The sequence below is a fragment of the Solanum dulcamara genome, chromosome 5, assembly GCF_947179165.1.
Source record: "Solanum dulcamara chromosome 5, daSolDulc1.2, whole genome shotgun sequence".
NCBI lineage: Eukaryota > Viridiplantae > Streptophyta > Magnoliopsida > Solanales > Solanaceae > Solanum > Solanum dulcamara.
In genome coordinates, this window is record NC_077241.1 from 68,940,098 (window position 1) to 69,002,052 (window position 61,955).

Consider the following 61,955-nt stretch of genomic DNA (forward strand, 5'->3'; position numbering starts at 1 on the left):
GAATGGATGAAATGGAGACTCGTTTCTGGTGTGCTATGTGACAAGAAGGTGTCACCACAACTTAAGGGTAGATTTTATAAAGTGGTTGTTAGACCGGCTATGCTACATGGGGCCGAGTGTTGGCCGGTTAAGGTCTCTCACGTTCAAAAGATGAAAGTATCCGAGATGAGAATATTGAGATGGATGTGTGGGCATACCAGGAGCGATAGGATTAGAAATGAGGCTATTCGGAACAAGGTAGGAGTGGCCTCAGTGGAAGACAAGATGCGATAAATGCGACTAAAATAGTTTGGGCATGTGAAGAGGAGAGACACAGATGTCCCAGTGCGAAGGTGTGAGAAGTTGGCCATGAATGGTTTCAGAAGAGGTAGGGATAGATCGAAGAAGTATTGGGGAGAGGTAATTAGACAGGACATGACACAGTTACAACTAATCGAGGACATGACCTTAGATAGGAGGGTGTGGAGGGCCCATATTAGGGTAGAAGTCTAATACAAAGTCTCGTTACCCTGCCTTATTAGTAGTCGCTTTAGCGCAGTGTGAATTTTTTTGTACTATGATTTCTGTTATTAGTTATTACCCTTTGTACTTTCAGTATTTTATTTTATCTGTTTCACTTACATTATTTGCTTTTCTCATATTGCTTTGTACTTCTTGTCGTATCTGACTTTTTTTATGCTTTTATTGAGTCGAGGGTCTCTCAAAAATAGACGTCCTACCTTAGTAGGAGTCAGGTCTGCGTACATGTTACCCTCTCCAGACCCCACGTTGTGAGATTTCACTGGGTTGTTATTGTTGTTGTTGTTTTTGTATATGTTGACAAAATAGAATGGAAAATGAAAGGATTTCAGCTAAATCAGATTCAAGATTTAAAATTTATGACTTTAAAATAATTAACGTCGAATGAACCAGATATCACTATGGTTCCAGCAACTTCCAGACGAATTAAATTTCTTAGGGAAAAAGCTCAAATATGTCATCGAACTTTCAGAAAAAGCTCATTTATGTCATTCGTTAAAAGTTTGGCTCATTTATGTCATTTCCGTTTGAGAAAAAGCTCATCAATGCCATTATTTTGTAAACTAAATATATTTTCTATTTTACAAAACTATTTTGTACACATAGTCAATTATGATTCGTCCACCTCATTTACTAAATTATTATTTAAAATGGAAAAGGTTCAAATATGTCATCGAACTTTGAGAAAAGGCTCATTTATGTTATTCGTTAAAAATTTGGCTCATCTATGCCATTTCAGTTAACAAGTAATGGCATGGATGAGCCTTTTCTCAAAGTTCGATGACATAAATAAGTCAAACTTTTAACAGATGAGATATTAATAATTGCTTTCATGCAAATATATATCCATTTTCATTAATTTTATTGGCCTAAGGCTAGGTTTAAGAGTTGGGAAAATAAATTTATATAAAAATACATATCTTGAATTTTAAAAATTTAGTTGTGAATCAAATTCGTTGTTACTATATCGCTAAATAGCCTAGCTAACCATAGTTTTTGATGATTCGTCCATGGTCCATTATTGCATAAGATCAACGATGAATTTTTTGTTATTAAGTTATAAAAATTGTATGTCACTAATTATTATGTTTTCTTTTGTAGTGGATGTTATATAATTTGATATTGAGTACAAAATAATTAATTTTTCTTAGAGCATGGTCTTTAATTAACTAAACAACACAAAACTTGTCAATTTGGGAGTTGTGATTTTTTAAAAAAAGAAAATACTCCATCCGTCCCATTTTAATTGTCATGATAATGTTTTGCACAATCCTTAAGAAAACATTAATTAGGAGCGTTATTTGATTAATATCCCCTTATTAATTCTTTGATCTTAATCTATTTATGTGACTCTTAATACTAGGATAATTAATATTAAGGGTAAAATTAGAAAAATATAATTAAATCTCTCTTAATTGTTTTTTGACAATTATTTTGGGACAACTATTTTTAGTATACATGACAACTAATTTAGGACGGAGGGAGTAATAAATAGCGATGAAATCTGAATCCAAAATATTAGTAATACTATAATATCACAGAGGATCGTTTGGTTGTGGATAGAGGAACAAAAAATTTAAGTGGTCTCAAACTCTTGTAAAAGCATAGGCTCTTAATAAAAAAATGAGAGAAGTGTTGAAAATGCTCCAAACTTGTTAAGGAATTTAAAGGCGTATTTCACTCATTATGTAAGATTGAGGGTGTATTTAAGTTTAGTTAGTCAAGTAAAGAAGTATTTTTAAGATTGTTAATAATTCAGAAATAAAATTAATAATTCGTGCCGAATTTAAGAGTGTTTTCAATAATTTTCTTTTTTTCTAAATGTTGAAAGAGCTTAAATTATATGCACTGTCGGTGTATAAAATTCTTTACACCATCAAATAAAATTACCTGTTATTGCATGAAGGTTACCCATTTGTTCCAAATTGTTTTCTCTTCATAAAATTAAGTACAGCAATTACTTTCTCTCTCCTTCAAACCCTCCTTCCATGTTTTATTTTATTAAATAACTTTCTTTTTTATTCGTAGGGATTTGATCTCTTTAACGCAAGCACTTGATACACTTTCAAATATTAATGCAAATTTTTAAAAATAATATTTGTAATTACGGATACTTCTCAACAAAATCAAAAAAAAAATTGAAATTTGTTTATATAACAATCAGAATAAAAATAAAAATAATGTGTACTTGTGAATCTTTAAACCAAAAGAAACTCCTTAAGATCAATTATGGGTGAAGTGTTGAAGAACTATTAACAATATCTAACGCATAGAATTATTACTTCACCGATAGTAACGATTTTGTTAAAAAAAAATGAAAACTTAAAATTTTGATTAAGGATATTAAAGAACACAAATTTGATTTTGATTTAGGCCAGAAAAGAAGATAATCTTATTGCTAATAAAATTTGCGTCAAGAACAAAAAATATCACAATAATCGTAGTATTTAATTTTTGAATATGAGTGTTACAATCTCTATGTATCCTCTGATTCGTATTTTCGAATATAAATTCAAGGGCTCTTGAGCTTGATCTTGAATTTAGTTGAACTTGATGGATTTGATCTTGACTTGTAACTTCAATTCAAGGGCTTTTGGGCTTAATCTTGAATCTTGTGGTCTTGATCTTGATTTGTTGATTTGATGATCTTGAACTTCACTTGTTCTTGAACTTGATGATCATGATCTTCACTTGTTCTTGAACTTGTTCTTGAACTTGATCTTGAATTGTTGAACTTGTAGCTTGTAGAGAAATCTACGGCGTTTGATCCACGATCTCTCTTTGTCTTCTTGTTAGAATTCTAGTGTCCTTTATGAATTATTAAGACCCCTATTTATAGCATCAATCATCAGCTTTGGAATGGAAAGCAGAAACTCATCCTTAGGGCATGCATTATTAAGATCTCTAAAGTCAACACAAACTCGAATTTGGCCATTCTTCTTCCTCACAGGAACAATACTTGAAATTCATGTAGGGTATTTGACTTCACGAATAAAGCTCGCTTCAATGAGTTTGTTAACTTCATTCTCGATCAATGGAACCAAGCCTGGCCTAAACCGTCTTTGAGCTTGGTTAACAGGGCGAGCACTATTCTTGACTGCCAAATGATGGACTGCTATTTTAGGATTCAAGCCAGACATTTCTTTATAAGTCCAAGTGAAGACATCCCTATGTACTTTGGGTATATCCATATAAGCAATTTCTTCATTAGCTTCCAAAAAAGCACTCAGGTAAGTTGGCCTCAGATCTTCATCAATGCCAAGGCTATCTTCCTTTAAAGGATCTACTATGGTCTTCACTTTTTCTTTTAATTTTGGCAGAGCATCTCTAGCATCTTCCTCTTCTTGAGGATCATTGTCATTGACAGATATGTGATAGCACCAAGCAATATCTCCCAACTCTTCATTAATTTTTATTTGAGGCGAGATGTCGTGCTCACTCTGGGTTGTTACATGATATGAGGAGGCTACACTTTACTCATCTTCCTTGTGCCCCTTGGTGTAAACCACAGTGTGAGTCTTCACCTTCGGCATTTCTTTACATAAGACCATAAGTCTCATTTGTCTCCTTATCTCACTTGTCTCCTTATTCTAGAAGGAATTAAACTTTTGAAATCTTTATGGATCATAGGTGAAGCATGCGTTGTCACCCTCAGGTAACATTTTTGGTGCTCGTTATTCTTTTTCTTCAACGAACCTAACCTCTAAAACATAGAAGTTCTTGTGGTTGATTTTCCAAGTTGATCAAAGAAGGAAGACCTTTGGTTTAAAGCAATAGATTCATCTTCTATAGTGATATAGTTATTGCTCGCCCTTCTTATGGAGATGCTAACTGGTGGTGATTGGCTATAGCTTAAGCCTTCACGTGCTTGCTTGGTTGTATCTTCCAACGTGATTTTCCCTAACCTTGATGTCTCATTAGGTTGTATCCGGCCTTCATGAATAACTTGTAAGCATTTGGGTCAAAGTCTTCTCGTGTGCGTCTTGTAGGAAGTATCATATCTTGCGATGGATTTTGGGCAGCTGACTTTCGCGGTAACTTCAAAGACAAGTTTATTGCATCAATCTATATGATAGAAAGGGTTAGTACTTTAACTATATTTCCTTGGGTGCAAGATGATTAACCTTCTGCTTTCTTCATCTTTGAAACGTAGCGGGTATAGAAGCCGACTTCTTTTTTGAGGATTTGATCTTCCCTTAATTCAGAATGGAACAAGTCTCCTTATTATCAACCTTGACTTTCTTAACAGTCACATCAACTCTTTTACCTGCAAGCTTATCATACTTGATCGATTTGACATCGTTAAGTTTTGTCTCCTTCACGATGTAACTCTTCAGATAGAATTTTGCATTGACAAAGTGTGATTCGACTTCAGTGAAAGGATTATGATCGGTAACTATTTTCCTTTCAATTCCATCGTCAAGGTATTTCAAACATTTATAGTAAGAAGAAGAGACAGTTTTGTTCTCATGTACCAAAGGCCTGCCAAGCAATATATTATATAAAGTCTTTGTATCTATCACATGCATCCATGCGCTTGATCACAAATCTTCTTATGGATTTTTAATTTAATTGAGCTTATGGACCTATGACCTCATTGATTAAATCCTTGTATCAGCAAACGACTTTCACTAAGTTCTTCGGTTGTGATTCCAAGTTTCTTCAAAGTGTGAATGGGCAGAATGTTAACTCCAGATCTTTCATCTATCAGGATTCTGTTTATCCTCTTCTTTAGCACATGACCCATCATATACAAAGTACGATTATATACTGTTTCACCAAAAAGAAGATCGTCATCTCTAAATGTGATTTTTGTATCACATGTATGTACTTCTTGGGAAGAAGGTTCAATGGGATTTTTAGAAGGTGAAAGAGATACCTTTGATAATATTTCATATGTTGCTTCTTCTTTGTTAGCAGAAGACTCCTTTGGTGAGGTTTCACTCACTGTCTCTTCTTTGTTGGCATTGAAACATGAAGTCTTGATTTTATCTTGAGTAGCCTTTGCACAGAACCAACTTGGTAAGAATTTCTCTAGAGTCAAAGGACGTCGAGGTTTCTGGTGGTATGCACTTCATCATTTGCCCTCTTCAGATGCTTGATTGGTTTCTGCTTTTTTAGTATCCTCACCATCTTTCTTCTGATGGTTGTTGGGATGATTCTTTTCGCAAACTTTTCTTGTTGTGTCTTCACCTAGTCATAAGAATTCAATCTTCCTCATCGTCTACATCAACTTGGGATTCGTCTTGCACCAATGACTTTTCTTCATGCTTTTCAGAGATACATATTTGGATGGGATCAAACGAGCCAAATATGATAGAGATTTGATTAGAATTAGCCTTCACATCATCAAAGACAATCTTCTTTTCGTTAGCCAATCGCATAAATTTATCCTTGAAGATAAAATATTTTTTAAGAGGGTGACTAACAAGTCTATGATACTGCAATAATTTGGGTCATTATTTTTCAGCTTCATCAGGTCATTTCATCTCTAGCAACTCAATGAATTTTAGATCGAGCAAGTCATCAAAAATTTCAGAGATGTCACAATCTAGGAATGGGTATTCCTTTTCTTGCATCTCTCTCAAGGTTTACTTTCTATTCAGACGCTCTTGAAAAGTCGTCTTCACACTTTGACTTTTTCTTTCCTTTGTGGTAAACTTCACAGGCGACATATTAATATTCATGGATTCTTTATCATTTCTGGGCATAAATTTCATCCACCTTTTGGGTTTATGTTTGTCCTTTCCTTTGCGAGGATCATAGAAAAACATCATATCTTTTCCTGCAGAAGACATGCTCAACTCCATATCATGAGCACGAGTAGTTAGATCTTCGAAATACTTCGGCTTTATTCCCTGTAAGATGTATAGGCTCTAGTGCTTTCGATGAAAGAAACTTTACTAAGTCTATCTTTACAATTTAGGCTTGCATTTATCCACCGATTTATGAAGTCTGTGACCGGTTCGTCCTTTCTTTGATAAGTATTTGTGAGTTTTACCATGCTTACAGTGTGCCTTGTGCTATAAAAGCGATTGAGAAATTCATGGTCTAATTGTTCCCAACTATCAATAGAATTGGGCTCAAATATTAGTGTACCAATCAAAGGTATTTTCTTTTAGAGAGTGAACGAACTACTTCACAAGATAGTCTCCATAGGTCCCAGCATTATTGCATGTCTCCACAAAGTGTACAACATGTTGCTTTGGGTTTCCTTTTCCCTTAAACTGTTGAAATTTGGGAGGTTGATAACCGACAGGCATTTTGAAGCTATCAATTCTTGTAATGTACGACTTGGCATACATATGGGAAGACTTGGTGGAGACTTCATATTCGATGAACCCCTTCAATAGATTGAGTAGGATCATCCCTTCAGAAGAGACTAACATATCCTTAAATGGCGGTGCCTACTTTCCAATATCTTCATTCTCTTAAACTTTTATACCCTTTTCGGGTGCATGACTGGCATCTCTGTCTAAGAGACCCTCCATCCTATCCATCAATTTATCAATTTGAGACTCTTAATGGCATACATGCTTCTTCAATCCTTTAACTAACTCCGTCAGGTTTGCAAGTTGTTCCTCTATGGATGAAGCGTCAGTTACTATTGCTTGCATGATCATTGGGGCTGTAGGAGAATAACATGGATTATCGTATAAGTTGATCTTCAATGGACTCACATTACGCGATTCATGTGGAGAGGATCTACCATTTGAATCATGATTCCCATTTATGGTAGAGTCTTTTGAGCCAGAGCTCTCGAGTAGAGCTAAAGTCTTCTTGATCCTTTTAGCAACACTGCTTTTTTCTTCTGAAGCATTTGTGGAGGACTTTGATCCTTTTGAACTTGAGGACCCCAAAACAAGAGTTGATGTGGACGATACTTGACATGTTTGTTGTCCCAACATAATGGCCATGCTCCTCGTGACAGCTCCAAAGCTTCTGAAGGTAACACCAAAAATTCCTTCTATATCAGCAGAGAACTTGGAGTCAGCAATCTTGAAGGAAGTTGATCTTTTTAGAAGTCATTTTGATGTTCTCTGATGCTTGAAAAGTTGAGATGAGAGGTAGAGATGGTCTCACTGAGCGTGCTAGATTTTTTTGCCAATAAAATTCGCGTCGAGAAAATAATAATCAAGAACGAGAACTATCACAACAATCGTAGTATTTGATTTTTGAATATGAGTGTTACAATCTCTATGTATCCTCTGATTCGTATTTTCGAATATAAATTCAGTGGTTCTTGAGCTTGATCTTGAATTTAGTTGCACTTGATGGATTTGATCTTGACTTATTGCTTCAATTCAAGGACTTTTGGTCTTGATCTTTGATTTGTTGATTTGATGATCTTGATCTTCACTTGTTCTTGTACTTGATGATCTTGATCTTCATTTGTTCTTGAACTTGATCTTGAATTCTTGAACTTGTTGCTTATAGAGAAATCTATGGCGTTTGATTCGCGATCTCTCTTTGGCTTCTTGTTAGAATTTGGTGTCTTTTATTAATTATGAAGACCCTTATTTATAGTTGTGGAATAGAGAAGTTATGATAAGAACAGATTTCCCTTCGGCCAATCAGATTTAAGTGACATGGCAAATAGGTTTTGGTGAAGTGACCTTGTCATCTTGACATATGACATGATCCTATTGACTTATTTGCTTGACTTGGCATGACATGTCACTTGACACGTGGCGTCAAAATAGGCTTCTAGAATAATATGATATTGGGCTTAGCAAAGTGGGCTCACTATTTGTAGCTCAAATCAATAGACTAGTCCAATAAAATTGAACTTTAATTAAATCCATATTTATTGGATTTAAATAATTGATTCAATTATATTAATCTATAATATTTATTTGTACTGATATATCTTGAATTTAATATAATCTAAATCATTTATAAATTTATATTTAATAATTTTTAAATAATTACAAATATAACTCAATAATAAATTTAATTAGAGTGTAACTAGGACTAATTGTTTTGTAACGTCTTTTCTTAAATCTTAATTTAAAAGTTACTTGATTATCCTTTAATTTATCTGATGATGTAAAAAAAATTATACACCAACATCAATGCATAAAATTTAACTTGTGCGCCGCAATCAATGATAGAAAAATATCCTACTTAAAGGCATTTCGATTTGGTAGGACCCTTCTTTACTCAATGTAATTAACTTGTTGTGTGGCAATTAGCGGTAGGCAAATACCCTACTTAAAAGTTGATAATTTGATTTTTTTTAAAGAAGATAATAAAAGCTAAAAATTTATTTAAATGTACATTAAATAGAACATAATTAATTAAATTTAGGAGATCTTCAAAGTATTCTTTTTGGGCATAATACATAAAATTGTTGTTTTACTTCGCATCAGTTAGTATCTTCTCATCAGTTAGTATCTGTGTCCTTCAAATTTAGATATGCACAAATAGATGCATAAACTGTCATAAAATTGAACAAGTAGATACACGTCCTACATGAAAAATTGCGAGAAATTTGTTACATTGAATGCATGTATCTACATCTGCACGCTCAAAATTGAAGGATATAGATATGACACATTTTATGTGTTCTTTTTCAAGTATCTATCGTTTTCCAAATTGCTAGCACTGCTAAGGGTGTACATGGACCGGGTTGATTCGGATTTTTTACAAACCAAATCAAATCATTTATGTCGGGTTATTAAATCTATATACCAAACCAAACCAATAAAAGTCAGATTTTTCGATATCAATTTTTCTCGGATTTTTCGGGTTTCTCGTATTTTTCGGATTTCTCAGGTTTTTCATAGTATCTAATAAAAAGCACAAAACAATGCTTCTTAAAAAGAGTTCTAATACAATATATCAACATATAAGATGGAGGTAGAACACTGTTTGAAGTTTTAACTTTATAATATAACTTTATAAGATGTTTTTTTTTGTATATTATTTAGATGGGTTTCTCAAGTCCAAATATAAATGTAAGAAAGAAAACAAATATTATGAAAAATTTTAAGAAAATATTTATGCCTTTTATGCCTTTTTTTGAGCCGAGAGTCTCTCGGAAACAGCCGTCCTACCTTGGTAGGAGTAAAGTCTGCGTACACTCTACCCTCCCCAGACCCCACGTTGTGGGATTTCACTGGGTTGTTGTTGTTGTTGTTGTTGTTTAACATAATTTAAAAGTAGTATATCTATAATCGGGTCGGTTTGGATTCGGTTTGACATTTTTTAGTTAAAACCAAACCAACCCTATAATGGTCGGGGGTTTTTTCCAAACACCAAACCAAGTCAAACCAAACCACTAGTCGAATTTTTTTTTCGATTTGATTCGGTTTGTCGGTTTGATGCGGTTTATCGATTTGCCCTGTACAGCCCTAATCACTGCCTTTATTAGTAGTATAATAATTTGATTTCACACATCATGTACATCACCTTAGTTACACATTTCTTACCAACTCAATCTTGAAAGTTCAAGTAATATGTTTTGTAATAAAAATGCAATAACATTTCCTTCTTTTTTATCAACAAAGAGTGATAACTATGCTCAATCGTCACTGTTTTTTTTTTTGACTAGCAAATATTAACACCCAAAACCTTTTGAAAATGCAACTATTCAGTGTTATTCATAATATTTCCACTTTTCTTCTAGTTGAAAAAGTAAAACACATTTTTTTCACCTTGAAATTTTATTGGACATGTAGAATATTCTTTAGTAGGGCTACACTCCAATTAAAGAAAAAAGAGATATTTTCTTGGCTGAGGAACCTCAGCCACTCACGTGACAAGAACAGTTAAGGGTGACAAATGATTGGATTGAATCAAATTTGGATGAATTGAATATGAATTGAGCCAAAATGGATTGGATTATAATTCATCCATATAAAATATTAGTAAATATGAATTTTGTCAAATATGGTTTGTAAGGGTGTCAATTTCAACCCGTTTAAGTAAAATGAATCTATTTAGTCCATATTTATTTAAATGGATCACTCATATTTTTTAAATGGATAAATATGAATTGACATATTTTAAAAGTTCATATAAATATAAACAAAGTGGATAAAATATGAGTATTCATGTAGATCCTTAGATCACCCATTTATAATAAAAAAAATTAATTGCATTAGAAATATTTTTTATTTTTAAACAAAAAGAAATTGGGGGTGGGTGGGGCGGGGGAGGGGGAAACATTTTTTTTTTTGAAAATTTTAAGAAAAAAAAAATTGGGGGTGGGGTGGGGTGCGTGGGTATGGGGTCCAGGCGGGGCGTGGGTAGGAGGGGGCAAAATTATTTTCTTTTTGAATTTTTTTTTTAGAAAAATGGGGTGGGTTGGGGGTACGGAGAGTCCGGGTGGGGTTGGGATCCAAGTGGGGTGTGTAGGAGGAGGCAAAAAAAAGTTTCTTTTTGAATTTTTTTGAGAATTTTATTTTAAAAAAATGCCCCCACCCTCTACCCTTCCCCCACCCACCCAAAATTTCTTTTTAAAAAATATTTTTAATGCTATTGGAAAATTTGAGTGATCTTAGAGTCTATATGAAAACCCCATATTTTCTTCACTTTATTTATATTTATATGAGTTTTTGAAATAAATTAATTCATATTTATCTATTTAAAAAATATGAGAGATCCATTTAAATAAATACATGCTAAATAGAATTATTTTACTTAAAAGGCCGAAAACAACTAACATATTGTACCATACATATATTGCCCACTAGTACCTGGAATTATGTGTTGTAGTTAGATGAAAAAAAGAAATAGATGATATTATTATTTAAAGTTGTTATTTTTAAATTCAGAAGTCATAAAGTTAAAATCTTTCTTTTGTTTTTAATTCTGGTATGATGCATGTTAACTATTATTAATATCATTTTTCGTCTTAATTTATGTTGCACCTTTCGTATTTGGAGAGTTAAACGAGTTTTTCTTTGATCGTAATTTTTTTATATATATCTTTTAAAATATAAATTATTGTGACTTATAGTATTTCTTATGTAATTTTCAAATATTTATAAATATTATTTTACAAAACTTAAAAATTCTTTGTCAGAATTCACAATTAAAATTTAACTCCAAAAATTTAAATTATGCCTTATAAATTGAGAGATCGAAAATAATATCTTTGGTACAAAAAAGGAAAACATAGCTGGAAAAGAAGCACTAAATAATTTCTTTTCTATCTAATAATTAGCAGACCAAAAAATAAATAAATCAGAACCCAACTTGTGCTTGTGTTGTTAGCTAAACTCCAAAATATTGGCTGTGTTTCTGCATAGAGCCAAAAGAATTGCTATAATGGCACATGGCTGTTACATTCTTTTTCTATCTTCTTTATGAAAATAATACTTTTGTGCTTGTTAACATCAATAGTGTAATTAGAGACAGTGAAAGGTTACACAATAATTCTCATTTTAGTTTCAATAAATGTTGCCTAGGTAGATCAAACTAATAAATGTAGTACATCTTTATTAAAGGAATTAATTACTTTAATCCAAACAGGCTACTTTGATTGCTTAGCCCTAATGCCTTCCTTAATACTTCCGCCGTTCCGATTTGTTTATCAAATACTCCATCTATTTCATATTAATTGAATTTCTAGAGCTTTCTTCGTGATTCAAAATAGTTGAATTGTTCAAACTTCAAGAGAAATGTTTGAATCTTTTTCCATATTTACCCTTTTCATTAATAAAGTTGTGCAATTTTTTAGGAGTTACAATACACTACTTACAAAGTTATACTCTAATAAGGGACTATTTGTATTTATGATTTCTCATTTAATTATCCTTATGAGACTGATTAAACAAAAGGGTAATAGAGAAAAATATGATTCAAATTTTGTCCTGGAATACTTTTCTTAATATATGTGCATTACCTTAGAAATTCAGTTAATATGGAATAGAGAGAGTATTTTTTAATTTGACAAATCAAGGAAGGACAAAAAAAATCCTATTATACCCTCAATTTATTAATATTAAGTTAATATCTTTAAAAAATATAATAAGTAAATATGTTTGGGACCCTATCAATTAATAGGGGTAAAATGATAAAGTCATTATATCAATCATTGTTTTCTTAATAGGTGTAAAAAAAAAGGGCAGCCCGGTGCACTTAAGCTCCCGCTATGCGCAGGGTCCGGGGAAGGGCCCGACCACAAGGGGTCTATTGTACGCATCCTTACCTTGCATTTCTGCCAGAGGCTGTTTCCAAGGCTTGAACCCGTGACCTCCTGTTCACATGACAGCAACTTTACCAGTTACTCCAAGGCGTCAAATAAAAACTTGACAAGTAAATCAGAACAGAGGAAGTATTTTACTATATCAAAATAGTCGTCACGTTTCGTTTTTTGAGAATCAAGCTGACTAATGTTTAGTGTTAAATTAGATTAATTTAGTATTTAATTAAAATTTAAATCAACAAAAACTATATGAAAACTTTATAAATTGTCAATTTTTCACATATCAATAATAAAAAAATATATCTTAAAATCAAGTTTATCAAAACTTATGTATATAACTTGACTTTAAAAATAAAAATTATGATAAGTATTTTGGCACAATAATGTACACTATCTAGATATAGTTGCTTAATCAACCGGCGACTCTACATTTTTTGTGTATGATATTCTCGTATATGCATTCAACTAATTTAGATTCATGCCTCATTGTAAAAGCTCATTAATAAGAAGTCTCCTATCATAATTTTTTTTTTAATCCTCAAAACTCGAATTGAAATTCTATTATTAAAAATAGAAAAATAGTATATATCCACTACTAAAGTGAGATATTATAATAATGTATTTTAGACAACGACAATGCACAATGGTTCAAGAAATGCCTTCGAAGGTCTCCTCTCTTGTTTTAAACTACGTCCTTGACCCTACATGTTTGTTTTTTAATAATTTAATGGTACGGTGGATAGTATTTGTCAAGCTTTTTATATTCAATTGGTTGAAATTAGGAATATATGTTTGTTTTTTTTAAAATAAGTTTTTTTTAAAATGAGTAAAATATTTTTTTCTCGTGAAAGTACAAAGAAAATGAGTTTTACAAGTGACATAATTGTGTCATCTGCCCCACCAATACATTTTATATTTACCTTACCCGGTAGCTCCAATCTCACTACTTGCACCCTCACCATCTATATAGTATTTGTCTAGATTATATATAAATACATTTAGAATAATACTTTTTGTTACATATCAAACAAAGAAATAATAATAAGAAGAAATTCATTTTTTTCCTATAAAATATTTTCCTATGTACCGAACACACATTTAGACAGTGGTAGAACAAAAATTTTTACAAAAAAAAATTAAAAATATAAAAAAATAAACACAAAAATTAAACGAGGGGAGTTCATTCAACAATATTATATATACATAAAAATAAGTTTAATTATGTATAAATAGTGAAATTTTCTTATTTTAAAGTGATATCACGTGAACGTTATAGATGTATAGTATGGAAATTAAGTTATCAGTTACCTACGTGACTGTATGTACTTCCATGAAAATTTCATATATGAAGTACCCCAGCTGCATTTTCCTTTATATGATAGCATTTCCTGACATTTCTTTCACATGATAGAGTTAAATATCTTTTAATAACTTGCTGTTTATACAAATATATAGTAAAATATTGTTACAGAGAAGACATAGTATAATATAATTTGAAAAATTAATTTTAATTTTTTTTGGCTATTAGTGAAATGTGACTATAGAATAGATAGATCTAACTGTATATTAACATAGTACAAAAAAATTAATTGACAAAATTTAGTTTTACGTCTGTAGCGACATAATTGTTGAAGAAGTTTTATATCGGTCAAATATGAGATGGATGGTCTTTTTATATGATTTGAATTTTTTTTATCTTTTGACCTAATTTTTGGAGTTAAATTAGCTCCAAAAATCACTTCCTTACATGGTATTGGATCATGATTCATTTCAATTCTCGATCACAATGCTGACCCTCATATTAAAATTGTCCATAATCTAAATGTCTAGCCTTGAGCGAGAGGGGGTGTTGAAGAAAGCACATCGGTCAATTAATTATGCGATAAGTGATCTTTATATATGATTTGGACAAGGCTGAACTCTTGAACTAGCTTTAGAAATTGAATTGGATCCAAAATCCATTCCTTACGATACTATATAAATCGAAAATTGGATGATCATATTTAAACTACTAGAAACAAAGGTCTTTTTAACCGCGAATAAGTGGAAAATTTGTGCTATACAACATGATTCTTCCATTCATTTTTCATCGAATCAGCTCACTGAAAAAATACATGATGAGAAACAGATTCTCACGAAAAAAATAAAAAACTTCCTAATTTTTCTGAATATTATTATTTTTTCTTTTCAAACCAATCAAATAAAAATATTGATAAAAATAGCCATTAAATTTTGCAATGAGTAATTCAAATAAAAAATAGTATTTTTTTAATAGTGAAATTTGCCCTTAATTATAATAAATCCAAGACATAGGAATAGAAACTAAAAGAAAAAAAACACTCATTCAACAAATAGGTTATCCCTTTACTTTTTCAAATCTATAAATACCCTTTATTTCTTACATATATGCACTCATCACTTGACCAAAACAAATAAAAAAAAATGGCTTCCAAGAATATTATTTTCCCCAGTCTTGCTCTTTTCCTTTGTTTTAACCTTTTTTTTGCCTTAGTTTCTAGTTGTGGCACTTGTCCTAAACCAAAGCCACCACCAAAACCAAAGCCATCATGCCCACCTCCACCTTATAATCCTAAAGAAAGTTGCCCAATTGATACACTTAAGTTAGGTGTTTGTGCTGATGTTCTTGGATTAGTGAATGTTGTTGTTGGCTCACCACCAGTGACTCCTTGTTGTAGCCTACTTTCTGGACTTGCTAATGCTGAAGCTGCCATTTGTCTTTGCACTGCTCTTAAGGCTAATATTTTGGGGATTAACCTTAATCTCCCTATTTCACTTAGTTTGCTTCTTAATGTTTGCTCCAAACAAGCTCCTGCTGGCTTCCAGTGCTCTTAATTAATTAATTAATTTCTCAAGATTTAATTAATTAAGTCTTTCTTTATATATTTTCTTGGGGGTGCGGGGGGGTAGGGGTGGGGAGATTGTAATATCTAAATATTATTATGGTAAGAGTTTTCACTTACCAATTTGAAGTTCCTTAATTATGTATATGTTGATATCACATGGCATTTTCAAGTTTATGTTCTCTGATTCTTATCGTTACTTATTAAAAAGTGCACTTTGAGTTGAGAGTTTACCTTCCATCACAACAACATACCCACAAACTGAGATATGGAGAAGGTAGAGTGTACGCAGATTTTACCACTACTTCATGGAGGTAGAGAGGTTGTTCCCAAAAGATATTCAACTCAAGTATATCGAACCCAAGTAAGGGAAGAAGAAACAATAGAAAAATCATAATGGCTAAAAAGAAAAGCAATGTAAAGTCTACAAGAAAAATAATAACAACAGCAAAATAATGTGATAATCGAAAAGCAATAACAACACAACAATATTTGCACGACGAGTCGTATGACAGGCCCTAAACCGTCACAAGGAAAGACTACACTCTACTCCTACTAGTCTTTTAGCCTGATACGCGACCTTCACTCATTCCTATCTAAAGTCATGTTCTCAGTAATATGAAGTTGCATCATGTCCTGTCTAATCACCTCTTTCCAATACTTTTTCGGCCTACCCCTACCCCTACCCCTTCGTGTACCCTCCCCCCTTAGTCTAACCTCTCGTACCTCCTCACTAGGGCGTCGGCGCACCTCCTTTGTACATATCAAAAATATCTCAATTTCGCTTCCCTCATCTTACTTTCACTTAGTATGTCCTGCACGATATTTATGTCAATTAGTCAAAATAATTGATTTTGTTTTACGGGATGATTAAACACCAAAAATATTTTTTTATAAATACTACGTTTCTGGGTAGGATTCGTCTGATGACTTACTTTCATTTCCTTTTAAGTGATTTTCTAATCTTTTAAAGTTGTCTAAAAAATATAAGTGGTTTTTTAAGAAGACAAGAGAAGATATTAGTTTTTTTTTCTTCAAAATTACCATTGTATAAAAGATGTGAAAGCATCTTTTATGAAGTCATTCAAGGGATCTTATGCATATATGTTAAATGGGTTTTTATTAATGTGATATGTGACTTTCTTAATGAATGCGTCAATCCTTAAAAATAACTTAAAAAGAAATGAAGGGAGTAGTTAATTCGACTTTCAAAAGTTAACGATGACCAATATTTTCTGGTCAAATTATACATTTAACCAGTCGGTAAAAAATAATTGCATTCACTGGTTACATATATAAAACTTATGCATTATTACATGTCAAAAATGTATATTTTATGTATATTAGATATTAGGCTATTATTTTGATAAACGATTATTATATCAATTTTTCTATCTTATTTTAAAATTATTTTTATCATCATCTTAATGGCTTTAGGAAGTTACCAATCTGATTGAAGAAAATGGGATTCCATTGAGATTAGGAGGGCTTTGGGATTATGACTCATTTTAGTATGTTTAAGTGATTTTCACCATTGAGTATTTAAGTATTTCATTGCATCCTGTTAGATCGAGAAAGATTTTTTTGTTAAATCGAGAAAGATTTTGATGATTGACAAAAAGAAGAACAGATGGAAGGAGTAGGTAGCTACGACATGTTCCTTTCAGACCGAGTCCAACTGGGATAAGGAGAAAGTCAACCACGCGAAACAGAAGTATTAAGATGATGGATGGAGAACGTTTATGACCTGTCCAGTCGCATAAAATTTCCTTTCATAAGAGGATTCCTACAAGGAAAGCGAAACAGTAAAAGGACAATGACTCCAAGATAGTAAAAGGACAACGACTCCAACTCAAAGAAGGAGAGATCTTGCAATTCTACAAGGAAATGGAAGCAGTAAAAGGACACTGACTTTGACTCAAAGAAGGAGAAGTCTTGCGCCTATAAATACAATAAGGTTTTTACAAAGAACCTTGCGCACTTACAAAGAGAAAATCAAGCAGAACGAATTCAAGTATGAGAGAGTTCATATTTGAAAGAGTTCTAATTGAAGATTCAAGTGCAGCCAACGCAAGGAAACAAGATTGAAGAACCTGATCCATAGGCTTATGCTTTATAGTTCTTAAGTCAAATTTGCTTGTATTGCGTTTTATCGAGTTGTATTTTAAACGTTTTTTTAGATCCAGTGAGTTATAAACTGGAGTAGGAATATAGTTTTCAAGTTGGGCAACTTGAAGACTTGAGAACATAAACCTTGGGAGGTTTGTGTTTGAAATTTAGGGATTAGAGTTAGTTTCTAGGATTGCAAGAGTTGTAATCTGAATTCATAACTTGAAGTTGATTCAATAGTCACAGGTGATTGTTGATTCATAGAAATTAGAGTTTATAATTCCTTAGGTTACATAGGTTTGTAATCTTAAACTGTTGAGGCTCAAAGCTTAGTAAAGTTAAAGTTAAATTCTACAAAAGTGTAGGTCATGATTTTTTACCCTTTATGAGTCGGAATTTTTCACGATAAAGTACTGTGCTATTACTTTATTTACTTTATATAAATGTAGTCCTTATAATCTGCAAAGAAACAGATAGAATATACTTGTTCCTTAAATAAATCTGGAGGTAAGAATTCTAACAGATCCAATCAATGTCAATATCATTCTTGGAAAAATGCAATCCAGTAAAGCAAGGAAAAAAAAACTGTTTTTTTCTGGAATGACTTTTTCTATATTTCTGCACCATCGTTTGCCACTAGGCACACCTAACAACATTATCACATGCGACAATAATGCTTACTACTCAAATGTCGGGGTGGACTGGAATTAAGTATATCAAAATAAATTGATTTAATAAATAAACAGATTATTAATCCGTTCAAAATTTATTTCATTATCCATTTTCTATAAGAATTATACCATATTAAGCAAACAACAGGTTGTTCATTGTTGTGCATGGGTCCAATAATATTAATTTTACATATATTCTTTTTGTCTCATATTAGTTGATCATTATATTAAAAATGGTTTGTCTCATATTAGTTGTTCACCATATTAAACCAAGAAAGTATTAATTAATTTTTTTTTTTATATTACCCTTACAATTAATTCTTTTTGAAAGTGTTCACATTTGTTTGTAAAATTTTCAAGAAGTTTTTTAATGAGTGAATTATTAAAATTATCTTCTTATTTATGATTTCTTAAGCAACATGCAAAATGAAAAATGATCAACTAATATGGGACGGAGGAAGTATAATTTTTTAATCCATAAATATAATGTATAATTAGTTATAAAATGTAATAATACTTCATCAATAAAAATAAAATAATATGAAAAGTAATTAATTATCCTTTAATTTTCTCTAATTAAGGCCATAATTTATTCCAAATTTTCATTTTATTTGAATTTATGAAATTGAAAGTTGAAATTGTATTTGATTATACTTTTTATATCAATAAAAAGAACATGCATTTGCTATCATAAATTTCCTTTCTCGTTTGGAATTTTGGATAATACAATCTTTATCTTTGAAAAATAGTGAAAGTTATCAAATACGTCTTTACTTTTATGTCTCCATTATATTAAAAACATATTTTAATTTTTACTTCTCGTTTTTTGCATATGCCGAGAATTTATATTTTTTATATTTTACCCTCAATATTAACTACTTATTTTTTAAATAATTATTTACACCTAAGATTATATATTAATTAGTATAAATATTGTGATAAAATACTTATATTAATCATTGATTTAAAAGACGTGCAAACTTTAAAATAAATAAATAAATGGCAATAGGCCATAAATATATTGAAAATGCCCATATAGCCTAAGTAGGCACGTTGATGATCTCGTGCCTGCTTAGGCTATATATATATTTGGAAATGAATGAAAATGGAGAAAAGCTGAAAAAGTTCACTTTTTGGAAGAAGTATTTCTGTCATATTGGTGGGAGAAAGGAACTTTCAAGTACTTATATATAAAAGTATTTCTTTATGTTGTTAAAGGGTTAAGAAGAAGACAAATCTTGCGTTTTCGTCGTCGCTCACTCAGTTTCGATCAAAAAATTATTTTTTGGACCAAAATTTCCTTCAAGTGCAAACCGCACTTGGGCATGCTAGTGCGGACAACACATGTAACGCACACTCAAGAGACGCATCTCTTCAGTGCATCGTTTTGGCTGTTAGCACGATAAGGCGAGAAAGATATTGAATGAGTTTAAAGAGCATGTGTGAACCGCACAACCCAACCAGTGAGGTTATCAAGTTTCTGGTTTGAAATGCTATCCATGTGTTGACCGCACTTGGCCATGTGCAACCGCACATGCCCCCTGCCGAATCAGTGCAATTTTTCTAAAGTTTTTTTTTTGAAGCAGTTCTTGTTAGTTATAAATATTTGATTCTTTCTTCGATATCGAAAACAAAATTGCTAAGTCATCTACTCTTTTTTTCTTAAAAACTCAAGTATGATTCGCAATCGTTGAGTGAATTCAAAGTTTGGCAGAATTTGAGATGCTACTAGTCTGTTGAAGCAAATTATTCTATTCTAAGAGGACATATTTCATAATGCGGGTATTTGAAATTTTCTAAAAAACATACTGTAAATTCAGTGAGCTCAATTCTCATTTATCCCATTTTACTATTATCATTTCTTTAATAATATTTATTATTCATATAAGCACTTATACTAGAGAACAATATATCCCATTGTATAGTGATTGTTTTACCATATAACTAACTCATAAACATTGATATGACCTAAAGATGCTGTGACTCAATTTAGGATTCCTCCATGACCTATCATTCTCTACTTTTAACATCCTTTTGCTAAATGTTAGATGTATACCATATATCAACCTTTTCTTTTAGAATTTTGAATTTATTACTTTAAGATTATTTTTTTAAAAAGAAAGCCTTTTGGTTTCCCATAAATTATTATCTAAACAAATTTATCAATAGAAATATAAATTTTGCACCAAATTAGCTACTAAGTTTGCCAAATTTGTAATCAAAATACTAGCTTTGTCCTTGATCGTATACTAATGAAGTATAACCAATATGGGTTGTGATGTAGTGGTGGAATTGCTCCACTCTTAATCAGAGGTCTAGGTGTCACGATCCGAAACCAGGTGTGACGACACTTGTCCTATCCCACCAGAACAAGTCAGTCTAAACCCAATAATTAAAGGAGATACTGCAAAAATACTACGTAAATCAAATAAACAAAAGTGGAAGTCTTAAATAATCTCAAATAACCCCCAAAATCTGGTTGTCACGTGTACAAGCCACTAATAAATATGAATTGAAGGATAATACAAGTCTCAAATGTCTTTGTATCTCAAATAGAGCAAAGCATAAAATAAATAAGGACAAAGGATTTCGTCGGGCGTCAATCAGCTACATCTCTAAGTCATCTCGAAGCCTAGGAGGATAATGGATAACTCAACTCACTATCTAGTCTCAGAACCTACACAAGTATAGAAGAAAGGAGTGAGTACCAAACAAAATGGTACTCAGCTAGTCAACTAATAGAACTAGACAAATCTAAAGAATACAACAACTCCTTTCATCCCAACCAAACTTTCATAACTATAACCTGCACAGAAAATTAGCCCAACCTAGATTTCACAATACACAGTAAGAAAAAAAATGTTCCACAATCACAGTTAAGTCATCAGAAGAAAGAAATCGTAAGTATCTCACGAATCAAACACAAGAATCAATACACATACCACAAATAAGTATGCAAGGATGATCATTCTCAATCAATAAGCGAGTATCAGTCATATCTGCCGGCACTGACCTCGATATAACACTCTCACCGGTAATGATCTCGGCCTCACACTCTCACCGAACATAACCTCGGCATTACACTCTCGTCGAAAATAAGCTCGGCATCACACTCTTGCCAGAATGACCTCGGCAACACACTCTCGCCATAGTACCTCAAATGGACCAATGAACCTAGGACTGAGCTTGCCCTTTTTTCCAAATCTCATAACACCTTTCATGGGAGATACTTTAAATAAAACCTTCTCTCCAATCATGAACTATAGATTATGAACCTTTCGATCTGTATAACCTTTTTGTCCACTCTGTAAAGTGAGAAGTCTATCCTGAATCAACTTGACCTTATCTAAGAAATCCCTCAACAGGTTTGTACCCCAAGGTCTGACCTCGAATGAGTCGAACCAACCCACTAGAGAATGATATTTTCTACCATATAAAGCCTCAATGGAGCTATCTGAATGCTGGAATGATAAATATTATTATAAGAAAACTCAGCTAATGGTTAAAAATAATCCCAATAGCCACCGAAATCAATTACACACATCCATAATATATCCTCTAATACTTGAATAGTCCACTTGGACTGACCATCTGTTTGTGGGTAAAAGGTTGTGCTAAGCTCCACTCGAGTATCCAACTCTTTTTGCATAGACATCTAGAAATTGGATGTGAATTGAGTACCTCGATCGAAAATGATAGAAATAGGCACACCATGCAATCGCACTATCTCCTGAATGTAGATTCTAGCCAACCTTTTTGCATTATATGAAGTCTGAACTGGCACAAAATGAGCTGATTTGGTTAATCTATCCACAATGACATAAATATCAACAAATTTCCTCAAGGTTTGAAGTAGTCCTACCATAAAATCCATGGCATCCATTCTCATTTCCACTAAGGTATAGGCATCTTCTGAGACACACCACCTGGTATTTGGTGTTTATATTTCACTTGTTGGCTATTCAAATAATGAAAGACATACTCCACAATAACTCTCTTCATTCGACACCACCAATAATGTTGCTTTAAATCATGATACATTTCCGCTGCTCCAGGATGAATAGAGTATCAAGAACTATGAGCCTCCTCCATAATCAACTTGGTCAAATCACCAACTCTTAGAACAAAAATACGACCCTTTATTCTCAAAACACCCTCTGAATCCAGAATTTCTTCCTTGGCTTCCCCCTTTAATACCTTGTCTTGAATTACCTTCAACTTTTCATCTTTAAACTGTCTAGACTTGATCTGATCCAATAGAAGTGAGTGTGCATCAACACGAGCAAGGACCCTACTAAGCTCTAAAATATCAAGTATCACAAATCTATTAGCCAAGGACTGAACTTCTATGGTTAAAGGACGCTTCTCCACTCACAAATAGCCAAGCTACCCATACTAACCGATTTCTGACTTAACGCATTTTCTACCACATTCATCTTGCCTAGATGATATAAGATAGTGATATCCTAATCCATAAGCAACTCCAACCATCTCTTCTTCCTCAAATTTAGATCTCTCTGATTGAAAATATTGAAGACTACGATGATCTATGAAGACTTCATAGTGTACTCCATATAAGTAATGCCTCTAAAGTTTTAAAGAAAAAACTACTGCTGCCAACTCCAAATCGTGAGTAGGATATTTCTTTTCATGAAACTTCAACTATCTCGAAGCATACGCTATTACCTTACCCTTCTTCGTAAATACACACCCAAGACCAACCTGCGAAATATCACAATACATCGTAAATCCTTCACCTTCCACCGGCAAGGTCAAAATAGGGGCTGAAGTTAATAGTGTCTTGAGCTTTTGAAAGCTTGTCTCACACTCTCAAGACCACTGAAAAGTCACATTCTTCTGAGTTAGCCTTGTCAATGGAGATACAATTGAAGAGAAACCCTCCACAAACCTTTCGTAGTAACTAGCCAAGCCTATGAAACTTTGAATCTTAGTGGGTGAAGTAGTCCTTGCCTATTCTCTAACAGCCTCAATCTTCTTTAGATCTACCATAATGCAATCCTTAGTCACCACATGCCCTAAATATGTCACCAAACTGAGCCAGTACTCACACTTAGAAATCTTTGCATAAAGTCGCTCCTTCTTCAAGGTCTGGAACACATTCTCAAATGTCTCCCATTCTCCTCCCTCTTATGAGAGTATATCAAAATATCATCAATGAAGACTATAACAAAGGGATTCAAGTAAGGCTTGAACACCCCATTCATCAACTCCATAAATATCGCTGGGCATTTATCAGTCCAAAAGATATAACCAAGAAGTTATAATGGCCATAACGAGACCTAAAAGTTGTCTCAGGAATATCTTCCGTCCTAATCTTCAACTGACGGTAGCCAGACTTCAAATCAATCTTAGAGAATATTGAACCTCTCTAAAGATGATCAAACAAACCATTGATACGCAGAATAGGAAACTTGTTCTTAATTGTCACTTTGTTCAACTGTCTGTAGTCGATACACATTCGCATAGTGCCATCTTTTTTCTTCACAAATAGGACTGAAGCACCCCAAGAAGAAACACTACGCTTAATAAAGCCTTTACTGAACAAATCTTGCAATTGCTCTTTCGACTCCTTCAATTTTACTGGAGCCATTCGATATGGAAAGATAGAAATGGGCTAAGTTCCCAGCTCTAGATCAATACAAAATTCAATATCACGATCAGGTGGAATGCCGGAAAGATCAATTGGGAACACCTCTGGGAATTCCCTTACTATTGGCACAAACTCTAAGGGAGGAGTATCAACACTAGTATCACAACCGTAAGCTAAATAAGTTAGGCACCCCTTCTCAGCCTTACATTGAGCCTTCAAAAATGAAATCACCTTTCTTAAGTAAGGACTACGAGTGCCCTACAACTTCAATTTAGGAATACCTGACATATCTAAAGTAATTGTCTTGGCATAACAGTCTAGAACTGCATTTTCATGCTCCGGAAGGGTACCTTAGACGTGGTCGGCACTCAAAAACCATTACTGGCTCTCAAGTGAACCACTTAACCTGATCACACATCCATCCATTCATTCAATAGGTAGAAAACTTAAAATAAATAGGTGATTAAATGGGCAACTCAAATCAACAATCTAGCTCAAGGAAGAAAGGTCATGGGCCAACAAGTCTAACTCTAATCTTTGTCATTAAATAGTCTGACAAGAACAATTCAAGGAGATAAAATACTCAATCGACCCATCACTATATAATCTATGAAGCCTCTATCACTACTATCTAATTGGTGCCAATGACAGATTTATGGCTACCTTAAATCAGAATGAAAAGACTAAACTCATCGCAAGAATAATACAAGTGGTATCCTCCAAATGTAGGAGAGGATTCACCAATAAGCTGAATGTGAATAGATCCTCAATGGTGCGCCTATTGATGATCTCTTAAATTTGTCTCTACATCATAAAACAATACAGGCCAAATAGTGTCAGTACGTGGAATGTACGAGTATGTAAAATGACAGAATGAAATATGCATCAACATAGAATAATATCGGTTCAAATAACTCAAGTCAGAAAGATAAGAGAGACTCAATCAAGGTGTCATAAGTCTAAAGTAAGAATACAGTTTAGTCAAAGACCAATCATATACAATCCAATCCAATCATTTATAATTCGATCCAATCCAATCGTATACAATCCAATCACATACCATTCAATCAAATCCAATTATATACAATCAACTCAATTATAAAGTCAAAGGACTCAACTCAATAGATATGCAAATTAGAATTTAGCAATATTTTACAATTCGACTCAATCATCTATAATCACAATCAAATCAATTATATCATGCACAATCCACTCAATTAGGGAGTTTCTCTAACCGACAAACATCACCTATGAGTCAGTGATATACAACAAGCCGACGTTGTTTCCACGTCCTTCTATACTTTTTCAGGGTATGAACGAATCAACCAATCATGGATCCATCAATCAATCAAGTCCTATCATTTCAGAAAAACTGGCAATCCCTTCCTACGTTGGCTACGTAGTTCATGGGATTAGAGTATAGATTATACTCTTACCCAGTTCGGTGCTCAATACTCCTCTCAAGACTCAATATGTTCATATCTATCAGGTGAGTAAAATACTCAAAATACTCATTAAGTCTCTTTGGACTTAGTTTCAAATCAACTCATTTAGTCTAATTGGACTCTTTTCAAAACTCAATCATCTGGTCTCATTGGACCTTTTTTCAAAACTCAATTAATTTCAATCGTCACTTCATTCAATTAGACAATCCTTTCAAGACTCATTCATGACCCATCAGGACTCCAAGTCAACAATCATTAATATTTTCATTTAATACACGATTTCAACTAAATCATGCAATAAATATTAAATGTATTTAAAACATAATTTTCACTCCTCAACTCAACTCAAAATAGATGTTCTAATGTAAAAATACTCAACTCGTTTATATTCAAAATACTCATGCTCAAAATGATAATTAAAAGACTTCTCAAACTCAAATTATGCTTAAAATCTTTCTAAATCAAAAGATAAAAATAATCATTCTTTAAACTCAAAATAGTGCATAAATAATTTATTCAAAAACGTTCACAAATCATTCTTAAAACTCCTTCTCAAACAATCATTTATACTCAAGATCCTCATATGACTCCAATCAAATCAAATTATGCAAATCATATCATGTAGTCACATTAGACTCCAAACCATTTCATCTCATAATATCATCATCAACATTACCTCTTCATCAATCATTTTACCTTTTAAAAACTAAACATCATTTACTTCATCATCAAACATCTTGCTCCAAAATTCTTATTTAATTATATGTTCAATTTATAGAGACACAAAAGACATTCTAGCTCCACCAAGGTTTCATTCCTATTTATGCCATTCACATCCATAGCTATCCCAATTCCTTTTTTTCATTTCAATCAATACATATACATAATCATTTGCAGTAAATATGTAGCTACAGTTTATGAAATAAAATATAAAAAGTAATTATTCAAGAATTCAAGTCATGAAAATCATCAATCAATTAATAGTATATAAAATATTCTAGAGTTTAGGAAAAATTCAAGAAAACATTCATAGAAGGTTCAAGTCTTTCACAATTTCCATCCAACACTTCTATGGGGCATATGGAAGAACTCAATCCATATTTTAGGTTAACTTTACATACCTGACTTGAAGAACAAATCAAGGATTTGATGGTCTTACTTGAAGAACTTGAATTCTAACTCTTCTTATCTTCTCCAATTCTTGCTCTCAATGTTCTTGGATGTTTTTAGACAAAAAACTCCTTAGAAACTGATAAGGGCAGAATTTAGCCCTAAAATTGCGTCCAAGATCGTATATATATCATAGGAAATAGTCCAAGTTGTCCTTACTAAAATCTGAAAATCGCGCACCTCTTTGATTGACTGGGCATAACTTTTTACTCCGAACTCCAAAAAATACAATCTTGATGGCGTTGGAAAGAAGACTCAAAGAAATTTAATTTGATATGTCATAGGCCACTAATTCATTATATTCTAGGAGATATGGTCATTTGAAGTTGACCCTTATACGAATTCATACGAAAACTTAGCCGATAGAATTTCTTTGGACTCGGCTTGGTGTTAGAGATCCCTTATAACCCTAAAACACATCTAATACACTTCAAATACTTAGGAATTGATCCTAACTCATATATACAACTAGAAGTCACCAATTTGATCCTATACGCACATGAAGAATGGTTCGAGTCTTGGCGGAAAAAAAATTGGGGTGTTACATGAATGATAGAGAAAAAGCCAATTCATACCAAATATGAAGTCAAAATCTACCATATCAAATATAATTAAGTCCACCCACATGTCATATCCCTTCAAAGTCACAATACAAGATCGGTACACCTGATCCACCTCTAAAACATCAACCACAGTAGTGGAAACATGAATAGGCATAGAAAGAGAATCACATGACCTTTCTAGGCCTAAAGAAAAATATACAGACACATAGGAAAAGGTAGAACCAGGTTCAAACAAAACTATAGCAGATCTATGGCACACTAGAATAATACCTATAATAATTAGAGACATCTACCTCTAGACGACCTGAAAAAGCATAACAATGAGCTCTACCACTCCCACTTCAAGCAACACCTCGGCCACCACCTCGACCTGCTTGCGAACCGCCACAGCCTCTAATCGGCTGTGGTATTGCTCTATGAGGACCCTGAGAACCATACTGCTACTGTACTTTCTGCCTGAGTCAAGGGCAATCTCTCTTGATATGGCCTGGCTCATCATACTCATAACATGTTCTAGGTGTCATCATCTGTTGGGTAGAACGAGAGTGATTTGAAGAACCTCTATGACTAGAGACTCTCTGAGTAGATCCTTGGGAACCCTGTCATGAACGACCTCTCTTGGATTCCTGAATAGCTGCCTGAACTAGTTTATCAAAAGGTGATCAAAAACCCCTTCATGAAAAACCTCTACCTCCGAATGAGGTACCACTGAAACCACCGAAAGTACGAGACCTTTTTTCCCTTCCATCACCGAACTTTTTATGCCGCATATACTCGACATCCTTAGCCGCATCAACTACTTTATGAAAAATGCTTCCAATAAATATTGTCTGAAAAGCCGTCATACGTATCAGATAGATCAATCCATTCACAAATCATCGAATCCTCTTAGTCTTATTAGGAATAATCATCAAAGCATGATGAGACAAGGCATGAAATTTGGTATCATACTCGATCACTGAAATACCATCTTGAGTCAGATTCTCAAACTTGTTCCTTCTTTATTCTCACATACTACAAGGAGCAAACTTCTCAAAAAATATCTGAGTGAACTAATTTCAAGTCAAATCAGGAGACCCAGCTGGTCTAGTCTCGATGTAAGCTCTCCATCACTGCTTGATTGGTCCTGTCATCTGAAAAGTAGTGTAGTCGATTCCGCGAGACTCCACTAGTCCCAAATTGTGTAACCTCTCATGACAACTGATTGTAAACTTATAAGAATCCTCTTCATGTCCACCCTTGAACTATGGAGAATCCATCCTCCTAAACCTCTCAAACATTTTCTGCACCTCAAGTGTCATGATAGGCTAGCAACTATGGGTATAGTAGTGCCTGGAAAATATATACCTTCAATTCTAGGAGCTACTGATGCGGTTGTCTGACTCAGTGGGATCTAAAGACCTATAGCCTACTGGTTAGGAGTTTGTCTCCCACCTTAGCCTGAGAACCACCAGATACACTAGGCAAAATACCAGCCTGAGTCATTTATTCCAAGAAGTTGAGCATACGTACCAAAGTATCCTGAAGTACCAGTGTAGCAACAAACCTAAGTAGCATCTTACTTAGGGCTACCTCTTTATTCTGAATCTAATCAACCTCAAGAACATGAACATCATTCTCATGAGACTCTGCTCTAACAAATACTGGAGTAGTAGTCGGCCCTCTAGGCCTAACTGATGCATCAACTTGTGCCTTACCTTTACCTCAACCTCTACCTTGTCTTCATGATACGACTCAAGCAGTAGATGCAGATGCCTGACCACTAGTATTCATAGATCATGTTCTTATCATCTGCGATAGAATGAAATAGAAAGACTTATTATATTATGAAAGATCAATTGTGCACAATAAGGAAAGAAAGAATGGAAGTTTCCTAAAGTCCTATAGCCTCTCGAAGATAAGTAACGAACGTTTCTGCACCAATCCACGAGACTCTACTAGACTTTGCTCTTATACTAAGTGGTAGGGCTGGGCGTTCGGTATTCGATTCGGTATTTTCAAAGTTTGGGTTCGGAAATTTGGTAATTGGTAATTCAAAGTATATACTAAATACCAAACTTTCAAACTTCGGTTCGGTAATTCAGTAATCGGTAAATCAAAATTCGATTTGGTATGGTATTCGATAATACCATATTAAAGTCGAAGTCCACACGGAATATATTAGTACATCATATTCACATTAGCAACAATAAAAGATGTGAAGATTTTTAATAACAAACTAAACAATGTTGCTGCCAACTTCACTGTTGATGCATTGTCCAAGCATAGTCACAATTACAGCAAAGTGCAGACATGCAGGCTGCAGCAAAGAGCAACACACAACAACAGCAACAAACAACACTACAACAGCACTCAACAACATACAACATCCTGGAGTTCTTCAAGGAACTTCACACTTCAGACCTGCAGCACCACTCAATTCTTTTTCTTCAGTAACATGGACTTTCATCCCTGCCAAATAAAAGCATCGGATGAATCAGATCAATAACTCTTCATTCACTACCTAATATTATCACTCTTTTGGCACTTTTTGTTAATGTAATAATTAGATGAAAAGGTAATTTACAGAGTCTGTAGTTTGTGCCTTCTCCTATTCCTCTCGCCTGCAAAAGACCATACGCACTTCCAAATTCAATACCATATAAAGTAGATACTAGCATCTTACATAATGTTTTCTATTTCATCTTCAAGGAAATTCTTATGAATTTATTGGGATTTGAAGAGCAGATAGTTAAGAATCTTATTCTTTTCTTGCTTAAGCGAGAGATCTACTGAGAAAACAAATGAAAGCATTTAACTCACGTGTATATATGTTCCCGTTTATCAGATGCATGTTCTATCAAGGTCTTACGCGCCCATTCTCATGCACCCAGTAATGAATCATAATGAGGCTGGTAATAGCAGAAGTTATTAACAAGCTATCTCTGCACAATCATTTCCTCCAGAAATGTGTCAACTGCCTGCATAAGTAGCAATCGACCAAATAAGCTTCATAACAGGATACTGAAATCATGAGAAAATATAAAACCTTCTGAAAAACAAGAGCAGCTACTAAAAGTTCAAACTATGTTTGAAATACTGCCCAAGGGCCACAAGGGCAGAGCTAACTTATCGACTAATTCTATAGACTGAAGAAAGAATTTCATATTAAGTAGAATTATAGCACAAATATAGATAGAAAAATACAATTTCATGACCTGGGTATAATTTTTTTGAACTTTGCTTGCTTCTAAAGCACATCTCTGTGCTGATATATGCCTAAAGTGCAAATAAGGAAAGAGGCCAGAAAGTGCTTAGGGTTTTAGAGGGTTGTTCCGGTCCGTTGAATAATTCTTCAACTTGGAAGTCAGGAACCCTTTTTACTTCCCATTAGCACTTCCAATGCAGCGTCTTCACCTGGTTCACACCATTCAAGTTCAGGAACTTTTGCTCATTTCCTGGTGCAGTAGTCAATTTATAGTATTTGTATACTTAAAAAAATCGCTAGATTCTTAGATCAAAGTGAATATCTTACCTTACAACATCTGCAATTAGTTTTGGCCAATCTATTGGAGGGTTTGAATAAGAGCACTTTGTCTTGGGAGGCTCTATTGCAGATAACAACCAAATATTTAAAAAAGAGGAGAAGAGAAGAAGAAACACTGGAAGAGGAAGAGGAAGAGAAGAAGCAAAGAGAACTTACCTTCGTGTGAAGCGGTGAAGGTGAAGGCGGCGTGAAGCGGTGAAGGTGAAGGTGAACTCAGAACTGAAGTATTGAGGTGATGACTGATGAGGTCTTACTCTTAACTCTTAAGTTAAGTATTACTATGTTAGGGTTAGATAAGTTAAATAAAAATTGGGCTGGACTTAAATTATAACAATGGGCCTATAGCCCTTTATGTTTAAAAGGAGTCTTTTAGTTTAAGGAGGCCCAACAGATTTAATTTCGGTATTCGGTATTTCCCGAATACCGAACGGTAATATTAAAAATACCGAATATCGAAACCGAAATATCAAAATGTTAAATTTCGGTACCGAATACCAAACCAAATTAAAGAATACCGAAATACCGAAATAGCCGGTTCGGTTCGGTAATTCAGTTTTCGATATTTTATGCCCACCCCTACTTAGTGGGACCTATGAACCATGCTCTGATATCATGTTATAGTTTGTTCGTACATATTCATACCACTCTCATTGTTGCATGATAATTATTGGTTGATATTGCTTATTGAGTTATTTGTGAGATTTGTATCCTTATTATACCGATGGAAAATGGTTCTGGTAAGTGACATCATGCAAAGCCGATGGAAAATGGTTTCGGTGAGTGGTATTGTGCCGATGGAAAATGGTTTCTGTGGGTATATGGACCTCATGATTTCCCCTAGGTCCCGACTATCCGATAGAGGAAGCAGGTGTATACCAATTTTTGGCCAGTGCATTGTATTGCATTACATTTCATTTAGATTGCATTTCATATTGTTTTGGTATTGAATGGTTGAGATGGTTGTGGTTTTGATTTGACTTGATACATCTGAGACATCTCGTGATATTAACAGTGGTGTTACCGATAGTTTTGAAAAAGTATATGTTTTAATTGTGAAGTTGAGGTGATTTATTTTATGAGGTAATTATACATGTGGAAAAGAATCTTTAGAATATATCTCGTTATCACTTCTAGGAAGGATTAGTAATCAAAGCTTGCTGAGTACACGTGTTTCTTGTACTCACTCTATACTTGCTACACTTTTTTGCGTGCAGGAACTGAGCCAGGTACTAGCGGTACTTAATTTTGCCTCGACTGGAATTGGTGATTGTTGGAATTTAGGGTGAGCTGCTTTTTCTTCAGCAATACTGGATTCTAGAGACTCTTTTATTTTCTGTCTTATTTTCTTCTGGACAGTTATTTTAGTTTTCAGACATATTTCATATTCGCAAATGCTCTTGTACTGGTGTCACTAGGTCGGTGGGGTAGTTTGATTTTAATTCATTTGTTCCGCACTTAGATGAATTAGTTGCTTAATTCAATATTATTTCCACATTACTTAAATTATTAGTTGGTAGTAAATGAATAGGGTTCACCTATGGGAATGTAGGTGTCTTCATGGCCTAATGAGATTTTGGGTCGTGATACTCGAGGTTGAGTTCTGGATATAGAGAAAATCTTGTTGGAAGTGCCATCCCTGTATGGACCCTGCACTTAGTTGGGATTTCAATGCGTACTCTGAATATGATATATGTAGGGGGGATTTGGATTAATTTGGCTATGAGACCTGATTGTGACGTATTTAAAATCTCTCTATAATCCACGTTAACTACAGAAAAAATTAGAGAGCAAGAGAAACATATAGAATACTACGGCTTCTAACAAATAAAAGACTCTATACCACTTGGAGATCTAAAATTGTATTGTTTGTATTTAATATGTACAATTGTGAAGTTTCCTTTCACCAGTACGTCGATAGTTTTTTAAAAATAATTCTTGACTTACATTAAAGATAGACAAAAACTACATAAGATATTAGAATAATGGTTTTGAATTATAAAATAGAAAATAAATAAAAAATGTGTAAGTTTCAAAAGAAAAGGGAAGAACAATCAACAAAAGAAAAAAGTGGTCTCGTCGAAGTTACTATTTCTCTCACAAAATTCGGAAAAAAGAATATTTATGTTATATAAATAATATTATGATTTATTATTAGCTTGTTTTGGCAACAATAAATTCCTCCCCCTCCCCCTCCCCCCCCCCCCCCCCCCTTTTTTTTTTGGTTAACAAAGCAGATGTTTTGTACATCAAATGCCTTTTTTTGTTGTATTTTTCAAGAAGTCCTAAATATAAAGTTTACATTATAAGTACATTTTTATTCGGTATGTGATTATTTTTTAAAATATAAAAATCTTAATCACTTATAAATTTCTAAATATGAAATTTTCTCTAAGGAAGGATTTAATACATAAAATAATAGTTAATTTTAAAATTCTAAATATTAGAAAAATAATTAAATATCTATTTTGTCAAGTGTGAGTTCTATTTTAAAAGGGTTAAAGGTGAATAAACTTTTCATCGAAAAAAAATATTGTGAATTTTACTTAAGAGAATAAAATCAAGAACACTTAATTAATTTAAACAACTTAAAGTATGTTTTGTTTTTATATTTTCTTGTCTTTTTTCGATTATACAGTTTTTTTTAAAACGGAAGAAGAAGAAAAAATTCAATGTATTAATATGAAATAAAGTTACACTCTTTAATTAAAACCTAAACAAAGTAAAAACTCAGGTAATCTAAGAGACTTATTTAATTGATTTGAAATTATTGCATTAAATTCAAATTGTTGAGTAATGAAATTGTAAAATTACTCACGCAAAAAGTCAATATACGAATTACATGTTTTTTTAATAATGTAATTTAGTGATGTCGATTATTATGCCAATATATCGTGGGAACATATTAATATACAAAATTTTAATTAGTCAATTATAAAATTCTAAATATTAAGAGTTTTTACATCTTATAAATAATTAAAATTTTAATATATAGCTAAAACTTTAATTAATTTCAATATTTTAAATATTAGGATAGTAATTAAATGATAATAATTTAAAAAAAATAAAAAATGATAATTTTATTTATTATAAAGTCTTTTAAAAGAGGGAGAAAAATTGAATCGACATTTCTAAAGACCTTCCTATACGTTTCAACCCTTTTCAATTTCCTTATTTCTTAGCCTATTATTTCTTCATTAAAGCATCAAAGTGAACGTTTAGTATACAGGATAGTACTGTTGGAAATAAAAAAGGTGACAAAATTTTGCCACAAACCGAAGAGACAAAAGTATGTGTCGTGGTATGACCACTTAAATTACTATTACAAGTAGATATTTTTCGTAAGTAGATAGTTCCAAGAATGTTTGTCCAAAATAATTTAGCTGTATACATTGATGGAACTCATAAAAACAAAAATCTTTTAAAATTTCACATTTAATTCCCTCACTCAAAATATCTGCAATTTTATTTTGCTCTTTAAAGATGTACGTCACTGGTGCATCTCCCATCATCATATGTATCAATAACCTGCTCTCAAGAAGAATGTTAATATAACAGAGGTTACCCTGTTTTAACATATCCAAACTGTGATTCTAGATTTATTTCTAAGGAAGTGAGATTATGGTCATAGGGTCAGTTGCAGCCCTTGTCTGAGGGGAGTTCAACCATAGTTGGATTTGTATGAGGGGTTTGCAAATAAAATCAATGGTCCAGTCTCCTTTATGGAATCTGACACCCCCTCCTAGCCTCCAATTCTTTGGCTGATGTTTGTTGCTTTCGTTAGTATTGAGTTTGAAGCTCCTACTAGATTGTTGGGGGGGGGGGGGGGGGAGGGGGATATGTTCGTAAATATTTAATTATTGAATTAAACATTTAATTAAATCCAATAAAAAAATCCAGCTTCTTTTGGTTAGACCACTAGTTTGGGCTTCATGAATTGATTCCATCTTTATTAGTTTCAAGCCCAATTTCATTCGTTTGTTATTTTTCAGGAAAAACTATCTAATTACACAAATATTTCTATCATATTTATTAATTCTTTCTATCTCTTCCCTCTTTTTATTACACAATTTATACCGTATAGCCACTGAAGGGCCATTAATTAAAGTATAATTACACCAAACATACGTATCCATGAACAAATACATATATCTGGATAACTATATCTTCGTCTTTGTCTCTTTCTAAGAATGTATCTATACAATAGATTCACTGGATACATCATATATGTATTTATGCACAGATACAGTAGATACATCACATATACATTGGATACATCAATGCCCTCTCAAAACCAATCTATAACTATATATGCATAGATACGTTGGATATTATGCATAGATACATCAATGCATGTTTATGTTGGATGCATTGGATGAAATTGATATACACAGATATACTGGATACATCAGTGCATATTTGATTGAAATTGTGAAACACAGACGAAGAAAAGCAAGTGAGAGAGAGGAGAGAGGCGAGCGAGACTAAAGAAAGATGAGATGCATTTGCTAGATACAATGTATCTAGAGGCAAATACGATAAAGGTAACTTGAATAAGATACGTAATTATTGAAACTATGTACTAGTGTGATTTATATAAGTGACATTCTAAACAGAGACAGCCTCCATAAATTCTTTATCTTCCCCTAATGCTTCCCATGTCTCAGGTAAAAGACAGACTTCAATAATTATGCTTCCTTCTTCAACCCCAGGTAAAAGTGTGACTTTCCCATCACCTTTATTTGTCATGCCACTTCTGGCTGTCCATCCTAGGCCTTTCCCTAGCAGCTCACCAGCTTTTGTCTTCACTGACATTACATAAGTAGTATTTCCAAAATAGGCTGATAGTGGTGGTTCTACTCTTGACCTTGTACCTATAGGTAAACAAAAGGGATAATTTATACAGAAAGTATAGATTGTGTATGCTTATATTAAAGACTTAATATATAAACATGTCCTTTTAACTTCGTCTCAACTAACCTCTACGTCTTTTAATTTTGGATGTACATAAATAGACACTTGAACTTAGTATAAAGTAGAATAAGTAGACACATGCGTCTTATATAGCATAAACAAACCATTTCGAGCATATCTCACGTGAATTGCCATGTAGGACGTGTGTGTCTATTTATTCAACTTTGTATAAGTTTAAGTGTTTACTTGTACATCATACCCAAAATTGAAGGACATAAATATCAATTGAAATTAAGTTAAAGGTCACATTTATTTATTTAAAATTGAAATCATGATTTGAAATCCCAAATCATGTTTTTTGAAGAATTCGGGATCGATTTCAAATAACGATCACAAATCACATGTTCAAACGCTGCTTTGAAATCATGACTTCATATCGGATGTCGAAAAGCAAGATTGTTATTATTAGAATACGAGTCTAGATCACCTCCAATAATTCAATCCTCATTACGTAATTTTTTTGCGAGACCTGAATACGGCCAAATTAACCATTGTTGTGAGACCTGCATATTTGTTTTGTTGAATTAGAAGAGAATTAGACATGAATGAAACAGTAGCTAATAAAACCAGCCTTCAATGATCTGTAGGCCATAAAAATAATTAAACTTGAACAATAAATGTATTACACATACATTAAACTTGAATTAGAAGAGAATTAGATACGAATAAAACCTATACTAATGAAATCAGCCTTTAGTGATCTGTAGGCTACATAAATGAATTAAACTTGAACAGCAAAGGTATTACACACACATTAAACTTGAATTAGAAGAGTATTAGACACGAATAAAATATATAATTAACAAAACTAACCTTCAGTGATCTGTAGACCACAAAAATGAATTAAACTTGAACAACAAACGTATTACATACACATTAAACTTAAATTAGAAGAGAATTAGACATGAATGAAATTTCTATCTAATGAAACCAACCTTTAGTGATCTATAGGCCACAAAAAATAAAATTTCTATCATTGACTCCCTCTTCTCTTGATTATCTTCCATGGTGAATGCTCCATTCATCCTTAAGCAAAGCTAGAGACACTATAACTATATAAAACTTAAATCGTCAAAGGCAAAACATCAACATAGACAAACTATTGTCAAAACCCAAAATAAACCGTTGTATAGCAAACATATTTCTTCTATTAGGTTTTTTGGATGTGTATGTGAATATGACAAAAACTTTAGCACAAACAAGTGCAATAACCAAAATTAATTGAAGAAACGACTTGCCAAAAGAACAAACATTAGAGAAAAAAAGCAATAACACCAAATGAAATCGGAACATTAGAAAATGTGAAGTAGCAACTCACAGAGAAACAAACAGGGAAAGAAAAAGAAGACGTTTGAGAGTATTTGATTAATGTTTCCTTAGTTTAAAAGTTTATCTATACCAAAGTAACAAAGCACGAGTTCTAAGCTTGGTAGTCCAAACCATGTTTAACTTTCATATTGAATCACAACTGAATACAAATCGTGTATCGCTAATGAATTAGGTATGCAATCTAATTCAAACCTTCAAACAATGAAATATTCAACCATTCAAACCTTTAACTAATCACAAATCTCTACTCAAAAATCACAATATTCTTCAATTGATTCAAATCTGCATTCACCTAAATTTTGTCATTCTTATGCAATAACCATCGAATACACATCACTTAATTCCAAAATTGGAGTATTAATGTTGTAGAAAGTCGTGGTTGAGAAGCTATGAAGGTAAGTATTGCCCTAATTTTGGAGAAAATTATGGGTGAGAAGATTAGAGAGAATTTTGGTGTAGCAAATTTGGAGACAAACAGGGGAAGAGAAAATAGGGGGTGAGAGTTTTAGAAGAATAAGTACCATACTTAATTTAATTCAAATAATTTGTTATATATGGTTAAAATAATTTTGTTGCTCTATGTGGTAAATATTTTTTAAATATTGTACATTTAGGTGATTTCCCCAATAAAATATGGGAAAACTATATCTAATTACACAAACATTCCTATTATATTTATTAATTCTCCCTATAGTTAGAAATAATTATATGTCTCTTTGATTAAAAATTTAATACCAAATTTCAAATCAAATACACTTAGATATGTGTATTTTGCTATCAGATACACAAATACATAGGGATAGAGGCTAGCGAGAGAGTGAGAAAGGTGAATGAGAGAGGAAAGAGGTGAGGTGTATCCCAAATATATATATCTTAATCACACTAGATACATGTATTTGAAATGCCAGATACATTCTAAAATATAGATACATAGGGAGAGAGGCGAGAAAGAGGGAGAGAGGTGAACGAGAGAGAAGAGAGGAGAGAGGCGAGTGAGAGAGTCCATGTATCTCAGATACATGAGACTTCACTTGAATACATTGAATCTAGAATAAATTACACCTAATTTTCACCTCATGTATCCGAGATACATGTATCTAGATGTATAGATATATGTATCTGCAGATCAAAATCTGGCCTAAATGGTAGTTTCAAAAACTCATGCCAAGGCATGTGATTAGGTCATAAACTAGTGAAATTTGTCTAAGTTTCCCTTAAAATATTTGTAGTAAATAGCCTGATGAAGCACTAAAAAAATGTTGACCATGATTTCTTACGTTTTTTAGAACTCATTTGCTTGCAACGCCTTGAGCGGACAGATAATTACGGCAACTAAATCCTTCACACTCTTACTAAAGTACACTTAAGACTCAATCAATCTTGAAAGTAGAGTGGACAACAAGCATACCTTAAATCTAGTCTGCAATCCTTTCTTTTCCCTTATTTTTCACCGTAATTCTTAAATTTGTTTTGGCCTCTTCCTCCATGATAAACACCTTCTTGATCGCTTATAGAAATTCATTGAAATATCATCATGCATACTATCACTCCCCTTTTCTTGAATCCTCGAATTTAGTAGTCCTTAATGTTCATCATTTGATGACTACTCATGCTTACTTTTTTGTACAATTTCTTAACAAGGTAAAAATTTCCAACCTTCATTTTGTATTCGAAGCTAAGGTCTACGCTTTCAACCTGCATTTTGTATAGCAGCCCAAAACACAATCCATGATTAATAATAAATAATTTTTTAATTATTCTTTACTAATACTCCCTCCGTCCCATTTTAGTTTTCATAGTTTTTTTTTAGAGTTAAACTATATAAACTTTGATTAATATTTTAAGATATATTTTTTTTTATCATATTGATATGAAAAAAATTGTAACTTATAATACTTTTCGTATAGTTTTTGAATATCTAATTTTTTACTTTATAATATTGAGTTAAAGTAATATAATTTAACTTTAAAAATTAGATAAACTAACTTTCAAAAAGCGCAACATGACAATTAAAATAAGACGGAAGGAGTATTAGTTAATATACAATGTATAATAAGTATATAGTCAATTTGTATACTTATTATATATTAAATATATACCAGCAATGACTACAATTTATTACGACTAGACAATTAAAAAAAGAATTTAGCTGAATGATTAAAAATATTAAGTTTAACTCTGTTGACAGAGCTTGCGTCTCTTCTACTTGTGTGTGAGATCATTCAAGCGATCGATGCAAAGTCAAACATCCAGAAATCAAATTAAATTAGTCTTTCATATTATTTTTCATTTGCGTCTAAAGAGAGTCACATTGTAAAAATCTTAAGGATTAAGATTTAGATAATATTCTATTATAATATAAGCATAAAAGATTATTTTCACAATTCGAACTTATAATCTTTATATATCATACGAAGATAACTTTATCATTACCTCGAAACTCTCCTTCTTTCCCTCAGTATCTTAAAGATATTTTATTAGGATTCATTGAACCACTTTATTCTATGACTTAATTATTGTTCAATACTCTATTTTTCATAAGAAGAATAGCGTTGACTGTTTTTATTTTATAAAAATAACAAACCAATCAGCTGCAAAATCAAAATGGTGTCTATTTCTAATAAATAATTTAGTAACACCCCTAAAATAATACAAATGATTTGGTGCAACGCGTCTTATAAACCCTCTTTTTCGCTAAACTTTTTTTTTTGGGGTTATTTTGAAATAATTAAAGCCAACGACTACCTCATATATTCCCCCGAACAAAATGCATATATCCTTTAATAGTAAAAGAGGACAAGATGTGTATTTACTTGTCCCAATTTATAATTTATGTAATACATTTTTTTAGTTCATCTAAAAAAAATATTATATTTTATAATTAAAAATATTTTTTTTAATTTTTTTTTTATCTTTGATAAAATAATTTATAGTTAAATGTTATTTGCGATTTGTTTTAGATCATAAATTTCATAAATGTTAATTTTTTTATATATATTTTATGTCAAATTAAAAGGTGTCGAAGAGGGTAATATATATTTATTATTTAGTATTGTGGAAAGATCAAATTTATCCCTTTTTCGTTTGATTATGTTATACAATTATCCTTCCTTATATTTTTTGAGCCACAAATATTTTTGTCGTTAGCAACTCATCTCATATAAAATGTAGGATTAAGTGTAATGGATTGTAACTTTAAAAAATAGTACTTACAGTTGAACCTGTAAAAGTTGGAAAATATAAATGAAATTAAAAATATAATACTTGTTGGAGAAGTATATAGCAAGGAAGTGAGAATATGATGGGCAAACATTAGGCTCCATTCCAGTGTTTGGTATCTGTTTTAGAATTTCAACTAATTTGGATTTACGTTCTATAAGACCTATTAAATGAGAAGGCAGATTTTTTATATTCAAAGATTTAAAAGAAATTCTGTTTGAAGATTCAAACTCAAAATTTTTAATTAAATTGTTGATTTATGAAAATGTCCCCTTTTAATATTACTATTTAAATTTTGTCCCTATTTAAAAATATTGTGCAAATAACAACCCTTGAAAAGTTGTCCTTTCAAACAATGTCAAAATCGATCTAACATTTGCCCGTATATTCTCAACCTTATATATAAAAAATTAATATATCATCTATCATTTGAATAACTTACAAAATTTTAGATCATGATTTAATATTTTTTCATAAAATTTTCAGCTTATTCAAATATTTCTTTGGACAATCGTGGTAAGATCCATAAGTTGTAATAAAAACAAAAAGATGATCAACTATTAAATAATTATTCCAAAAATGATAAATATAAGTGATGAAATTCATGTGATTAATGATTAATCCATATTCATCTCACCACAGATGCCTTCCCTCGTTTGTTTAATGCGTTTGGGGACAACTTCTTGTCAACACTAAAGTTCTGATTGACTTAATTAATTATAGATCTCATCAAATTATTATTAATGGGAGTGCCATAGGCAACCCAGGAAAGATAGGAGCAGGAGGAATAGTAAGGGATCATAAGGGTAATTTGATATATGCTTTTGCCTCTCCTTTGGGAGTTGGAACAAATAATCAAGCGGAAGTGCAGGCAGCCAGTTTTGGCATTAATTGGTGCATTCAACATGGTTATAATAGAGTAATATTGGAAGTAGATTCGGAACTTGTGATCAAGTGGCTGAATCTGGACATCAAACCACCCTGGAACATTCAAAACTACGTTAATGAACTCCAACAACTGGTCCAACTGCTAGAATACTTCCAATGCAAACATGTTTTTCGGGAAGCAAATTTTCCAGCTGATACATTATCTAAGTACAGCCATACACTTGATAATACACAACACTTCTACAACCTTCAACAACTTCCACAAGAAACCAAGGGCTACATAAAGCTAGACAAGATAGGAATGGCAAGCTTCAGGAGAAGAAGATTAAAAAGGATAAAACAACCTTCTTGAACATGTTTATCTCTAATTTTACCAACTTGGCTACGATTGGTGTTGCTGCAATTTTCCTTGGACCTACTTGGTACGAAATGTCTAAAAAAAGCAAAGATGAAAAGAATTTCCCCAACCCATGCGAGATAGAAGGTTCGTATACTTGTTCTTGAATAGGACTAGTGTAGGCTACTTTCTTGTATTCTCATGGAAGGGGAGAGTCTCCCTCATTTATGCTTTCTTAGTTGATTTGTACCGAGAGGAGTCCTCTCACAGGTTTAATGCTTTCTAGTTCTAGTTAGTCTCTTTCTGTATCGGGGATGAGTTAGCCGACCTTAAGAGGTTAGCCGACTTATGAACCACCATAGGATCGGAGGTAAGGTTTATGTCCACCTCCTTGTATTTTATTTTGATTATTTATGGTAAGGCTTGGGGGTGATGCTCAACCCCTGACTGTGCACGAGAGGTGGGAGCCTCGTGTAGGGTCTGTTCCCAAAAAAAAAAATAATAAAAAAAAAAAATCAAATTATTATTAATTAGTTACATCGATAAACATATATGTGTATTCAAATTAAAGTAAATTTGAAGATATTGTCAAAAACTAAATGAAGTATACAGTAAGTTAAAAAGTCCTTTCAGTGTAAGGATAATTAGATAGAAATTAAATGGTAAAATTACCCTTTTACACATATTTCCCTAATATATTTACTTTTATTCCCATATACATCAAAAAATTTCCAAATTCCCTCTTTTTCCTTTCTCTCTCTATACCTCTCTGATACATCCGCCTATTCTTTTATTCTTGCCCTAATTTGCTCTAGTTAATTTGTTACTCTTCAACTGTTAATCAATTTCAAGGTTCCAAATAAGATATATTTCAATCTTTCCTTATATGAAATTTTACTTCATCCTCATTCAATCTAATTTCTCCTAAAAAATTTATATTTTGATTTCTTCTGAAAATCTTTGAAAAATCTTCTAAATTTTTATCATTTATTTTCTTCTGTAAATCTTTTTGTTTTTGTTTCTCATACCTTCAATGGAATCCGTTCATGGTCTCAAACAGTCCACTAAAAATCAACGAATTCTTGTTTCTCCTGGTTCTGATTCGTCTTGGGAAGGTTACGACGAAGTTAGATCCAAACATCGTAACGATCCAACAGTGATGAATAAGCTACGTGAGAAATTGAAGTCGAAAGCTACAGTTAAACATGCACCCAAAGAAATAGACAACAAGATTGAAGGGGTTACAACACGCCCTAATCTCCCAAAGGTATGTGTTCAATTAAGTTTTTTGTTTTAGAATGAAAATTTTGTGAAGGTTTTAATGATTCTGATACATATCATTTATGTATCAGATTCATTATGTATTTTTAAAAGGATTTTTTTTTGGAGATTTTATATTTCTGATACATCATGTTTAAGTGTCAGTTTCTGTTGTTTTAATTTTTAATGATTCTGATACATATACATTTATGTATCAGATACATAATGTCTTTTTCAAATGTATTTTTTTTGGAGATTTTCTATTTCTGATACATCATGTTTAAGTGTCAGTTTCTGTTGTTTTAATTTTTAATGATTCTGATACATATACATTTATGTATCAGATACATAATGTCTTTTTCAAATGTATTTTTTTGGAGATTTTCTATTTCTGATACATCATGTTTAAGTGTCATTTTATGTTGTTTCAAGTTTTAACGAAGCTGATACATATCATTTATGTATCAGATACATAATGTCTTTTTCAAATGCAATTATTTGAGATTTACTATTTCTGATACATTATGTTTAAGTCCCAGTTTCTGTTATTTCAAGTTTAATGATTCTGATACATCTACATTTATGTATCAGATACATAATGTCTGTTTTATATGCAATTTTTTGAGAATTATTAATTCTGATACATCATCTTTAAGTCTCAGTATTTGTTATTTTCAAGTTTTAATGATTCTGATACATATACATTTATGTATCAGATACATAATGTTTTTTTCAAATGCAATTTTTTGGAGATTTACTATTTCTGATACATCATGTGTAAGTGTCATTTTTTGATGTTTCAAGTTTTAATGATTCTGATACTTCTACATTTATGTATCAGAATATAATATATAATTGTTTCTGATACATCTTCTGTATATATCAGATTCTCATCTCATGCATCAGATATTTTAATGCATATGATACATCGTATTTATGTATAAAGTTCAAGTTGTATTTAACCATTTTCATGTCAATGCAGGGAATGAAATACGTCATCAAGAAGATCCCGTCCCACCCATTAAGATTCGGAACGGCATATAGGGCTAATTTTCTTGATGATTTTGAATCATCAATAGGTGGAGATATTGTTGTCAGAAGGCCATGGATGGTTATGTTAGCGATAACGACGATCCAAAAAAAACTAGAAGAGACATCTCTCCAAACCAAGGAGAACTGATTGATGTCCAGTAGTTTTTTTTTATAGTAAACATTTTAGGTGATTCTGATTCTTTTAATGTATCTGATACATAAATTATAATGTATGAGATTTAATATGTTTTAATATTTCCATACATCAGATTTACTATGTTTTTCTCTGGTGTCAAAATCGAATATAAAATCAAAGTTTATGTTTTATATTTCTATTGTATCAAACTTGTATCGAGTATAATATTCATAAGTGTCACATTTGGTGAATTCTGATACACGAATCAAGTTTTATTTATTATGATACATCATGCACATGTATCAGATTCTCATTTCTCAATATTTAATGATTCCGATACATTAATTTTTAAAATTCACGTACATAACTGTCGCCTTCTTTAATAGATCAGTAATTGATATAAAGAGTCAATCTTTTATCCATAAATAGCTGATGTGCATTAACTATTCTACAGCTAAAGTTATGTATCAGATACATAACTTATGTATCAGCAAAAGTGAAAAAATAACTGAAATCAAATTCGGTATGAATTGATGCTCTGTTTTTTCCATTCGAGACGACGCTCTATTTTTTGGCTTGAATCTTCATGGACATAACAATTGATTTTTTTAACAATTGATGTATCAGATACATAACTTATGTATCACCAAAACTGAAAAAAAAAATTGAAATCGAAGTTGGTTTGAATTTATGCTCTGTTTTTTTGGCTTGAATCTTCAACTTCACAACCGTTATTTTTTTAACCAAATTAATCCCATTAATTAGATTAGTAATTGATTTAAAGAACCAATCATCCCTTATATTAAGATATTATCCATAAATAGATGATCTTCATTAATTACTCGTTAGATAATTGATGTATCAGATACAAAACTAATGTATCAGAAAAGTTGAAAAAAAAGGGGATATCGGGTAATTTTGATACAATGAGGGATATATAGTAATTAGACTTTTCCATTATGGAATTTAGGTAAAGTTTACAAATTAAATTGAAGAAAGGTAGTTAAGACACTGGGCTCTTGGAATCCAAGTATTAATTAATAATGTTTATGTGCTAATTACTAAGGAGAATTATAGTTGGTAATAAATGATGATATTACGCTAGACAGGTCGATTTAGACTCCTCTTGTTATGTAAATTACTCATTCTGTTTTGTTGATCGTTTTTTATTTTGTATAGTGTTTAAGAAATCGTAGATAATAACATAATTTTATTAATTCACTCCTTAAAAAAATTTTGGAAATTTTATAAATAAATGTGAACACTTTCAAAAAAATTTAATTACAAAGGTAATATAAAAAAAATTCAATTGATGCCTTTTAATTTAGTAACGTGGACAATTAATATGAAATAATTATTTTTTGTATAATGATCGACTAATATAGACGGAGAGAGTATCATTTTCTAATGCACTTGCCCAACTGGTTGATATGGTCAATTTTAACAAAGAAATTGTACTACTGTACTTGAAAAAAAATCAAAATAGACAAAAGTACAAATTTCAATATAATATAGGAAAATTAAAGTAGCTCGAGTGATTAACTATCTGAATTTTTATTTTATTAGTGAGGATTCAATTTCCCACCTTATAATCCCTTCTCCCATTTTCTCTTTCCCGCCCCTATTTTGAAAAATAAAACTAAAAACAAATTTCAATACAAATAAAATGAAAAAGCTCAAATACATCCATATGCTGTTCAAAATAATTTAAAGGAAAAGACTTAAATATGCCATCAAACTTTCAGAAAAGGTTTATTTATGTCATTCATTAAAAGTTTGACTCATCTATACCGTTGCCGTTTGAAAAAAGGTTCATTTATGCCATTATTTTTTAACTCCGATTTTGCAAAACCACTCAAACAACTTTTAACACTTTTCAATTGGAGTTTTGGATCAAATGCATTCTTTTTTGCTCCTTCTTCTTTAAGCTACAAGAACACATGAAGAACACCAAAAACTACAAATTCCAACTTCTTCAAATCTTTACGAAATCACTTCAAAATTCAATAGTAGCGTCCCTCCGAACTAGATATCAAAACTCAATATCTTTTGAGTTTATGTTCAAAATTTCAAGTGATTTAGAGTTGTGGAGAAAATTCTACCATAAAAGGAGGTTAAAGTTTTGAAACTTTGGAAAAAAAAATAAGTGTATCTCGTTGAATTCGAAGTCAAAAGATATTGAATTTTGGTATCTAGCTCGGAGGGATTCTACTCTTGAAATTTGAGATGATTTTGTTAAAAATTGAAAAAGTTGAAAATTTATAGTTCTTGGTGTTCTTCATGTGTTCTTGATGGTCTTGAAGAAGAAGGAGCAAAAAAGTATATTTGATCCAAAACTCCAATTGAAAAAATGTTGAAAGTTATTTGGATGGTTTTGCAAAATCAGAGTTAAAAATAATGACATAGATGAACCGAGCTTTTAAAGAATGACATAAATAAGTTTTTTCTGAAAGTTCGATGACATATTTCAGTCTTTTCCCTAATTTAAATATACTCATCGTTTCATGAGTACCCGTTTAATTTTAACCTTACTATCAACTTTGGCACTGATTTACCTTTAATTTAAACGGAGGAACACATGACGGTATCACTAGAACTCCTGAATGTGACTTAGTTTTGGATCCAATTATTAGGTAATTTCTCTTTTGGTTAATTACACTAGGACCCCTGTAAAAAAAATGAAGTGTTGTGAGTGGAAGGTAAAAAAAACGAATTTTGAGAATTTGAAGGTAGATCGCACTATTTTGTTGTTATTATTGTTTTCTTTCTTGTAGATTTTATATTGTTTTTCTTATTAATAGCTATACTTTCTTCATTGTTTTTTTTTTTTACTTTGGTTTGATTTGAGTCGAGAGTCCTTCGAAAATAGTTTATCTACCTCCATGAAGTCTATTTATGTAAACTATACCTCTTCAGACCCTACTTAATAGAATTTCACTCAATATATTATTGTTGTTGTTGAATGTGGATCAAAATTTTAAAATCTAATGAAATTTTATGATTGAATAAACATTTAAAGATAGATTTTTTAAAATTTACTCTGGAAAAGGGAATATTAAATGAGAGTTGACTAGAACATATATATTTAGAGAAAAAAGGGATATATATATATAGGTATATATAAGTTCATTTGTATTGCAAAAATTTAACATTATATTCAAACAAGAATATTAATGGCAAATCTAGAGGGAGGAGGAACCAACAACAACTTAGGGGATGAAGAGAAATTGTTGAATGGTGGCCTCCCCCATCCCCATCACCATCAACAAATAATTTCTTCACGTAACGTTGTGAAGTTTTTTCTCTTATTTTTCGTGGTTGCTCTTTCATCTCTCCTTCTTTATCATTCTTCTTCTTATAATAATCCTCTCCAATTCATTCCTAATAACTCTTATAAACATGTTCCGTCTTCTGCTTTTAACTCCAACTATGTAAACACAAATGGCTCTGCGGTGGTAAATTCCCTTCATGGCTACAATAGTACGACTGCAAATGTTTCTACACAAGGAACCTTACCTTTAAAAGTAAGTTTTCTTCTTTTTATTTATATTTTTTTGGCCAATAAAGCAATTATTATTTGTTCTCGATCCATTAAATTTGTCTACATTTTTTACTTTTTGATATTAGAACTTGCACTTGCTCTTATTGAACAGTTATACTATTGTAAGACACAAATTCTTACTTATTTTTTTTTCTAACATTTGGAAAATTTTTCTTTAATAAAGCTTTTAGAAGAAAAAGTTTGTGGATTCAAAAACTAGTGTCTGGATATATAGTTGATGTTTCTTTCTTTTTTCTTTTTTGCTTTTGGAGATTTTTTAAGCGTTTTTTGAATGAATGAAAAACAACCTCAAACAATTCTTCAATATAAAACCTCTTTTGATAAAAATTTTAAAAAAAGTTTTATACAATCAACGTGTGACAAAAGAAACATGATTTTTTTTCCTCAAACAAATACATTTACTTAGACAAATTAAAGAACGTACGTGCTAATTAAATCTCAGTTAATTACAGCCAAATCTGAATTAACTTTCATTATCATCCTTAAATTCTTTGTACTATTTAGTGATTACTCCATTATTGACACGAAATATGGTTGATAACGTCCTCTATTTTTAGAAAATTTATCTTGAATCCATATTCTTTACTAGTATTAGTTTATCTTATTTTATTCTGCAAAATTGATTGATAAAGTAAGACTTTTAAGGGCATTATTCTTTATAGTATAAATGTCACATCTATTAAATCAACCAATTAGAAGAAGTGATTAAAAAAACGTATGTAAATATACTATATTAAAAAAATATTTACCATTTATAGCGATAATATTTTTATTTTCAGTAAACACTTACAATATGTTAATATATATTAAAGAGAACAATTTATAAAACACCTATAATACAAATTTTATTAATGAATAATACATTTATCACACACTTTAATACACTTATAATACATTGTGTCAATTTCTTACAAAACAAGCATAATATATTTTTAAAACACTTATAATACATTTATATCATATGCATAATTCACTTTTAATATATAGTGCAGATTTATCATAATATTGTTATGTATTACGATAAATGATAATAAATAAATAAAATATCGCTAAAATTAGTAATTATTTATTAAAAAATACTCATTCAAGTAATTTTTCCTAAAAAAATGTATGCTAAGACGAAAATCCTTCACGCAATTACAACTAAGGCTTTTCAATGTAGCCCAACTTGTCAATATTCTAGATCAAGGTATATATCTATATATAATGATAATAATGTAGGTCTAGTAGAATTTCTAACATTTATACCAAATACAGTAGTAAGTCATTCTTCATCTTTAATTAGAGGCATTGGGTTCGAGTTTCTTTGGGTAAAGAGTCATCTTTATTAGAGAACACTTTAATTTACTTGAGACTTTCCGATGCAGATCCGAATTTGATCGGACTCCAATATGGATATCAGATATCGAGTGGAAAAAAAAAAGGATTTCAACATTTATATTGGAAAATCTATTTTTTTTTTTTAATAATACATGACCATCCTTTCTATTTCCTTGACGAAATCTCTCTCTAACTTTTTATTAATACCTAGAATACATTTCACACCCTAATTTTTAATTTTAAGAGAAAATCGTCTCTTTCTTTATTAGTGGCATAAAATTCAAATAACTATGCTTTGTTGTACGTAATTATTAATTCTAGGGATAATTATGGGCCTAAGTTATTCGGTCATATAGTTTATAAAACGGAATATGTACAAAGTGTAAATTTTATGAAAAATAGTTGATCACGAAATTTTTAGAGAATTTTTTAAAACTTGAGCGTGTCAAAGACATTATCTTTAAAAATATTTCACTTAGTATATAAGTGTATCCCTCGAGATTCAATAAGTTCTTTTAGTATAAAATTAGGAGCACAAAAACTAATAAAAATTAACAAAATGAAAACTAGTGTATATATTATGTATATTTCAGTCATGTTAATAAACTAGTTGAAACTATCATATTATTACACCTAATTAATATACATACTATATACACACTAGTGTTCATTGACTATGAGATACGTGAATCTCATAATGTGATTGCCCCAATGAAAAATAATAATTAATGGTCCTGGATTTCAGGCGGACCACAACTACAAAAATGTCTATTTTTTACACAAAGGTAGCAGAAGAATTTTCCAAAATTGACTAATAACAAATATTTAGGCCACTTTATTCAATTATTATAACGTCTTCTTCACGTAAAAAGTTATGTAATCCGACATAAACAATTACTATTTTCACTAGCATATCTAAGTTATAATTATTCATGTCTTGTTATAGTATTCTGAATCTATTTTTTCACGTATCAATTATTTTTTCAATTACATTACACAAAGAGGCATGTCTATAGTGAAATAACTCTTTGTCATTCTTAGGCTATCTTTCACTTTTCCTATAGTCTTGCAAATAATATCACATTCCTTTAATAAAAATATGGTTGTTGGCTCATTGAGAGAAATTTCATTAAAGAGGATCGGTGGACATTTTTATAGATAAGTTTTATTTAAGAAGGATTAATGGTATTGGTTGATCATATTAATGGAGTAAGTTGGTAGATAAATATTTAGTTGGAATTAATAAATGATTGGTGTTTTTATAAAATATAAAAACTTGGGGTTATTTTTAAATTTTTAAAACTTCCCAATTTCTAGATTTTTTTTAGAACTTGGAAACTTGGGGATTTTGCCAAATATATTTGCCAAGTAATGGCAAATTGTATGGACAAACACAAGTTCCTAAATGTTTTTCAAGTTTTTCCCAAAAACTACTTGGGGCCAAATGCTCACTTGATGCTTCATAAAAATTATTTATATTTGCTGACTATTTTGTAAACTAGATCACCCAGAGACATTGGACTGTAATTATCTCGTATATTTATTATAAAATACCTTGTAGAAAATTCAGACTGTTTTTATTTTTCATTTAAAATTTCCTTAAATTGTTATTCAATCATTAACAAATTTGTCTTAACATTTTCAGAAGAAGCAAATAAGCAAGTTAGAGGAAGTGTTAGAAAAAGCAGCAATGGGAGATAAAACAGTGATAATAACAACCTTAAATGCAGCATGGACAGAACCAAACTCAATATTTGATGTTTTCTTGAAAAGTTTTAGAGTTGGAAACCAAACAAAGCCATTATTGAAACATGTTTTAGTTGCATGTTTGGACAAAACATCATATTCTAGATGCTTGGAGAAAAAACTTCATTGCTATGCACTCACAACAAAAGGTGTTGATTTCTCTGGTGAAGCTCATTTTATGAGTGAAGATTATTTGAAGATGATGTGGAGAAGGATTGATTTTCTAACAAATGTTCTTCAGATGGGATATAACTTCATTTTCACGGTATGTAAATTTAAATTTATCAGTAAATTTCATTTACACACTCGAATTATGACTTGTTTTAATTGAGCACTTGAATATATGATAAAGTGTTCCTATAATACTATTTCGATTCAAATTTTGAAAAAAACTTTGTGTGTATTCTCAAACGTGTCTAGTAGGAATACTTTATCATATATTCAAGTGTGTTTTATTAAAACAAATTGTAATTCGAGTGTCTAAATAAAATTTTATTACTAACAAATTTAAAGATTCGTCTATGTATTAAATCTTAAAAGTTTTACTTCTGTATACACCAACCATGAAAGAAAATCATTAGACTGCTAGATCATCAAAAAGAATACTAGTAATTACTAACCATATATAATTGGTGAACTAGCTAGCTAAGAAAAATGGTTCAAAGTGGTTTCAAGAACATGTCATCCCTTATGTGTGTTTGGGAAAATATTTTTTAATTGTCTTATGTTTGGCTGTTCAAAATATTTTCTGTAGAAAAATAAGTTCCTTAAAAATGAGTAAAATGATTTTCATAGTAAAAGTAAGAGAAACAAGTTTCACATGTGTCGTTTCACATTAATTTTATTTCTACTTTGGAAACTATGTGTGTGTATTGCTCTATATAATGCTAGCTATAAAAAGTACTTTCTATGTGTGTGTCTATTTAGGATGCTGATATATTATGGTTTCGACGACCATTCGCACATTTTTACCCGGACGCCGATTTCCAAATTGCTTGTGATCATTATTGGTACGACTCAACAAACTTGGACAATTCACCAAATGGAGGTTTCAATTATGTCAAATCGAATGAACGTACCATCCAATTTTACAAATTTTGGTACAAATCAAGAGAGGATTATCCAGGAAATCATGATCAAGATGTGCTCAACAAGATCAAACACAATCCATTCATCAAAGATATTGGATTGAAAATTAGGTTCTTGGATACTGCTTTATTTGGGGGATTTTGTGAGCCAAGCAAAGATCTTAATCTTGTTTGCACAATGCATGCTAATTGTTGTATTGGAATTGGTAATAAAATGCATGACTTAACTATGGCACTTGATGATTGGGAAAAGTATATGGCTTTGAATGGTCATGAAAGGATGTTAAGGCCACAAACTTGGACTGTACCAAGAATATGTGGTTAAATATAATTGAGAGCTTATATTTATTTATGGTCCATGTAAGTGTAAAATCCTTTAAAATATTTGACCTGTGTCAATTTATGTGTAATTTTTTCATGTTTTTTAAATTGTTAATTATGATTACTTATAGTACTTTTGCGTAGTTTTTAAATATATAAATTTATTTCAAAAAAAATAATCAAAGATTTCATGCCAAATTCAAGGTCAAAGTTAAACTGATTGACTCTCGAAATTTGAATTGTGTCCAGTGGCGGAGCCACCTTGTGGTTAGAGGGTTCATTCGAACAATCTTCGACAGAAAATTATACTATTTATACATGGTTAAAATAATTTTTTATGTACATATAGTAGATGTCAAACCCCCTTCGATTAATTCGTGTATCTACCTCTTCAGATTTTGAACCTCATTAGTCAAAATTCTAACTCCGCCACTGATTGTGTCTCATAAATTGTACAAGGGAAGTACCTTTTCTCCGCCTTTTTAAAAAAAAATTGGTTTTTGTCTTTCTCTTTTTATTTCCTTTTGAGTATTATTTTTTTCCTTATCATAATATATTTTACAGTTAACTAATTTGAATTTTTACAATATAAGATCGCATTTTGACTGTTGTAGCAGATAAGATAACTTGTTTAATGTTCAAGATTTCAAATCCCATTTTTTTGGAAGGGTGTTCTGGATTTTGATTAATCCAATTTGTCTTGCAGCTTATTTGGGTGGTTGTTTTGTTTTGATTGCTAGCAATTTAAATTTTTATCATATTTGTTAAAATTCATCATTAGACAACGATAAAGAATCTCATTTTGTGTAATGATCGATTCGTGTGATTATGTCGTCGCATTATTTTTTTCTTCTCATTTTATCTTTACTTATATTATTTAATAATTTTATTTTATCCTAGCTTACCTTACTATCTATTCCGTACATTACTTTCCTTGTAAGCTTATCTTTGAAATTATTAATGTGTGACATTGTATAACAATGAAAAAAAATACAATATATCCATGTGTGTATTCATCAAGACAATACAATATAATACAATATATTATGAAAAAATTATTGTTAAGTTTATCAAGGATTTTGAGGATACATTCCTCGAAAAAAAAAAAAAAAAAACTCAGACGATTCTTCCCAACTAGCCACTAGGGATCATTATTGACAAAAATAATGCATGCATTAGCTTTATGTATTAGTAACACCTATTTTGGTACACTTTTTTATGCTACGTATAAAATTTTAGGTACTAGTAATGCAACGAGATATAATGATGAGTGGCTCCATAATACAAATTAGTATCTAATATTTCAAATAATCAAGCAAGTAAACCAGCTTACATTAGCATTTTGTAAATTAATTACATGTTTGTATATCTTGAGTATGAAGATTCCTAAAAATATAAACTGAATTGAAGGGATTGTTTAAGAAGAGAAAAAATTAAATGGCTTATGTTTAACAACCTCATATATCTTCATCACTGTCATATTGATTGTTGACATAGTTCCAATCCAGTTCTACACCTTGTATACAGTTGAAAGAGCAATCGAAAATGTTGGAGAAGGGAGAGCTACTACTTGAAAATGTGATTTAACAAAACAAATTGAAGAAAACACGGGTCACAATGAAACCAACATTCATTTTTGATTGCATCAATTAATAAAGAAAAGCTGAATGTATTTACATCATCCAAGATTTACAAATGTCAGCTTTCCTAACAGGGGCATCCCACAACTGTGCTCCGCTATAAACTCTTCTATGTCAATGGAGTCCAAAAATGTATTTGCCTGCCTAGAATTATCACGAAAACAATATAAAAGAGAACTACCTCTAATCGTCAAAATTGTGGGCAGACTCAAAGAATGTACACTTTGTACATGGAACGCACAGCTGCATCTCATCCCTACCTTGCTCAGCATATTCCAATGCAATGTGCAGAGAAGTTTAGATAATTAACCATTAAGCTTTGCTAAGAACTGGCCCAGGTTGTACTCCTCTGTGTATTGTGACTGATCCCAAAGCTCCTCCAATCCTCCGAGAATGGCTTTCAAGCCCTTCCCACTACGTGGCAAGATTGAGTCCACATCAGATTTTTCATCGCTTCTTTTGGATCTACTGGCTCCCTGAGAATAATCACCATTGGTAAGTTAAATAGCATACATGCATCTCTAATTCTCAAGGAATCGAGAGAAAGACTATAGATTCAAAGTTGAGTGTTAAATCACCTTTTTACTTTCGGCCGAAGTAAATAGATCAAGTAACTGGTCTGTATTCATCGTTTTCAAACTTGCATTCTCTGCATTGGCAACCGACACTTTGAACCTTTGGAGACTCATTACTTTTTCTTCCAAGGTTCCTCGCATAATGAGACGATGAACATTTACAACTTTTCGCTGGCCCAACCTGTGAGCTCGATCCATAGCCTACAAAAGGATATGAATAACTTACCCTGCTTTTCCATATCATCTTGAGCAAGCAGGACATGAGGAGATTCAACTAGACTGCTGACTAAATAAATGCAACAGAACATCTAAAACTTGCAATATATTTACTCCACATCTAACAACCCAACATAAATATGTATAATCTGCAAGAAGTAAATCAAAATACCCAAGATAACTATAAACTTGGCAAATCCATCCGTAATGTCTTAAAATTTAGGATTAATAAGTACTAAATCCTCAAAAGTAGCACCAAAAAAAAAATGAACCTGAGACCTCGTGGGTCTCAACCCAACTCATTGACCACATGGCCATACACCCTTTGGTTCTTTCTAGTTTATCACTTATTCTATTTATCTTATTTTCAATATTGTGATTAAAATTGGGAGGTAGATTACCAAATTATTCCGTATGCTCCATATGGATGGATAGCAACTAACAAATAACCTGCATACTTTATCACAGACTTAGTCTTGCCTTCTAAGAAGCAGAACACCTAAAATAAATAAGTGTTGGGTTTAATTGATAGGTTGAATGGAAAATTGAGGGAAAAAGAAGTGGAGAGGAAATGATATGTTCTCTCTTGCTTTATTAAATAAGCTTTGATCCCACATAGGTGGTGGAAATGAAAAGTCTTCTACTTAAAAGTAGAAGCACTCCTTCATGTTGTTAAAGGGTCAAGAAGAGGGTCTCCCCTCGCGCCGTCGTCGTCGTCGCTCGTTCGGCTCGGCTCCGGCTCCGGCTACGGCTTCGGCTTTGGATTTTTAATTTCCTTAAGGACACACTGTGCAGTCAGTGGGCTTGATTTTGTTCTTGCATTAAATTTCCAGATTCTGTTTTTATTACTTTTAGTTGTTGTTACTGTTTTAATATTTTTTCAATACAGTTAACTAACAATCTTAAGGAAATTACTATTATTATTGTTTTCTGATCAAACTGTATTCTGTCTTTGGAGACTAAAACCTGTGTGGTTTTCTACTCCGTATAAAATAAATATTCTGACTTGAAGAGTATAAAAACTTCGTTGGAATATTAAAGTTCATACTTGTACAGCGATTTGAAGAGTATAAAAACTTCGTCGTTGTTTTTGTAAAAGGTCTAATATTCTGAAATATTAAGACAATTTGTCTATTTTGACAGTGAAAAGAAATGACAAGTGATACTGCTACTACTTCTGTGACTGTTGCTGCAACAAGCCGCACTTCTGTGCCACCGGCAGAAAAACCAGGAAAATTTTTTGGAGCCAACTTCAAAGGATGGCAGCAAAGGGTGTTCTTTTGGCTTACAACTCTTGGTATGCAGAAGTTCACTAACGAAGATCCTCCTATGCCCGCTGCTGATATGCCAGCCAATGAAAAATTTATGATTACTGAGGCATGGACACAGACAGATTTTCTATGCAAGGGCTACATCTTAAGTGCTTTGGATGATGATTTGTACAATGTCTATAGTGCTGTGAAAACTTCTAAAGAATTATGGGATGCACTTGAGAAGAAGTATAAGACTAAAGACGCATGCTTGAAAAAATTTGTGGTTGCTAAGTTCCTAGACTATAAAATGATAGATAGCAGAACTGTTGGAACCCAAGTTCAAGAACTACAACTTATTTTTCATGACCTTATTGCTGAAGGTATGGTAGTTAATGAAGCATTTCAAGTGGCTGCGATGATAGAAAAGTTGCCTCCTTCGTGGAGAGATTTCAAAAATTATCTAAAGCACAAGCGTAAGGAAATGAAGTTGGAAGATCTTGTGATTCGTCTCAAGATTGAGGAAGATAACAAAACAGCAGAAAAAAAGTTGCGTGGAAATTCAACAATTATGGGAGCAAACATCGTTGAAGATGTTGCTCCAAAGAATAAGAAAAGGAAGCAACCTTTTGGAAAAAATCAGGAGTAGAACAAGAAAAAGTTCAAGGGCAATTGTTATAATTGTGGAAAAGTTGGACACAAAGCTCCAGATTGTCGTCTTCCGAAAAAGGACAAGAGAAAGGGACAAGCCAATATGGTGGAAAATAAAGAAGGTATTGATGATCTGTGTGCAATGCTATCAGAATGCAACCTAGTAGGTAATCCCAAAGAATGGTGGCTTGATTCGGGAGCTACTTCGCATATGTATGCAGTCCGAGAAGCCTTCTCTACTTATTCCCCTGCAGCACCTGATGCGACGATCTATATGGGAAATTCTGCAACTGGTAAGATTGAAGGATATGTAAGAGTATTTCTGAAAATGACATCCGGCAAGGTGGTGACGCTGAACAAAGTGTATCATGTTCCAGAAATGTGAAAGAATTTGGTGTCTGCCGGCCTTCTTATCAAGAATGGATTCAAATGTGTTCTAGTTTCAGACAAAGTAGTTGTCAGTAAGAGTGAAATGTATCTAGGAAAAGGCTACCTCACTGAGGGTCTTTTCAAACTAAATGTAATGGTTGTTGATGATAATAAAGTTCAAGCTTCTTCTTACTTACTTGAGTCAAATAATTTATGGCATTCACGTTTAGGACATGTCAATCATAAAACCTTGCGAAAACTGATTAACTTAAATATATTGCCTAACTTTGATTGCAATAAATCAAAATGTCAAGTATGTGTTGAATCTAAGTATGCTAAGCATCCTTATAAATCTATTGAAAGGAATTCTAGTCCCTTAGAATTGATTCACATAGACATTTGTGATATGAAGTCTACACCAACTCGTGGTGGAAAGAAGTATTTTATAACTTTTATTGATGATTGCACTCGATATTGTTATGTATATTTGCTTAATAGTAAGGATGAAGCAATTGATGCATTTAAGCAATACAAGAACGAAGTGGAAAATCAATTGAATAAAAAGATAAAAATAATTAGAAGTGATAGGGGTGGAGAATACGAATCTCCTTTTGAAAAGATATGTTTAGAATATGGAATTATTCATCAAACTACTGCCCCCTACACACCACAATCAAATGGAATTGCGGAAAGGAAAAACCGAACATTAAAAGAAATGATAAATGCTTTATTAATAAGTTCCGGTTTACCGTAGAACTTGTGGGGGAAGCTATCCTTACAGCTAATCAAATACTCAACAGAGTACCCCACAGCAAAACACAAACTATTCCATATGAACTATGGAAAGGAAGAAAACCCAACTTGGAATATTTTAAAGTGTGGGGGTGTTTAGCAAAGGTCCAAGTTCCTTTGCCCAAAAGGGTAAAACTTGGACCAAAGACCGTGGATTGTGTTTTTATTGGCTATGCTACAAACAGCAAAGCTTGTAGATTTTTGGTTCACAAATCGGACAATCCTGAAATTAATGTTAATACGGTAATTGAATTAGATAATGTTGAATTTTTTGAAAATATTTATCCGTATAAAACTAAAAGTGAATCCTCAAGTGAAAGATCTAAACGACCAAGATAAGTTCAAAAGGAAAGTAAACCAACCGAAGAGGATCCAAGGCGTAGCAAACGTCAAAAGATATCTACTTCCTTTGGACCAGATTTTGTGACATTCTTGCTTGAAAATGAGCCTCAAACATTTAAAGCCGCAATGTCTTCTTCTGATTCAGCATTTTGGAAAGAGGCAATCAATAGTGAGATTCAATCAATTTTGAATAACCATACATGGGAATTGGTTGATCTTCCTCCTGGAAATAAACCTTTAGGATCAAAATGGATATTTAAAAGGAAAATGAAAGCTGATGGCACTATTGATAAATATAAGGCAAGACTTGTGGTCAAAGGTTATAGACAAAAAGAAGGTCTTGATTACTTTGATACATACTCGCCGGTAACAAGAATAACATCTATTCGGGTGTTAGTGGTACTTGCAGCTGTATATGGTCTTGAAATTCATCAAATGGATATTAAGACGGCTTTCTTAAATGGAGAATTGGAGGAAGAAATTTACATGGAACAACCTGAGGGTTTCATAGTTCCAGGTAAAGAAAGGAAAGTGTGCAAACTTGTTAAGTCACTTTATGGACTTAAACAAGCACCTAAACAATGGCATGCAAAATTTGACCAAACAATGTTAGCAAATGGATTTAAGATTAATGAATGTGACAAATGTGTTTACATTAAAAATACTCCAAATCATGAAGTCATTGTTTGTTTATATGTTGATGACATGTTGATAATGAGTAAAGACATTGCCAATGTAAATGCTACGAAGCGTATGCTTGCCAGCAAATTTGACATGAAAGACTTAGGGGTTGCTGACTTAATCTTAGGAATTAGGATCCATAAAACTCCACAAGGTCTAGCATTATCACAGTCACATTATATTGAAAATATACTTGATAAGTTTAAATATTTAAATTTCAATGTTGCAAAAACTCCAATTGATGTAAGTTTTGCACTTCAAAAGAATGAAGGTAAAAGTGACTCACAATTGGACTATGCACGAGTTTTGGGAAGTTTGATGTATATTATGAATTGTACCCGACCAGATATAGCATGTGCTATTAGCAAGTTGAGTCGATTCACGAATAATCCTAATCAAACTCATTGGATGGCAATGAAACGAGTCTTGGGGTATTTGAAACACACCCAAAACTATGCTTTGCATTATAATAAATATCCCGCAGTAATTGAGGGATATAGTTATGCAAACTGAATCACCGGATCATCTGAAGTTAAATTCACAAGTGGATATGTTTTCACCGTTGGTAGAGGAGTAGTGTCTTGGAAATCATCAAAACAGACATGCATCGCCCGCTCTACAATGGAGTCTGAATTTATAGCTTTAGACAAGGCTGGTGAAGAAGCTGAATGGCTTCGAAATTTTTTGAAAGATATTCCATTTTGGCCCAAACCTTTGGCACCCATATGTATACATTGTGATAGCCAAGCAGCAATAGGAAGGGCAGAAAATGTTATGTATAATGGAAAATCGCGTCACATTCGACGGCGACACAATATTGTTAGACAACTACTCTCTAATGGTGTTATCACTATTGACTACGTAAAGTCAAGAGATAATGTATCGGATCCACTAACAAAAGGCTTATCTAGAGAAGCTGTTGAAAGATCATCGAGGGGAATGGGGTTAAGGCCTAGGACAAGTCAACATGGCGGTAACTCTACCTAGTAGACTGGAGATCCCAAGAACTAGGTTCAAAGAGATCAAACAAAGTTATGATTGACGGTTCAACATTGTCAATTAACTCAACCCATTCTCGTGATGATGACAATGTTCAGAAACAAAGGATAAAATCTTAAGGCTTTTTAATGAGTTAATAAAGCTTTAAAGGTTTTTTAATAATTATCTAAATCTGACGGAAAATGACTAGATAGTGTGTCTATAGGACTACACATTTAGAAATCACCTATGTGAATGTGAAGTATAAGCCGCTTCAAGGGGAATGACGGTAAAGGCCCATTCTCTATGCATTCACGAAACCAGGCGGTGTTCATGGCTGAAACGAACACAACCGTGAGAACCATAGATAGTTGATGATTGATTGTGTGACTTATGTTGTCTAGTTATACAACAAAGTTCGACGGTTCAAAGATATCGCATCTACCGATTGATCGAGTATATCCTATATAAGTTCACTATGGAAAGTTCAAAGGGAAACCTACTTATCTAGATGCAATTAATCTTCGCTTGTATATCACACACTTATCCGTGCATTCCTTTATCTTGTAGACATTCCCCATTCATGTGGAGGATTGTTGGGTTTAATTGATAGGTTGAATGGGAAATTGAGGGAAAAAGAAGTGGAGAGGAAATGATATGTTCTCTCTTGCTTTATTAAATAAGCTTTGGTCCCACATAGTTGGTGGAAATAAAAAGTCTCCTACTTAAAAGTAGAAGCACTCCTTCATGTTGCTAAAGGGTCAAGAAGAAGGTCTCTCCTCGCGCCGTCGTCGTCGTCGCTCGCTTGGCTCGGCTTCGGCTACGCCTACGGCTACGGCTTCGGCTTCGGCTTCGGCATCGGCTTCGGCTTTAGATTTGGATTTGGATTTGGATTTGGATTTGGATTTGGTCAATTGATATGATTGATTGATAATCTTTTTGGACCAAATTTTCTTTAAATTTTTAATTAATTAATATTATTTATTTATTTAATTAATTAAGTGAAAAAAAATCCTGATCCGCGACCCGCGACCCGTTTCTTTCCCGGATTAATTTAAAATTTCCATCCGTTTTTTCCAATGGATTTTTGAAAGGTTGCAACCTTGTCCGAAAAGTTGCAAACCTTTCCTCAACAGACAAACCTTTTCCCAACAGGTGCCTTTTCTTAAAAGGTGTAAACAGTCTATATATATATATATGTTAATCCTCAGAATGTTCCATACAAAATTCTGAATATATATACCATCTTTTTCTTCTTTCTGCACTTCCTAAAACTCGTGTGAAATACAGCCATCAAGTGGTTCGAATTCATCAAAGATTTGCAGTACCTCTACTTTGGTGAGTAAATCGTTCTATTATGGGAGGAAAGATTCCAAAATCTCGGGTACTTTGAGGGAAATAATTTCCTTAAGGACACAGTGTGCAGTCAGTGGGCTCGATTTTGTTCTTGCATTGAATTTTCAGATTCTGTTTTTATTACTTTTAGTTGTTGTTACTGTTTTAATATTTTTTCAATACAGTTAACTAACAATAAGAACTTGAACAAACTCTCCCCCCTCACAATAATCCAGGGAAATTGATAACCAAATAAGCAGTAAAACAAAGCCAAGCATGAGGCAAGAAACACATAACCTCAACAGAAGACTCAAAATTAGTTGTAGAGAGAGAGATTTCTCCATACCGACCATGCAAAATCCCCCCTAAATTCCCCCAACCCACAAAAGGAAACTAATACCTAAAGATTATAGGTACTTTTTGCCTTTAACTGGGCTAAAAATAAGCCAAAGAAATATGTGGCTGGTGGTTCTGGACAATATTCAGGGGGGGAAAACCTGCAAAGAAAAGGCTAAATCTCTATACCTGGTGATCTCGCATTGGATTCCAGTCATGCTCCATGAACACAAGGGTATCAGCTGATGTCAGGTTCAAACCAAGCCCACCAACTGCAAGAAGCATTCATACATGAGCACAAGTCTTCAACTCTACAGAAACCATGCCAAAATGTAGAATCATACCATGTGTAGTAAGCAATAAAACGACTATAGTAGGATCCGAATTGAAGGCTTTCACAATGTCAAAGCGCTTTTCTGGTTCAACTGATCCATCCAGCCTCAAGTATGTAACACTGCTCAAAAAAGGAGGAAAATCTCTTTAGCTACGGAGTGTCAAAGCACAAGGAACTGACTCAAATACTTCAATGCAGCCTTTGATTAAAGTAGGTGCATCACTAATCTTCTACCTGATTTTTCCAGTTCCAAGACCTTCACATGTGCACTAGCAAAACTATTAATTGTGAGAGTCAAGATAAGGCATACAAAGTCCAATTAATATGCCGACACAGTCTTGAATACAAAAAATGACTGGAAGTCAACAAAAGAATTTCCAGGTGCCACAGATCATAGAAATTGCTTACACAAAGGTCAGGGCTTTCCAGGTTTAACGAAGTCACATGGTAGAAACTGTATGATATTTGACTGAAGTGGTAGCTCATTTTGATGAACATAGTCATGACTTGGAACCAGCTAGAGTCAAAAACAGAATAAAAGCCCGTTTGGATGGCTTTAATTCCTTTTTAGTTTTTAGACGTGTTTTTCTAATGCTAACTTTAAGCCATAAAGTT

The 61,955-nt window shown here is 32.4% G+C and overlaps 2 protein-coding genes and 2 long non-coding RNA genes across 5 annotated transcripts; 2 read left to right on the top strand and 2 right to left on the bottom strand.

The window, feature by feature from the left end:
- The first annotated feature begins 15,071 nt into the window (after positions 1-15,071).
- Positions 15,072-15,695, top strand: LOC129888424 (14 kDa proline-rich protein DC2.15-like). The gene has a single exon (XM_055963403.1). The coding sequence runs from the start codon at positions 15,119-15,121 to the stop codon at positions 15,527-15,529; it is 411 nt and encodes a 136-aa protein (XP_055819378.1). The 5' UTR covers positions 15,072-15,118; the 3' UTR covers positions 15,530-15,695.
- Positions 15,696-27,164: 11,469 nt separating this feature from the next.
- LOC129888425 (uncharacterized) lies at positions 27,165-30,819 on the bottom strand. Of its 2 annotated transcripts, XR_008766659.1 has the most exons (4): positions 30,621-30,819; positions 30,304-30,502; positions 29,471-30,066; positions 27,165-28,897 (listed from the first exon to the last, which is right to left on the bottom strand). It is a non-coding gene; the product is annotated as an uncharacterized LOC129888425 (long non-coding RNA). The 2 variants fall into 2 exon arrangements; XR_008766658.1 differs by lacking the exon at positions 27,165-28,897 and having other exon boundaries at positions 29,286-30,066; positions 30,621-30,813.
- A 16,141-nt stretch (positions 30,820-46,960) lies between these two features.
- Positions 46,961-51,922, top strand: LOC129889501 (uncharacterized protein At4g15970-like). The gene is made up of 3 exons (XM_055964814.1): positions 46,961-47,328; positions 50,332-50,697; positions 51,360-51,922. Exons 1-3 carry the CDS (start codon positions 46,978-46,980, stop codon positions 51,843-51,845), a joined length of 1,203 nt encoding a protein of 400 aa, XP_055820789.1. The 5' UTR covers positions 46,961-46,977; the 3' UTR covers positions 51,846-51,922.
- Positions 51,923-53,459: 1,537 nt separating this feature from the next.
- On the bottom strand, positions 53,460-54,133 carry LOC129889502 (uncharacterized). Its single transcript, XR_008766922.1, has 2 exons — positions 54,060-54,133; positions 53,460-53,957 (listed from the first exon to the last, which is right to left on the bottom strand). It is a non-coding gene; the product is annotated as an uncharacterized LOC129889502 (long non-coding RNA).
- Positions 54,134-61,955: the final 7,822 nt, after the last annotated feature.

Coding starts and splice junctions, on each gene's coding strand:
- LOC129889501 (XM_055964814.1), top strand. CDS start 46,978: ATGGCAAATCTAGAGGGAGGAGGAACCAACAACAACTTAGGGGATGAA. Junction 47,329..50,331: donor AAGGAACCTTACCTTTAAAA/GTAAGTTTTCTT, acceptor TAACATTTTCAG/AAGAAGCAAATAAGCAAGTT. Junction 50,698..51,359: donor GATATAACTTCATTTTCACG/GTATGTAAATTT, acceptor GTGTCTATTTAG/GATGCTGATATATTATGGTT.
- LOC129888424 (XM_055963403.1), top strand. CDS start 15,119: ATGGCTTCCAAGAATATTATTTTCCCCAGTCTTGCTCTTTTCCTTTGT.